Consider the following 60948-nt stretch of genomic DNA (forward strand, 5'->3'; position numbering starts at 1 on the left):
CCCCAGAGGAAAGACCACTTCCTCCCTCCAAACCCGCCTGGCCCTGCTGGGTGAGCGACTGCTCAGTGTCCCGGGAAGGTCTCCCAGAAACTGGGGACCCTGGGGCATTGGGTGTGAACCTTTGCCAGAGCCTGGGCTGCACCCAGAGAGGTGGGGACCGCCCTCAGCCCAATGCGGGAGAAAGGCCCCAGACCTGTGTTCCCATCTCTGAGGCCCCAGAGGGAGTTGGTGGGTGGGGAAGGGGCACCCTGCCACAGACCACCGTGCCCTGCACACTATCCCGAGTGTGCTGGGCGTCACCCTGGGGAGGCAGGAGGAGCCCAGGCAGCCTCGCCTTGTGTCGAGAAGGTGACCCCTTCTCCACCTGCCCCTGGACACGCCCAGAGAGCTGAGGCCAAGACCTGCTGGCTCTCACTGAAGTCTCAGCCCTTCACGCTGGGTTCCCTTCAGTCCAGGCACCCAGGAGGGAAGGGCGCCCACCCCCCGCAGTGGCCTAACTCCGAGGCCACGCTGCTTGGGGTCCTCACTGGTGGGCGGTGTCTCAGAAGAGGCTGCCCACGCTCTCTCGGGTCCCACTTCATCACGGGAGGCTCGGCCCAGGGAAGGTGGGTCCTGGAGGAGGGGAGGCTGGCAGACCTGCCCCTCTAGGCCCAAAAGGACTTTCTCCAAGCTGGGGCTGGGGGCCAGAACGCATGACCCTGACCCCAGCCCCAACAGGGCAGACTAGGCGGGTCCCACATTCCCCTGTTGGGCAGCCGTCCAGAAGGGCGATGGGCATTGAGCCCAACCCCACCTGTGCTCCACTGACTCGGGATTAGGCTCCTGCCAGGTGGAAGACCCCCTCTCTTGGCAGCTAGCAAAGAACTAGGGATCTGGAGCTTTCCAAAATAAGCAGGTGATGTCCCAGGCATCGCGCCGGGGAACTGTAGGTCCCTTCCAAGGTCCTGGGTGCTGACCGCTGGGTCCTGAGCAGCTCTAACCCTTGGAGCCACACCACCAGCTCTGGTTCTGACGTGGGCAGTTACAGTGTCCTGTGGCACCTGCAGGTGGGCGCTGCCTGGTGAGGTGGACGATCTATGCGGGGCTGAGAGAGCTGGGCGAGCTGGGAGCACTGAACGCTGGAGGGCCCAGAGCTGGGAGAACAGTGAAGTGGGAGGAGGAGGGCGCGGAGGTGGGGGAGGAGGGCAAGGAGGGGGAGAGGAGGGCAAGGAGGCGGCGGAGGAGGGCAAGGAGGCGGCGGAGGAGGGCATGCAGGCGGCGGAGGAGGGCACGGAGAGGTTGGGATGGTGGGCCAGGAGGACACAGAGCCAGGACCGGGCGCACAGGTGGGCGGCAGCAGCGTCAGAGGCCTTTCTGGACATTTTCCGAATAGCCCTGGAGAGAGAATGCTCTTCTGCTTTGCCTGGAGGAAGTCGCACCTTACGACTCCTGCTGAGGGGGCACGAGGGCGGAACAGGACACCTGTGCTCCTGGGAGGACAGAGGGTTGCTCCTGGCCGCACACCGCCGGCTCCCTTGCCAGGCACTGCTGGTCCGGAAGATTCCATCTGCCCAGCCCACCCCAGCAGGGGTCCGTGCCGCTGGGCAGCGCCTGCTCCAGACTCCAATGCTTTGCTGGCTGTTGGCCCCTTCCCACCTTGGAGTCGGTCCTTCCCAACCCAGAGCGCCAGGTCGGCTTGCCTTCCCTCCTCCAGGGCCAACCTTCCCGGGCTCTGTCCCCACGCCTGCTGACAGGAGTCAGATCGCCCGGGAGAGGGGGCTTCTCCATGGCCCGCCCTGGGACCCCCAACACCCCATTTCCTGGACTCAGGTTCTGCTGCCGGGAACAGAAAAGGGGTGTGGGTGAGGGCTGGGGCTTACTGACTAAAGAACTGCACGACCTGAAAGTTAAAATTATGTTTTATCTGGTGGGCTTTCTGAGGACGTCAAGCCGGGAGGCAGATGGCTCTGAAGGACTGCCCCGAGAGGTCGGGGAGGAGCCAGGACACAGGGGAGCTTTGTAAGACGCCAGGCGGTCGGCACATCAAAGATTACTGTTCATTAAGATCAACTACCTCGAGGGAAGGAATTTCAGGTGTCTCTGTGTCTGGGAAGATGCCAGAGTCTGGGCTCCTTGGAATCCTTCCTGTGATGTGCAGCTGAGCTCCTAGGGCCAGTGTCCGGGCTCTCCCCGCCTGAGCCCCTCAGGGCTCAGGGCTCAGGGCTCAGGGTCCCGGGTGGCTGCCGTGGCTGAGGACTGGGTGGCTGCAACATCCTTTGCTTACGGACACGGCAGGTGATATCATCCACTCACAGGAGGGCCCGCAGCTGGGGTCAGGTGGCGGGGAGGAAGGGGCAGGCGATGGCCACCCCAGCTCACACCGCACCTGCCCAGCTGGTTGTGGGCAGGGTCTGCCCCGGGGCCACCCCGTGCCCACAAGCCTGGAGGCCACGGCAAAACCGGACGGGGGGCTGATTTCCAGGGCGGGGGGTCTCCTCCGCCTGAAAAGCAGGGACCGCCGGGGCCGTCCCTCCACAGGTGGACGAAGGGCTCCTGCAGCCCTCCCACTGACGGGGACCCCGGGGTTGAGGGCTACGGACCACCAAATGCAGCCTCATGGTGGGGTCTCAGACAGCCCCAGAGCCCCCAGGACGTGGGGCTGACACCCACCTCACACGCTGGGACCAGCGGGGACTCACTTTCTTCAGTCCCTGCAGACCTCACTCTAGCAACCAGTCAGCTGCGACGTGAGCCTCAAAGCCTGCTGGCCCCACTCCCAGCTCTGAAACAGCCCTGTAACTTCTCAGGAATGTCTTTGTCTTTGTAACCCCCACCGTGTTTACTTCCCTCGGAGCACATTTGACTTGCTACTCGAATGTGTGCCTCCCAGTTGCAGATCCTAAAGCTCCCCCAAAAAGCCTTTTCTCTCTTTTGCAGGCTTCTGCGGGCTTTCTCTCTCTCTCTGTCTCGTTTTTTTTTTTCTCGACAGGCAAGGGAGTTGGACCGAGCACAGCCCGCCCCCACAGGGCCCATCTTGGGCCGGGGCTCAGGCCCCTGGGCAGCAGAGCAGGAGGGAGAGGTGGGGCTGGGCTGTCTCAGGGGCAGGCGGGAGCTCTCAGCAGGGCGCCCTCCCCAGGTGAGAACACAGCAGCCTCACACAGGAACGCCGGCTTTTATTCAGCTGTAGACGGGGGTGTGTATAAACTGCTGTGAAGGGGTGGCCGCGGGCAGCTACTAGTATCCTCCATACTCCTTTATGATCTGTGAAACCGCCTGGAAAATCATCAGGGAGCCGGTGGCAAAAATAATGATGAACACGATGGTCAGAAGGATGCCCAGCACCAGGGCGCAGACGTTCAGGCACTTGGCGGTGGAGGCATAGCTCTGGGCCCCAAGGACGTCGCCCACCATCTTCCGGTCCCTGGACTGGGGGAGAAGAGATGGTGAGGGGGACCTGGGGCCGGGCCAGGTGAAGGCCAGGTGCCAAGACTCAGGTCCTCCCCTGCTGGTCCCCCGGTGTCCATTCACCCAGGTGGGGACCCACCCCTGCCCGTCCCCCCACAGCCTGAGCAGGACCGTGCCCGGCGGGCCCTCCCTCCCCTCCTGGGGCCTGGATCTCCCTCCTCACAGACTCTCAGCCTGTCCAGGAGGCCCCAGGGCTCACCGTCCCTCTGCTCTGGCCTCCTACTGGCCGCCCGCCCCACCACGGGGCAAAAGGCTGACCCTGGTCATCCCCACGCACCCCTGCAACCTCATCACGACCTGCACACCTGGGCGTGCGCGCGCGTGCGCGCGCTCGCACACACACACACACACACAGAACTGTATGCACAAGGCCTCCCACAGGCCACGTGCCGTCTGGGCAGGGGCCTCGCCGGGCTCACGCTCCTTCCCCCAGGCACCCTCCCACCTTCACGGAGTAGGCGAATGCCACGAAGCCCAGGCAGCACACGTTCAGGAAGAGGGTGTTGAACAGGGACCAGACGATGTGGTCGGGCACGGAGGTCTCACTGCGGATGTTGATCACAGTGGTCGTCACGGGGGCCGGGCTCTGGGAAGCCCCCAGCACCCCCACCTCGTGCTCCTCCTTGAGCATCTCATACGCCGGGGGTATGCCCACGTGGGCACCGGGGAAGGCGGCCTGGGCGACGCGGTTCATGGTGCCAGAAGAGAGAAGCTGCGGTCGGGACGGCGGCACGGTGCTCGGGGGACCCACCCTCTCCCCAGTAGTTTCGATTTCTCTAAAATTTCTCTTGCCTGGAGTTTTGGGAAACGGAAATGGGCTGGTACTGGGGGCGGGCTGAACCGCTGCGTGTCAGATTACACAGGGGTGGGCGGGAGGGGGGCCGGGGGCTCAGAGGGCGCTTCCTGTCCCAGAGGCTGGAGGTGGCCGAACATTTTCCTTCCTCCCTCCATGGCCTGACTTGGCTGAGATCCCCTGTTTCAAAAAGACAGGTTGTCTGGAAAAAAGTGAATATGAGTTGAATAACATGCGTTGCATCCTGTGTACATGGGAGACCCCCAGGAAAACTGAGAAACTCCCCGAAATGGCTGAAGCTGCGACAGGAGGGAGGCAGGCAGGGCACAGCCATTAAAGGAACCACACAGCCATTAGCACCAATATTTCGGGAGGTTTGGTGCCGGTTGACCTTGAGCCTCCCGGCTCATTGTAAAGTAAGAGCCTGCTGAAGGGCCCTCCCACGGGGGCCGGGGCAGTTCCGAGGCTGACCATAAAAGGTCAAAAAGTGGGCAGGGGCCCCGTTGCTGGGAACCCCTGCCCCTTCCCCGAAGTGGTTGGAATAACCCTCCCACTTGTCAGCACAAGCAGCTCGCGAGCCCAGAGAAGCTAGCAACCCCACGCCTCGCGGCCTCTGGATCCCTCCCCACGGGAGCAGCCCCACACGCGGTCTAAGGAGTAAATCCACTTTGTCTCAGTCGTGGCTCGATCCGGAATTCTTACCTGCGCGACGCCAAGGACCCTCACTTGGCGGGGCGCGTCCCAGGGGCTCAGACCCGACATGGGACACGGCCATCCTCTCGCCCCATGTTTTCCTGTATCAGAGCCACCACCCGAAGTGCCACCTCCACCAGAGACCAATGGCGCCGGGGGCAGAGGCCTGTTGGGGGGGGACCCGGAACAGCACACGAACAAGGGTCCGGCCTCATGCAGCCCCAAGTCCTGCCGCCTCCAGCCGCAAGACTTTCGAGAAAGGAGTCGTCCCCCTTCCTGGCACAAGAGGAGACAGCCTTACAAACAGGTTCCCTCTGTGCAGTAAATGTCTCCTGCAAAGTGCGACCTTTACTCAGCTTCGGAGCGTCTCCGCGGTGTAACCAGCTGCAAATGGTCAATATGACAAGGAGGCGTATTTTGGGGTGATGAGTTCTGCTTCCCTTCCTACTCAAGTCACTCCTGCTCAGCCGCCCCCACCCCTATATAGGGGTGTGGTCAGGCCCCGGGGGCTCTTCCCCGGCCTGGGAGTCTGGGGACCCAAGCCTGCTGCAGGCCCTCCCTGCCCCCACGCAGGGCCCTGCCAGCCCCTCACAGCCCCCACACCCCAGCCCCCAGAGGGGGCCGCACCCCAGAGCCCACACCGCAGCTGCACACCCTCCCCCTGACGCGCACTGTGCCGTCCCGGTTCTGAGTCCGAGCTCCAGGCGGGCTTGGGGGCCTGCCTGGCTGCAGGTGGGCACCCAGAAGCCCGTGTTGCCTGCCCCGGGGGAGCCTCCCATGATCTCCCAAGGGCTCCCATGAGCAGGACACTGGGAGCTGCTGACCCGAGGAGGCAGCCGTGGTGGGAGACCTTAGGCAGCAGCTTCGGGGCCCAGGGCCTGCGTGCTTGTGCGGCCCACCTCCGCTGCCTCCCTCCTTCCCCCCACCCCTGGCATTTCACACAGGAACTGGGTGTTGGTGGGACAGCTCCTTGGCTGTGGGCCCTGTGCCCCCTTCTCAGGGATGGACGGGGTCAGCTCAGCTCAGGCCAGGACTCAGCTCTCCAGAAACTAAGGGACGGCAGCGTCTTGGGTGCCGCCTGCGCCCTTACCACCTGGGTGAAGGAGCGGGTGGGATGCGATGGTCCGGGCCGGACTGTCCTGCTAGGACCTACAGGCCTCACCCGAGTTGGCTCCCGTGGGCTCAGGGCCCCCAGTGGCCCCCACGCCCCCCAGAAGGCAGGCCTCTGGCCCTGGGGCCTCCTCCAGCTGTCCAGGCCCTGACCACTTCCGCCGCTGCCCTGGGCTCCCTCACAGGCGTCAGCTGCCCCCGCCCTGAGCACCTCCGGGCCCACGGACCCAGGCGTTCTCTGTGACCCGCTCCTCGTTTCAAGTCCTCCTCATCTTGAGACAGCTGGTGTGGCCTGTTCTCCTGCTGGGCCCACACCGACCCAGAAGGCCGCCCTGGTCGCCTGGGCGGACGTGCACGGGTGGGCAGTCTGAGGCCTGGGCCTGGCGCCCGGTCTGGGGTGAGGTCGGCGGGGGCGGGGCGGACGCCCGCAGGCCCTGACGCGCTGCCCCTGCCTGCGTCTGGGATGATGCTCCAGCCGAGGCTGTTCCCTCCACCAGAGCGACATCCGTGTTTGTGGCCAGTGCGGGGCCGTAGCTCTGCCCTGGGCAGCTTTCCACCAGGTAGCGGACCCAGCAGACAGAAGAGGCCTCCAGTTCAGAGGTGACCATAGGCCGTGGGGAATTTAATCGCCACAGCTGTGCTTTGGGAAATGCTGACTTTTCTCCTGCGTAATTGATATGATTCATAGTTTAGCCGATTTAATTCTCAGTATGGCTGTGCTTCGAATCAGCTCACAACATTGCCGTAAGTGGGCACCTGTGCCCCAAAACCTGGATTTTATCCTGAAAGTAGGGTGTTCATGTCTCACCCTTCCTGCCTAGTCCCCTGCCTCCATCCCAGCCCCTGGTCCTCACCTGCCACCTTCCCCCGTCAGCTCCTGGAAGGTGACCACAACCTTTGTCCCCTCTGTTCTGTTAGCGTCCAGTTCTCCCCACAGAGCGAGTGGCCGGTGTCCCGCTCAAGGTCTGCCCAAGGGAACCCTCCCCTCTGGGTGTTCAGGCCACCCTTCATGAGCTGGGGTGCCAGCCCCATCTGTGTCCAGCTCTCTCCCTCACTCTGGCAAAACCAAGCTGGGAATTCTTCCCATCCTTCCCATCTTCTGGTCCCCAGGGTCCCCCGCAGCCCGGGAGGGAGCAGGGCACAGGCACTGGGAAGCCCCGGTGGTGACTCGGGGTCAGGACAGCCTTGCCTGTTTGACCTGGGATGTTCCACTTCCATCCTCAAAGGCCCAGCTGCTCGGGGCACCCCAGCCTCCCTCTGGGTGGGTCTGACACAACCCTCCTGTGGCAGACAGTTCCGCCGCCAGCTCCCCAGGCAGCCCGTGTCCGGCTTTAGAGGTAGGTAGGAAAGACCACCTCCACCAGATCCCTGTCCACACGCCCCAGCCCCGAGGCCGGGCTGGTGTCCGTCTGGCACAGCAGCTGCGCTTGGACTCCCACGGGCTGATCGGCCGCCGTCCACCGCGCCCGACAGGACCGTCTGGGTCTGGGGTCAGACTGGTCAGTGAAATGGAGGAGTGTGTCGGGGGCACCCTGCACCCACTGGGCTTTGAGGCGGCGCGATTGCTGCTCCTTCCCAGGATGGGATATGGTTTTGGTATTTCCCCTGCTAGGGTGGGTGTTGGGGCGCAATTCCAGACGTCCCCACCAGCCAGCCCCACGACCCTGGCTCTCACCCAGAAGCCACGGGCCCAGGGTGCGGACGTGCAGACCTCCCCTGATGTGTCCTCCCGTCCCACCCCCCGCAGTGGAGATGCCAGCTGGATGGGGACGGGCCCCACGGAGAGCCTGATTAAAGCCTGGAGGCCCCTGATTCTTTGGACCCAGGAGCCTCACATGAAAGGGGGCCACACTGTGTTGTGGAGACACCGACCCAGGCCCCGAGCCCAGCTCTTCCTAAGACTTCAGGAAACCCACAGCCATGACCCCATTTCCCGGGACCTGCCACAAGCTCCCTTGGAGACAGCTCGAGGGATGTGCCCTCTCCTGCCCCCGAGGGGATCAGGTCCAAAGACCAGCTCAAAACAGAGGCAAGGTCTTGAACTGACAAGAGATTTGCCCCACATCCTGGTCTGCCGTCCTTGCTTCCTTGGCTGCTGGAAGCCGAGGGCACCCTGGTGCCCGTCCTCCTGCTGTGCCCCGAGGGACACATCCGTGACTGTGTCCAGAACTCTCTGCCGCGGGCCCATGTAAGATGGCGACCCCAGCCCCCACCTCCAACAACTCGTCTGCTTCCCAGCGTCCGCCTGGGTGCAGGGGAGGCCGCCCCCAACCTCCGGGTTGGCACAGGCATTTGGTGGGTTTCCCAGCATTACGCGCTCTGTCCTTGGAGTCGGGAAGGAAAGCCCAGCTGGAGGGTGAGGTGGGCGGTCACCCCGAGGGGCTCCAGGAAAGGTGGGCGTGTGCAGCCCGTGAAGAGGTGGGTGTGAGACCACGCACAGGAGGCCAAGGCTGTGGAAGAGCTGGAAGGAGAGTCTGTGGGGTCCAGACCCCGGCCCTTCCTGAGTGCTGCCCGCCTGCCCTCTCCACCAGCCGGGATCACCATCACACGTGGCGCCCCCTCCCCTAGCTGGGGTCCCAGCTGTCCCCCAGCCCCTCCCCGCCTCAGAGTCCTTCCCAGACCCAGCGTGGCAGGTCCGCCAGGCTCCGCTCTTCCAGGACCCACTCTCCCTGGGGCTGTGCCCCTTCGAACTCACACACCTGGACGCCTGGGGGGCGGGTACTCCCCATGGCCCACCCTGGCACCCCTACCCAGCAGCCACTTCTGAGGGTTGGGGGATGCAGGGCAGAGTGAGGAGAGTGACGGGTGAGCTCAAGACGGACGGGGTGGGGAAAGGGCCAGGTGCACCTCAGCTCCCCCCACAGTCCAGCTGGTTGTGGGCAGTCTGCCCTGGGGCACCCCAAGTGCCCACTCGTCCTGGGCAGGGAGGGAACCAGGAAGGCAGCTGATCTCCTGGTCAGGGCAGTTCTGCAGGAAGTTAGCAGGGACCAGAGTGCCTGGCGCTGAGGATGGGTGCTGCTCGCTCCTCCAGCTGCCCTGTCCTTCCCTCCACCCTTCCAGAGGAGCCGGGACAGAGCCTGGGGGCTGGGGGAGCAGCAGCAGGGCGTAGTGGCAGCCGGATGTCACCCCGGGCAGGAGACAGGTACACCTATAGGTACAAAAACCAGTCATCTTCCCAGAGGGTCTGAGCTGCCCGCAGTCACCCTGCACCGCTGCTCCCAGCCAGCTGAGAGTCAGGGAGGCTATCCTAAGAGTCAAGGGTGTTCTGGACACAGTGTGCCCTTCGGTCAGCGCTCAGACCTTGGGAAAGGAGAGACCCCTCTCCTAGGACCCTGTCCCAGCCGTTGCTCCTAGCAGGGGGCCAGAAACCAGCGGAGTCTGGTGATGCGCCCTCCCACCTCCAAACAGAGCAGCAGATGGGCAAGGGTGGGGAGACTAAGCCTCAGGGGCAGTCTGGGGACGCTTAGCAGGGCCCCTCCCCAGGGACATCACAGCACCTCCACGTACAAATGCACTTTACTGAATCCAGTTGTCGTCGGGGATGGGGGAGACAGGGCCCACCGCCCCAGGGGCAGAACTTGGGCTGTGGCCATGGCCCACTAGTGGTGGCCTCCCTGTTGCCTTAAATCTAAAAATACAATCTGAAACCGAACTGTAAGCGAGTGGAGAGAAGAACGATGACTCCAATGGTCAGAAGGATGCCCAGCGCCAGGGCCCAGACGTTCAGGCACTTGGCGGTGGAGGCATAGCTCTGGGCCCCAAGGACGTCGCCCACCATCTTCCGGTCCCTGGACTGGGGGAGAAGAGATGGTGAGGGGGACCTGGGGCCGGGCCAGGTGAAGGCCAGGTGCCAAGACTCAGGTCCTCCCCTGCTGGTCCCCCGGTGTCCATTCACCCAGGTGGGGACCCACCCCTGCCCGTCCCCCCACAGCCTGAGCAGGACCGTGCCCGGCGGGCCCTCCCTCCCCTCCTGGGGCCTGGATCTCCCTCCTCACAGACTCTCAGCATGTCCAGGAGGCCCCAGGGCTCACTGTCCCTCTGCTCTGGCCCCTTCCCTGGCCAATCACCCCACCAGGGGTCAGCATACTTCTAGTCAGTGCCTGTTCTCTCTCCTGGACCAGACTGGAGGTCTGAGTCTGAACCGTGAGGGTGCAGCTTCTCTAATTAGTCTGAGAAGGAGAACTTCCCGGGTGGTGGAGACAGAGCACCTGCGCCCCGACCCCAGCTCTCCGGCTGTGCATACCTGCAGCCCCATCATGACCGCTCACTGGGAATGATCCCCCAAGACACACACACCCACACACACACGCTGACACACACAAGGCCTCCCACACCCCACGTGCCGTCTGGGCAGGGGCCTCTCCGGGCTCACGCTCCTTTCCCCAGGCACCCACCTACCTTCACGGAGTAGGCGAATGCCACGAAGCCCAGGCAGAACCAGTTCAGGAAGAGGGTGTTGAACAGGGACCAGACGACGTAGTCTCGTCCAGGGGTCTCCGTCTGCATGTTGATCACGGTGCTCGTCAAAGGGACTGAGCCTTGAGGTGCCCCCATCTTGACCTCCTTCTCCGTGTACATGTCTTAGGGTGGTGGGATGCAGGCTTGGGCACCAGTGAAGGAGGGCTGGGAAGTGCACTTATAATGCCGAGCCCTGACCATTTTTGGGGTATCCCCGGATGCTGTAGGGTGGTCCCTCGTAGAGCTCAGCCCCCATCTCAGTCGGAAGTTCTGCTTTCTCAGAAATTTCCAGTTCCTGTTATTTTGTAAATGGGTGAGTTGGCTGTCCACTCAGGATGGGTGGGGGAGTGCTGCAGTCTAAGCGATGGCTTCCTGTCCGAGGCATTCAAGTCAGGGCCTGTTTGGGGTGTGGTCAGGCCCCAGGGGCTCTTCCCCAGCCTGGGGGTCTGGGGACCCAAGCCTGCTGCAGGCCCTCCCTGCCCCCACGCAGGGCCCTGCCAGCTCCTCACAGCCCCCACACCCCAGCCCCCAGAGGGGGCCGCACCCCAGAGCCCACACCGCAGCTGCACACCCTCCCCCTGACGCGCACTGTGCCGTCCCGGTTCTGAGTCCGAGCTCCAGGCGGGCTTGGGGGCCTGCCTGGCTGCAGGTGGGCACCCAGAAGCCCGTGTTGCCTGCCCCGGGGGAGCCTCCCATGATCTCCCAAGGGCTCCCATGAGCAGGACACTGGGAGCTGCTGACCCGAGGAGGCAGCCGTGGTGGGAGACCTTTGGCAGCAGCTTCGGGGCCCAGGGCCTGCGTGCCTGTGCGGCCCCACCTCCGCTGCTCCCCACTCCCCAGGCATCTCACATAAGGGCCGTGGAGCTTGAAGGCGAGGATGGAAGGGCCTGGAGGGCGCCACACCCAGAGAGGCCTTGGGAAGGGGCAGTGCATCCCACTGGCCAGAGCCTCTCCGGATTACGTGCTTTCCTCTTCCTGCCTCTGCCCACCCCCACGGAAGGATGGGGACATCAGAGCAGAGAGAGGTGTATGTCTTGTGTCGGGTCGTTCCTGTGACTCAGGGGCAATGCCCACTGTGCTGTTTCCCCTTAACAGCTAAGTGATGCACCTTGCAGGCCTGGCCCCGCCCCCACCCCTTCTGCAACCCCCTTTCCTGTCTGCCTCTCTCCCAGCCCTCTGGCTTGGCTCTCTGAGAGCCCCTTCCAGGTCAGGTGCAGCCTCACTCCCGGAGCACCAGCACCACCGCGCCCGACCCACCGAGGTCATGACTCCCTGGCTTTGCTGTGCGCGTTCCGGCTTTTCTCGTTCCCACACATGTTTCCCCATCCACGTGTGGGTTAGACTGAGCAGAACTGAGCATAGGTTAAACCTGGGCACTATGGTTTAATCTTGCCCGTTTGAACTTATGTCAATGAGACGACACTGCTTTCTTCGGTGCCTGTCGTCCATCACTCGGCACAACACGCCCAGGCCTCGCACAGGCTGCAGCTGTAGTCATTTGTCCTGATTTGTGCTGCGTTCTATAATGTTGCCACAGCTCATCTGCGGTGCTGTCAATGCCCAGGGACGAAGCCGCCGTGAGCGTCCGTGTGTGTCGGGGGGTGGGGGGGGTCCCTGCACATGAATTTGCTTTTCAGTTGGATGTGTGCCTCCCACTTCAGTGGGCCAGGCCGGACTTTTCCACAGGGGTTGTCACAGTGCATCCTCCCACAGCAGGCTTGAGCGTCCCCCTGACTCCGAGGGTAGCCGCTCTGTGGGGAGTGTGATGCCGTCTCTTTGCAGCTTCCTTTTATGTGGTGAATTAGGTTGCGGCAATTATCTATTGCCACAATGAGGTTGCACAATGAGCAACCACAAAACCTCAGTGGTATTTATCAAGAAGCACTTGCTTTTGCCCAAGACTCCGGGAGCCTCAGTGGACCTGGGCCAGCCTCGATGGCCAGGCTCACCATCGCCCACTGTCAGCTGCAGGTTGAGGGGATAGTTCCAGCTGTCCGTGGGCTCTCTCATCCTCCAGGGTGTTTGGCTGGGCTGGCTCTTAGGGCCACGGCGGGGTCCCCGCGAGGGCAGGGGTGTGGGGCTGGCGGGCTCTCGCAACTGGCCGTGTCCCTTTCACCACACTCATTACCTGGACGAGCGTGGAAGGTGTTTGCAAAAATGACCCCAGATCTTTGTTGGCGGGCCACTTCTGCAATCAACCTTCCGGAGAAGCGTGGCCCCTTTCCTTATGTTTGCGCCACAGAAATACCCAGTGTTTGCCCGTGAGCTTTGCATCCAGCAAGCTCGCCAGACGCTCTTACTGACTCTAACAGTATCTCCACTCTGTCTGATGTCGATTATTGTGTGATTTCGTCTGAAAGCTTGACTATTCCAACACCCCTGTCCTCTTATTTCAGCGGTTACCTTGTGGAGCATGAAGCACCTCTGCGGCGGCTGCACATCTGAGACCCTCGGGCGCTCTCACCTGCTCGACAGCCGCGGGCCTTGGAGCTGCTCCCCACCCCTCCTTCCTGTCCAACCCTCCATCCAGATCACTTTCCTTCCACATGAAGACTCCCTTTAGTGGGGGCTTGCTGGTGGCCAAAGCCCCTCGATTTTTGCTTCCCTAAAAATACTTTATTCCACCTCGTTCTTGAAGAGTACTTTCACGTGGTAAAGACACCACCGCACTGTCCTCTGCCTCTGCTGCCACTGTGACGTCAGCTGCCAGGTCACCTCCACTCTCCTCAGGAAACCTGTGCTTGTATCAGGCTGCTTGTGACTTCGTGTACACCGGCCGATCTGCACAGTTTCACTGTCACGTGTGGAGCTGGGGGTTCATTTTCACTTATTCTGGAGGAGACCCCCTCAGGTCGTCCACTTCTGTGGGTTGGTGTCTTCCAACAGTTTGGGGAAATTCTCATTGTTTTCAAATCTTGCTTCTCCTCTACCCTCCACTCTGCTCCGCTCCTCCTGGAACGCAAATCAGACGCGCTGGAGCACCTTTCACTCTGCCTGCAGTGTCTCACATGCTTGTCTGCAGCTTCCTCCCGTCTTCTCGGCGTGAGGCCCTTGAGCCAGCGGCCTGGGGTTCTGGGTCTGGGACGGCGTCTGCCCGGGGGAGGCCCCGATGCTCCGACGAGCACCTGGAATCCCTCGTCCAGCTTCAGAGACTGAGGTTTCTCCGTGTTTCCAGATGCTTCACTAAGCTGTGTCTCTTCCTGCATCTCTGTCTTGACCTCACATAACAGTTCTCCTGTCGGGTCTGACTTCCGTCGTATTTTCCTTATTTGCTGTCTGCATTCTTGTTTCTCTTTTCATTTTTGTTGATGTTCATGGGATGGATCTTTTTTCCACTTGTAACTGTTAGAAGAAGTCACATTTGTTCATTTTCTCACCAAACACGCACTAAGCACCTGCTTCGCTGAGAGTTGTCTTGGTGGTGGACACGCACGCCCTGCACCTTCGCTCTCAGGTGCCCCTCCCCTGCCCTCCCGTCACGCTGGCGTCACCCAGTTTTACGTGGAGTTTGTGTGGCCTCGGTGCCTTCCTTTCGCCCTTTGTCCCAGCCTCTCGGTTGGTGGTGGTTTGTTCCTAAAGCAGGAACAGACTTTGCAAAGGCATTCGGGTCCCTCACTTCCTCCATGGCCCCTGGATTTTCATGAGTTTGTTTTTGTTCTTTTTCAGTTGCTCCTCCAAGAATGTTCTCTCTGTAGGTGTTTGGGAGGGGCCCATTTTGAGGCTTTATGGAACTATCTTTTATTATATGCTTACATTTGCATGACAACTTGGCTGGATGTTAAAGTCCAGATTTTTTTCCTTTCAACTCCTTAAAATATCACCCTGTATCTTCTTATATGATCTGCTCAGAAATCTGGTATCAGTGTGATTCTTGTTCCCCTGCAGGTGGTCTGCTCTTCCTCTCTGCAGCTTCGTCTTTCTGGAAACTTTTCTCTGATACTCACAAGTTTCACTGCAGCGCGTCTAAGTGTGGGTTATTTCTTCTTTTGTCCCTTGAGGTCTTTCAGCCTGAAGCTCTTCATCCTTCTTAGATTCTGGGGAGTTTAACTTCGTTGCTTCTTCAAGTATTTCTTCCTCTGCATTTCAGTCCTCCTCCTGTTTCAGGACACGAGGCACTTCTGCTTCTCTTCCGGACGCCTCTCGGTCCCGTTGGCGTCCCCACTCTTGCGTCTCCCACTTACCTCCCAGGACAGTGACTGACCCTCCACACACTCACCTGCCCTTGGGGGGTCCCGCCCATTTGCAATTCTGGTCACAGGAGGGATGGTAAAAGCCAGGCCTCCGGGCACTGTTCTCAGCGCTTCACTTGTGTTAACAGACTTAAGCCTCTAACCTGATCGGTAAGCGCTCTTATTGTCCCCACTTCAGAAGAGGAGAAACGGAGGCCCAGAGACGGCGGGTAACCCGCCCGACGTCGCCCAGCTGGACAGCAGCGGGACTTTGGCACCAAGGCAGACTGGCTCCCGGCTTCAGCCGTGATGCCGCCTTGCTTCTCCCACCTCTTGCATTACTCATTTCAACAAGCCTAACGCTGGCTTCTTTTTCTAGCTTTGTACTTTGAAGCAATTTAAGACACGTGGAGAACTCACGGGAGTATAACGCCCTCTGTGCTTCCTCACCTGTCTCCGCCACCCACAGCGTCTTACCCGCAGGGCCATGATCAAAACCAGGGAACCAGCACTGGCACGAGGCCATCAGCTAGACTGAAGGCCCGTCAGATCCCACTAGCCTTGTCACGAGTGTCCTTCTGTCCCAGGCCCCGCACTGCGCCCAGGCATCTGCGCCAGCCCCCTCCGGCCTGCGGGTCCTCGGTCTCTCCAAGACATCCACGAGTGTAATGCCTCTGAAGAGCACCATCCGCCAGTTGTTCTGTAGAATATTCTTCAGTTTGTGTTTGTGTGGGGCTTCTTGTGTTTGTGTGGGGCTTCTTGTGCTTGGAAGGAGGTGCTGAGAGCAAAAATTCGACTGAGTCAACCTGAAGATCTAACCGGCTTCATTGAGCGATCCACGAATCAGGCAGCTCCCATCCAGGACAGAGGAGGCTCCTCCTCGTATCTGCATGAGAGAGAGGTGTTCAAAGGCAGGCAGGGCGCAGAGAAAGGAAATTATCAGCAAAGGATGCGTTGTTTCAGGCAAGGCCCCCTCCTGAGGGGGCAGAAGGGGTCGTCAGCAGGCTTCCTCCTAGCGCTGCCGGGGACTCCAGGCTGACTGGTTACCGCTGCTCTCCTGGGAAGGCTGGGACCGCAGTCAGGTTAGGCATTGAGTCTTGGTTTGCCTGTGGGAGCTGAGCACCCAGGACTCCATTTGGGGCCGGCTGTCTCCCCTCAGCAAGCTCCCTTCTGATGGCTCAGCTTGCCTGGGAGACGTGACCAAAGTTAGGGCATCAGCACTGGTCCCGGCTACCGCTCTGAAATTTGTGTGTTTTTGTGGCTCCTGCGTGTGGGATTCACAGGTCACGCCCGCAGAGGCACAATGTTTAAGTCGATGGTCCTCTCTGTCCCTCTTCTGACGTCCCAGTCTTAGGACGGTCACTTGTTTGGTGGTTAGCTGCTGCGAGTGCATATTCACAGCCTTTGAGAGGACACAGCGGGTCAGGGACATCACCATGATCATTAGAAGCAGGATTGCTTCCAGTGTCTGGAGGGCACTTTGGAGCCATGGTCCCCGAGACACAAACCGATCAAAATCACGGGAATCAAAGTCTCATGGAAGGAGCCACCTCTTCGAGCCACGCGGCTTGCCCGGGATCCTATGTAGCTGAGTGTCAATCCCCAGAGTGACTCTGAGCGGCAGGAGGTGAGGGCCAAGCGCCGCGCTCCCGGCTCAGCCAGAAGATGATTGAGGCTGTCCGCCTTCAGGAGCAGCGCTGCCAGGAGTCCAGGGTGATGGTCGGGCAGCTGTCGTCTTAGCAGGCCTGGTCCTGCCGGAGGAAAGGGTCCTGAGCCACAGTGGCCTCCGGGTGGGCCTCCCTAGCTCTGAGCTAAATCTGGGGGTCGACCAACGAGGGGTCTTTATCTGTGGAAAGTTAAGTTAGATGAGCTCAGAGGCACTGTGCCAGCCATCTAGATCTGTATCCGCCCAAGACGGCCGAGAGCTGCATAGTCAGAGAGAAGCCCGGCCATTCCCTCTCCCACAGCGCGGCTCATGGATTTGTTCACAGAGGGTGCCGGCTGCGTTTACAGTTTAAGCCAGGGCTCAGCCAGATGTTTAGCGCATTTGGCAAGAAATCTCCTCGCCTGAAACACAGAGTTGCTCGAAATACCCTGCGAGGTGCGGCTGTTGTGAGCTCTCTCGGTTGGTGCGTGCAGCTCTGATCTACACAATCTTGAGAACGTGGGGTGCGGACGTACTGACGTTCATTTAGGTGTTTGTGCTATCACTTGAGAAAGGTCAAAAACAAGGCACAGGCTGTCTGGCCAAAGTGTGACAGAGGAGAGCAAGCCCGCCCCCGAGTGGGTCTGTCCCTGCGGCTCCCCCGTTACCCCCGCGCAGTCATGCTGGCTCCGCAGCGTCTGGAGGAGCGCTCCCAGAGCCTGGAGGGCACACGGCGCCCTTTCTAGAGGCTCTGCCTCCCAGGCTTGCCCTTTAACGGAATAGCACTTTTTTAAAAATCAATTAATTAATTAAAAATAATAAATAAGTAAAAGGCATACCAATTTTTCATTCATATAGACAGAAAAAGTTGCAGAGCAGAGAGTGACACTGGCCTTGCTAGAGGTTTGCAGGAACATCGTGACCAGACCCACACATTCAGGGCGACACCAAGAGGTCGGCAGCAACCAGCCACACCCCTCCCCTTTTAGGGCAAAAGCAGCCTGAATCCAAGCTCAGGTGAGACGGCTCTCTGGGCACTGGTCCACCATCTTCTCTGGCTGCTGGCTTTTCGAATAAAGTCGCTGTTGCTTGTCCCAACGCCTTGTCTCTTGACTCACTGGTCTGCCGTGGGGCGAGCAGAACGAGCTTGGACTTGGTAATAGAGTTGAACTCAGCAAGAGATTTCTAGGGGGGTCGGTTGTACTTTGTGGTGACATTTCGAATAGAAGAGACATTGGCCTTGGGGAGGCCCAGGGACGGGTCAGAATCTTTGATGACAGATCCGGCAGTCTGAAAGTTTACCCTCATAACAAGCCTGAAGATACAGATGAGGGTGACACCTGTTACCCACCATGACCGGCCAGTGAGTCACCAATGAGAGACAAGGTATTGGGGAAGGAATAGCAACTATTCAGAAAGCCAGCAAACCGAGAAGATGGTGGACTAGTGTCCCAAAGAACCACCTTAACTTGGGGTGGACGTCAGGCTTCTTCGATGGTGAGGGAAGGGGAAGTGGGCAGGGGTGAGGTCGGGAGATGGAAGGGCCGTGGGCTGCGGGAGGTCACGGGAGCTTTGTCCTTGGCCAGTGGACTCTGGTTGATGTTCACCTGGCGGGGACGTCCCTGCTCTGCTTCATAAGACAAATGTTAATGTTTCTTGTTCATATTTTCTTGTCACTGTGGGGGAGTATCCAGGAAAGGGGCTCTCACATACACTGCAGGCAAAGCTCCTTGGTGACTAACTTGTGTGCATGCAGGGCAGAGATGGATACAAGACGGAGTCAGAGATGCCGAGACTACCGGCATTGGGGGACACACGGGGCGGGGGGAGGCTCACCTCCTGAACCACGACTCAGCCACACCCTCCTGGCTGTCACGGGCACCCCTGGAGGAGGGACTAGGGCTGTGTTGTTGCTGAACTCCTGTCATTCCTTTTCTTGTCTGACTGCTGTTCCTTGTTTCTGCCTTCCCGCATCTCCCTAATCAGTGTCCCCGTGGTCCGCTCCCTGGAGCTCAGGGAGTTCTGGGAGACTGAAGCCTTTCTCTACAATAAGCAGCAGGGGACACGGAGGGGCTTTGTACGGGGGGGTCTGCACGGCCCTGCCTGGCTTCAGCCCCGTGCCCTGGCTTCCCCTCGGTCCCGAGGGAACCGGGAGGAGCAGGAAGGGGACGAAGCTTCGGTGGAGAGGGCAGCCATTCGTCGGCAGGGGAATCAGCTTCAGGGGGTCTCAGATTCAATGCCAGGGTGAGGGAGAGAATGAGAAGAAAGAGTTTCACGTTTCAGGTACAGTGTGAAGTCCTGACACAGTCTTGGCTGGAAGCTCCTCCTTGCCAGTTTGCTCCGAGGCCCCGCGTCTGCACAGGACCAGCTGTCAGGTGGGGCCTTCTTTGGAGGTGAGATGTGCGTGCCAGGCTCAAGCCTTGGGCTCTGCCGCAGTCCCCTTCCAATGACATCAAGGGCTGTCTTCCTCTGGTGAAGCTTCTAGAAGGCCCAGCCACCAGGCTCCAGACTGAGCATCGGATCCTTTGAACTGGGGCTGGGAGCGCTCCCTTGACCTGTTGGCGGTAAACTTGACTGTCAGCCACCAGAGACTGCCAGCAGCTGTCAGACTAGGGAACAGAGCAGGACCCAGTGGGGCGGTCCTGGAAATCCTTTCCAATTCCCTGTTTTGTGTTTACTGGAAGTTGGCTTCATTCAGCCTCTATGACCTCCCCTGAGTTCCAAAGGGCAGATTCAGTCAGTTGTTAATCAGAGGAGGGAGGGAGTGCAGAGACAAGGCAGGAAGCGTCAAGACACAACAGTGCAGCCCTGGGCAGAGCCCTGCTTCCTCCACAAGGAACATGCAGAGCAACACCTTTGAGTTCTTCTGCAGGAACCAAAGGTTAGGGTTAGGCTTAACGCAGGTGGAGGACAGTAACTTCAGGCTGAGCTCGAGATACTTGGAGCCCCGCCCTGCTCCCTCCCCTCAGCCAACCAGAAGGAAGTCTGCACGTAATGAGCGATAATGGAGACTCTGATCCCTCTCCCCACATGACTCTCCCTTTAGACCCTTTCGTGGTCAAGCAGACTCTTTGGAATTGGCTTTTGGGCACGAGTCCACCCTCTCCCTGGGTTGTGGGTCTCCTGAATAAGGCAACCTTTCCCTTCCAACCAACACTTGTCTCCCCAGTATTGGTTTTCGAGCAGCCAGCAGCTGAACCTGAGCTCGGTAACCCGAGCGAGAGGCAGCAAGGGACCAGCAGAAGGTCGCACACCAGTGGACATCAGTCTGTGGGTGGCATCTCCTGGGCAGTGAATCTACATCTCCCAAAGTGGGTCCTGTGAATAGTCAGCAAGACCTCAGGCCAGGGGAGTCCAATAGTTTCTGCAGTTTAGACATTCAAAGTCTGAGGACTACCTGGTGATGGAGGGTGAGAAGGACAGTGAGGTCCCAAGGAGTTTGCAAGGACTTCATTGAGACCTGTGTGATCTGCCCAGTGAAGTGGGTGCCTCAGTCACTGGAGATTGTGGAAGGTTCACCCCGAGTGGTAGAGAAACGCATTCTCTGACAGCTTCTTTGCCACCAGGAGGGCATCACCCCTGCAGTGAGGGAAGGCATTGACCCACCAGGAAGGTATACGCCTGTACAAGCACAAACTGGCAGCTGGCACTGAGAGGCAGTGGAATGAATCCAGCCACCGGTGTTCGCAGGGCTTGAGGGGAAGGGGTTTGAGGCTTCTGGGGACAAAGACTTTTTCTAGGGTTGTGGACCTGGCAGGTCAGACACTGATGGTAAACTGTTTTCACAGTTTTGTAGAGGTCTCCCCACCAGTGTTTATTTATAATTTGAACCATATTAAATGCATTGTGGGGGCGAAGGAAGCAGAAGCTGAAAATGGAGTTTGCCAGGGAGCCACGAAGGACCAAGAAGCCATCGCAGGCTTCCCACAGCCCTGACTGTTTGTTTAGTTTACAGCCATTGTTTACCCATCTGAATTTTTATGATGCTGGAGCAGGCGGTTGCCGTGTTACAAGGACACCAGGGTGGCAAAGTCTGGCAAAGAGGGGCCATTTTTCACAAAAACAGCAAGGACTTCCTCTGCTAGGCCACAATCTCACAGGTTCTACTGCCGCTGCCTTTGCATGAAGGCCACCGGGCGCTTCCCTGACACCCAGGGTCACGCCTCTTCGTGGGACCCCGACTTTGATGACAGCAACCTCAGAAGAGAAGAGGATAGCAGACAGAGCTCGTATACGTGCGGCCCACTTTTCACGGTGGTCCCAGAGGATGAAGAAACCGCCTTTGTTTCCGTAACATCCCCAAATCATGGGCCACCCCAAAGGCATCCTGGCTGCCAGTATGAACATTTGCAGTGCGTCCTTCTGACAACTGGCGTGCTCAGGCGGGGGCGGGAAGCTCGCCCTCATCTGGCTGATGTGGCTGGTGGGAGGTGCCCCTTCCAGCAGGTCCTACGGGGCAGTAATAGCACAACCAGCTAGAAAATCCCTTTTCTTGTCTGCGCAGTATGACCCATCAACAAACAGAAGTAGACCAGGCGAGGGGTGTGAACCAGGGTGTGGGGTGAGAAGCGGGACGTATTCCCATCCCCGCTGGCCGGCGGAGGCCGGAGGGAGTCAGGATTAAGGATGTGGCAGCGCTTCAGGCGCAGGCTGTGAGGCAGAGCAAGAGACTGGGCTGTGGGCTGGTCTCCCTGCTGGGAAACACCGAGTCAGCGCGGTCAGGAAGGCTTTGGACGGTGTGAGAGGCCTGTAAATACCCGCCACTTCCTGGGGCCAAATCCGTCTCTACTAAGTGTGCGAGGCCTCAGGGCGGCTGGGCCAACGCCAGTCGCAGGTCCCGTGTGTGCCTCTCCGGGAAGCAGGTCGTGTGAACTACCGGATCTGCGGGAGCCTCCCAGGGCCTGGCTCGCTCTCTCATGACAAATAAAGTGAAAGGTCTGCGAGAGCGGGGTGGCCCGAGGGAGAGGGGCTTGTCCTAGTCCTGGACCCCCTCTTAGGCTTATCTTCCCAGGGACAGGGCTTGGGGCCTGAAATGTCGCAACTTCACAAAGCGGGGAAGCAAACAGGGAAGTTAGGAACCCGCAGTCTACAACATCCCAGCAGGCCTGCCGAGGCTGCCGCTCAGCTGTGGGTCCAGGAAACTCCTGGATTAGTTTAACTCTTCCTGGAGACAGCTGAATTCTTTCAGGGCTTAAATTAGGACTCAGGTAACAAACTAGTGTCGGGAGACAATCGTAGTTTTTCCTTGGAGACTCTGTCCTTTTTCAGTTAACAGTCAGCAAACAGACGGGCCCTTTTGGTCACCTCTTTGGTGACTGAGCACAGCCAGCACCTGCATCTTGTAACAGGGGTGGGACGCTGCTCCCTTCTCAGTGCAGCACTTGGGAGATGCTGAAGAAGGCTGACAAAGGCCCGTGGCCCTGAACCACTTGGAGTCCATCTGAACATGCTACGGACGGTGTTCAGGCTTCGAACAGCCAGGAAGCATGGAGTCACTGACTTGTCAACAGCTCTCAGAGCCCGAGGCTTTCGGACAGGCAGGACCTGCGCTGCAGGGGCTGGAACAGAGAGAGATTAGGTCTGGAGGGTGGGAGGCCTCGTATGGCCGGAGGCTTTGATGGCTATGGTGGTTTAGCTGTGTCTCTGGGTTTTACAGGTCCTGCCAGTGTCAGTATCAGAGGGAGCCCGCAGGTTCTCAGGCACCTCAGCTAGTTGAGGGGACTTTTGCTGGACTTCTACCTCTTCTGCGACAAGGACAGATGGTGGGGAGCATTAAAGGCCAGGTGCAGGTCGGCCAGGAAACAACAAGGCAGCATCTCCACTGGAGGCAGAGCTGTCAGCTCCTTAACTCGGGAAGGAGAGCTCCGCCTGGGCCTCCTCTCCGCGGGCCCACGCCCCGTCTCCAGTAAAAGGCCCCGGAGCCACTTGCACTGGTTGAGACAGACATTCTCTCTAACCGGGTGCCTCGCCCTGGAAGCTTTGTTTCGCTCTGAGGGATTCACTGTCCTGGGAGGGCAGGGTTTAGGTAGGGACGGCAGCCCTAGCAGCTACTAGAGTTTGGCAAAGTTTTCCATTAATTTTAGCTGTAGTTTCTCCCTGGCAGCAGTTTACGGAGGGTCCCTTGGGGTCCTGTCAGTCCTGGGCGGGGCCCACGTGGGGGGCCTCCCTTGGGTCAGCTGAGTGGATGTTGAGGAATTTGCACGGGACCTTTGAGGACAACCTTTTTTGGTGCCCCAGTTGATCTCGAATGAAGTCCCATTCTTGGGCCATCATTCTGATGGTGGGCCCTGTGGAGGGCAGGTTTCTGGCCTTGGAGCGTTGTAGCTGTAAGGTCATTAGTTTGAAGGACCTTTGTTTGCAGCCTTGGTCCAAAGTCCTTTCAAAGCGCGTTCCATCAGCTGGGTGGCCTCCCGCCCTATTTTCTGCCTTTTGATTAACCCTCTAATCTCAGGGGATAAGGCACTTACCAGCAGGGCAGCCAGGGCAGGCTGGGTGCCCTCGTTCACTGTGCAGACTCGGGACACCACGGAGGAGCTACCAGGTGCCACTGTCCGAGCTCCTTCCCGCCCATTACAGGACCACGTTGGACATGGCGGACCTCAAATACCACCCTCGGAAGGACGACACTCTGCTTCCGCCTCCACTTTGGGGCGCCCCTGGGCCCTCCCTGCATGTGCACAGGCTGATAAAGATCTGACAGCCCGGGTCAGAGGCCCCAGGAATGACTCTAAACCCTTCAAAAACCATCTTGGGCTCCTTCCTGGGTTTAGGGAATGTTTGAACTCTGGCCCTTGCTTTGCTCTTTGACCGAGGAGTGAAGGGTACAGAGGAGGAAGGCCTGCAGCCTCGGGCGGCTTTCTTCTAAAAGGCACCCATGTGGTCACTTCTCCAGAGCGAAAAAGCCGTCCAGGCAGTAAAATGAGAGGCTCGGGGAGAGAAGGCTGCAGGGGAGGCCCTGCGGCCCGTCCTCTGCTGCCTCAGGCCTCCTCCTGCCTGTTTCCACCAGTCTTCTGGCTGCTTTCCAGCCTTGGGGCCTTGTGGAGGCTCCTGCACACCAGTCAAGACAGGTGTCACCTGTCTGCTCGGTTTGGGAGCCTTCGCTCTCAGGTGCACCTCTGAAATGAACAATCTTGTTTAAGTGGAACGTTCCCTGTGATGGCCGCTGTAATTCCAGGTCGTTTTTAGTGCTATTTTGCCGACTTGGAAGCAATATAAAGCTTCCGGGCCCATAGTGATCAGACCTAAAGTTAACAGGTGACTGGGAGGTGGAGCACCTGACTGTTTGGAGCTCACAGATCCCGTGAGCTAAGGCTTCGGGTCTCTTGGAGCCTAGCTAATACTTGGCGGGGTGCGCAGCTGGGTCGGGGCCGGTGCATGCATCACGGTGCACTCACTGCTCCGAAGTGCCCTTCAGGTTGGCAGGTGCCCCAGAGTCAACTGAACCCCTCCTATGACCGTCTTACCCTAACACATGGGCCCTTGGGTGCAACACCTTGTGCTCTGACAGCTGTTAAGTGCTCAACCCTGCTCCACAATTTTTGCAGGTATTGGCCTCTGGGATCCCCATTAGCAATCACCTTTATCTACACAAAATGAGACAAAAAAACATGTACCTTAACACACCAGCAGCAGCCAAGAGATGTTACCGCACCCTGGCCAAGAGAAGCCCCTGTGTGCACCACCAGCGCCCATGGAACCTCGGCCTGGGGAGAGGGTTGGGTTGGCAGACCTCAACAAGGAGGCTGCAGGTGAGGGGCTCTCTCTGGACAGAATCCATGGGGGGAAATCCACACAGAAATCTGGGAACTGCAGTCTGAAAGTCTAGGGGCTTAGCTCCTGGCAGAGCTGGCTGCCAGCACGAGTGGTCCTGCCCTGAAAGCCAATTAGGTCAGGAGTGGACACAGATCTCAGAACCAAGAGCAGACTTACCATGGCCCCTGGAGACAGTGAGAGGCAGTGAACTCGAAAAGAGGCTGATGGTACCACGATTGCGTGTCTCCCTGTCCCCAAGCTGCTGGAAGTTTCTTTTGATCCCACTGCTGCCACCAAATCTGTTAAATAACAAAAATTCAGCTGAGTAAATCTGAAGATCTAATTGGCTTTATTGAGCCATTCACGAATCAGGCAGTCTCTCATCCAGCAACAGAAAGGAGTTCCATGATAGCTGCAGAAAATCCAAGTTTTTAAAGGCAGGAAGGAGTGAGAAAAGGAAATTATTAGCAAGGAATACATTGCTTTAGGCAAGGCTGCCCTCTGAAGGGGAATGGAAGCTGCTTCCTCCTAGTGCTGACTCCGAAATTCCAGGTTGGCAGGTTAAAGGTCACATTCCTGGGTAGGGTTTAAACTGCAGTTAGGTTAGGTGTTAAGCTTTGGTTCATTGCCGTGTGGCCTGACACCAGTGACTCCATTTTGGGTTTGTCACCTCCTTTTTAACAGAGGTCATGAGTTTTTGACAACAGTACTATAGACATGATGTTGGGACCTTCCCAGTGTGCCATAACATGGAGCTCATGGCATGGACGCGAAACATCACATCATGTCTACTAGCAGTGGTGTTGCCCTTGGCCACTGGTGCAGGCGGCGCCTACTAGGGTCTCCCTGCAAAACCGCTGTGTTTTCATCACGGATAATTAATCCACTTTGAGAATATGCAAATCTCGTTTCTCCTCCAACTTTCTCCCGCGATTTTGGTCCCCGTCAGTTGCTGCCCAGTGGTGGCTTTCTGTTCACCTCTCCTTCAGTTCCAGTTAACTGGAACTCTGTTGTAAAGAAGAGCTTCCCTTATCTTCCGTTTATGTATTAAATCAGCTGCTTCTTTAGGTCAGTAAGGACGGAGGGACACCTACCTGCCTCTTTGGCCTACAGCCCAGTGACTCTCACTGTGTTGCTGCTGACGGTGTCCTGGCTCGTGCCGCTGCGGGCTCCTGGGGTTGGCACCTACATCCTGTCCACAGCCACATCTGGTTCTGTTTACGGCTTGAGTGCTTCCTCGGGTTCTGGCACCTCAGGGCGCTCCAGGCCCACCCTGGGGAGTCCCTGCCCTGCCCTGGCGTCAGCTGTTTCTCCAAGGAGCCTGGCTCCTTTCCTGGGCGCTCTGTGCTCCTGGCTTCCGGGCCCTCTCAGTGGAGATGGGAAATACATGCACGCATTGTAACTGTGCACACACATGCACCTCCATTTATCTGTATCTTTCTTAATGTATTTAAAATCCACGCGCTTCTGGTGGGATTCCCAGTCAACAATGCAGGGCTCGTGGCCAGCCTTCCTCTTCCCTCTCCTAACTTCTTTCCCCGACAGTGAGGGTGCTTACCAGTTCTTACCTACAGAGACTCAGGCACTTGCCTAGTTGCCATATCCGGATAAAGCTGTTTCAGGACTCCCAGACCACAACCCGAGGGCGCTCCACTCACCCCAACATTCACACGTGGCCCGTTTTGCTGGGGTGTCAGCCTGCGGCGTCCAGCTTGGTAGCTGTTTCCTGGGCAACTTGGATGGGTTCTGTCCTCCCCGCCCTCCTCGGCGGGGCTCCCTCGTCTGTGACGGACCCGTCTGTGGAGCCTGGCGTGCGCGTTGGACGCTCCCCCAGTCCTGAGCAGTTAGACTGCTTGTTTGCTTTTCGGCTATGCGAAGCACTACTTTGGTTCCAGCAGCTGAATTTCCACAGAAGGATGTACTCTGTGAGGTGCACCCACCCCCGGAGGTAACCAGCCTCTTCAGTTTCTGGTTTACCCTCCCTGAGTGTCTTTCCCACAAACGAGCAGACACACGTGCATTCTCTCGCGTCGCCGTCCTTCTTAAAGGAGCGGAAGCGCTGAGCGTGCTTTTCTCTCACCCTCTGTGTGGAGCAGCCCTCCTCCTGCTTTTCCCAGCGCCCGGAACGCCACTGTGCGGCTGCACCACCGTTTATTCCACCTCTTTCTTAAGCTTGGACATTTAGGTTGATCCAACTGGTCTGCCATTGCAAACCGTGTTGCAGCGAATCCCCTTGTGAATATGTGTTTCACACTGTTTGAAGTGCACCTTCAGAGCAGATGCCTAAAAGTAGGATTGCTTGGTCAAAGTAAATGCGTATAGGTTTTTGTTGGGTGTGCGCAAGTTTCCCTTCAGAACAGTACCACTTGCCTCCCTCCAGCGAAGGGCACGTGCTGGTTTCCCCAAAGCTTCAGAACACAGTGTGTCGGAGTTGTAATTTCCTGCCACTTTGATAGGTGAGAAGTGGACTCTCATCTTATGTTAATTTGCATTTCTCTAATGATGAGTGAATTTAAAACTTCTTCGTATGTTTAGGGTCACTTTTTTTTAATGTGAATTGTCTGCTCATATCTTTTCTCCATTTTCCTGCTCAGCTTTATGAGGCTTCTTGACGTCCTGGGGACGCCAGTCCCTTGTCTGTCCTGTGTGTTCCCAATATCTTCTCCCAACTTGTCTGCTGTTTGTACTTCGTCACACAAATCTTAAACCTTTATGTAGTCAATTTTTTTCACCTTTTGTTTTGTCTGGATTCTACATCTTAGTTATGTTAAAGAACAAAATTCAGCTGAGCAAATTTGAAGATCTAGCTGGAGCTGTTCAGTGACGTGTGAATTGGCAGCACACCACCCAGCAAGGAGCAGGGCATTGTGTCGGCCAGGACAGGAGGCTCTGTAGGGTGGAGGGTTCTCAAAACACTGAAAATCGGACTGCCGTGTCACCCAGCAGTCCCACTCCTGGGTACATATCCCCAAAAAACCACAGACACTAACTTGAGAAGATGCACACACCCCAGTGTTCACAGCAGCATTATTTACAGTTGCCAACATATGAAAGCAACCTAAATGTCCATCAACAGATGACTGGATAAAAAGATGTGCTATATACATATATATTTGTATTACACACTGGAATACTACTCAGCCATGAAGAAGAATGAAGTATTGCCATTTGCAGCAACATGGATGGACTAGGAGGGCATTATGCTTAGTAAAATGTCAGACAGAGATAAACAAATACCGTATGACATCACTTATAAGTGGAATCTAAAAAATACAACAAACTAGCAAATATAACAAAAAAGAAGCAGATCCACAGAGAGAGCAAACCAGTGCTTACCAGCGGGAGAAGGGGCAGGGAGAGGAAGTGCAGGGGCAGGGGAGTGAAAGGCACAAACTGTCATGTGTGAAGCAGCCTAGGAGGGCGCCTGTGCACACGGGGAACACAGCCAACATTGTATAACCGTGAAGAGCGTGCCTTTAAAACCTGGGAGTCGCTTTGTTTCCCACTTACAACAGATACAATATTGCACCTCAGTTATACTTCCACTTCTGTAAAGCACAAGAACAAAGGAAGGTTCTACAGACAGGAGGTAGGGCAGAGAGGTCATTAGCCAAAGAAAAGAAGGGTCACTCAGGGTCAGGACATCTTCTTGGCGGGGGAGGGAAGAGCAGGGGGTTTTATCAGGCAGAAGCCTCTGCCCTGGGGAAGGAGTGCGCCCACGGGCCACTCACCTCCTCAGAGCTGACCGGGAACTCCTGCCGGTTGACCAGATCACATATCGCATTTCCAGGAGGCTTAGGTGCAGTTAAGTCAGGGCAGGGGGGAGGGGCTGGGTGTGGGTCACGGCTTTAGCGCAGGTGGCGCCATCTGGGGCCTGTGCTTTTCTCTCTACAGGTCAGGAAGCTCTTCTCTGCCCTGAGGTCAGGGAGGGAGGCACCCGTTTTCTTCTGGCGATTGTGTGGCTTCAGATTCCACTTCAGAGCCCAGCCCATCCGTGCCCCAGGCACTGGGCGCCCTCTGTGCTGGGCTCAGTCCTGAGCCTCCGACTCCGCCCAGAGGTCGGGGAGGTCACGGGGAATTGTGCTCACCAGGCTTTGCAAGAGTCCAGGTCCATCTGGTGTGATGACTCAGTCAGATGCTATGTCGATCAACTGGTGGCTTTTCTTTAAAGTATCCACTTCCTGGTGTGGGGGGAGCTGCCCCTGCTTCCTGGGGGCCCTGGGGACGTGAGGGACTGGCCTCCTCCTCTCAGAGCCTGGGCTCCGGCCTCCCCCTGGCAGAGCTGGGGCGGGAAGCCCGTGCTGGTGTATCTGAACTGCCCACTGACCAGGGGCCTCCTCCACTGCCCCTCAGTCAGCCCCAGCCTCTGCCCCCGGAGAGCCCTGGGTTTTTGCCTAGAAAACCTCTGGGAAGTGGAGAGAACTATTTTCTAAAACGTGTGCTCGTCCACGTGTATCAGGCGACGTGAGACTTGTACCAGTCCTCGCGATCCCAAGAGGGACCCTGCACCCCACTGCACCCCACCTCTGGTTGACAGAATTGCTGATGTCCCCCAGGCCCCCCTGCGCCACAGAAGAGCGGATCCAGCAGTGAGTGAGGACAGGCTGCAGGCGCCGGGGGCGGCGACCACGCTGGCCACCTCTCGCGACCACTACCTGGGCCTGTCCCTTCATCTCCCTTTGCAACTTTCATGGCTGAGCAGAATCTCTGGAGACTTTTTTCTTGAGGGGACGCTAGGTCCACCAGATTGCTGGCACTCTGGTTAAAAGCAACTTTCCCTTTTGTTACCAAAGCTGTTGCCCCCAGGGTCGTAACCCTGCCCCTCCCTCGATTAGAAACCAGTTACTCTTATCTGTCTCCGGAGGCAGCTGCAGACAGGACACAACCTATGGAGTCCCAGACGGTGGAGGAACTGACTTCCAGTGGACCTTAAGCCTCATATACGCTCATTGTGATGTGTTAGCTGCTAAGTGACACACTCCCCTCAGCGCCATGACAGCTGACAATTGCCATGGCAACCACCAGAAAAGCCCGAACAAGGACTGATTGACTCCATCACACCTGGAAGGAGGACATGATGGCAGAAGCTTCCCATAAAAGCCCCCGTGGCCCGACCTGGAGCTGGAGCCCTCTTGACCGCCCGTCTTGGCTGATGACTCCCTGCTGGAGCACTTTCCTTCCATTTTCCCTTCTGAGAAATAAAAGCAGCTTTTGCTCTGTCCCTCGGCCTCAGCTGTGAATTCTTTCCAGCTGGCAACAGGGACCCACACTTTTGTGGGCCTTCTAACTTAGGGGTCTCACTAGCCACTAGCACTAGTAACTCTTAGACCTTTTTAAAGAAGAGAGACTCTGAGTGTGTTGATTTAACCCCAGAGGGCTGAAAAAACCCCAGGCAGGTGTCGACAAAATATTAATCAGTCAGTCTAAGACAGAAATGGAGAATTTTGCTCGAGCCCAATTTGAGGATTGCAGCCTGGGAAGAGCATCTCAGAAAGCTCTGAGAACTGCTCCGCTGGCTAGAGAGCAGCCCTCAGTTATCCACGCCTTTCCAGACAAAGGGCTGCACGTCAAACGATGCGCCATTCACAGCCGGCACAATCTAAGCGCCCTCGTGGTAGCCACGTGCCCCGGGCGAGGTGGAGACGGGGTGGTCCCTCCTGAGAAGTTGTCTTGGTTGTTTGTTTTTATTGAAGTAGTTGATTTACGACATTGTGTTAGTTTCTTGTGTACAGCATAGTGATTCAGTTATAATCTGTATATTCCTTTTCAGATTCGTTTCCATTGTGGGTCATTACAAGGAATTGAATACAGTTCCCTGTGCTCTACAGCAGGATCTTGTTGTTAATTTTATATATAGTAGTGTGTATCCATTAATCCCAAACTCCTAATTTATCCCTGCCTTCCCCATCCCCTTTGGTAACCATAAGTTTGTTTTCTATGTCTATGAGTCTGTTTCTGGTTGGTTGGTTGGTTGGTTTGTTCGTGTTTTACAAAATAGGCACAGGGTTTCCACTACTTTCTAGCACAGGGGAAGTCAGGATCTGAACCCAGGCCAGTGTGCTCCAGAACCATGTCCTTTATCGCCCCGCTACCCTGATTCCCATTTTTCTTTGTTTGGGGTGGTGATTAGGTTTATTTATTTTTATGGCAGTCCTGGGGATTGAACCCAGGACCTTGTGCGTGCTAAGCACAAGCTCTACCACTAAGCTGTACTCTCTCCCCATTTCTGTATTGTGAAAAATTTCCTTTGTGTCATTTTCTTATATTCCACATATAAGTGACATGTGATATTTGTCATTCTCTGTCTGACTTACTTCACTTAGTATGATCATCTCTAGGTCCAACCATGTGGCTGCAGATGGCATTATGTCATTCTTTTTTATGGCTGAGTAGTATTCCACTGTATACATACACCACAGCTCCCTTATCCAGTCCTCATCGATGGGCACCTAGGTTGCTTCCAGTGAGCTGTCTTGTTGGTGCTGGGAGACTGCTGCTCCTTATGGTTGAGCAGGTGTCCCTACTGATGGGGGAGGTCTCGTTGATGCATAAATGCCGACACACAGTGCACGTGGTGGGAGAGAGGAGCCAAGAGGGCAGAGAAGAATTTTTCATGTTTAAATTTTTCTTGTCTTGCCATAAAAATCTGAATTTTATTTCACACAGGGAGAGGAAGGCCAGGACACAAAGTGCTGGGCAGACACCCCCACCTCTGGCCCCCCCCGCTGCCTCACCTTGCCAACTCCAGGCCTCCGACAGGTGGAGCCAGAGAGGGCTCCTGGGAGGGTTTCTTTTTCAAACTGAAGGGGAGCAGGCCTTTCACCCCAAAATATGTCTCTTTGGCAGAAGGGTTATTTTGAGTGAAAAGCAAAGTCCAGCAGATTCGGGAAAGGTGCCTTGCCTTCCCCTAAACCACCTAATTTACCCTGGAGAGGGGCTGGCCCAGGAAGAGAGCTAACAGACTTACTGCAAACAGGGCAGCCTCTTCACACAGCACCCCGCTGCCTGCCTTCCTTGCACCCCGGCCCCCACCCCACCCTGGCTCAGGAAGTTACAGAAGCCAAAGTTACCTGGCTGCCCTCTGGGGCTCACACTTTTACGGGGCCCCTGTATGCACAAGATTACACACGCCGCAGAACCTCGGAGGGAAGAAGGGGAAAGTTACCTGCCCCGACGCAGCAGAACTTCCCTCGATTGTGAAAGCAAAGCCTAGCTGTGAGCTCCTGCTGCCGGGAACAGGAGCCGGGAAGTTACGGGGCTGTTCCTCAGAGACTGCAGCAGAGAACCTGACAACGTGTCGGATTGCTTTCCTTCCTGGAACTTGAACTTTTTTGGACTTGAACGTAAGATCCAGTTCAATTTCTCTGAGGCCTAGGATACTGTGGGAAAGGATTCATTCTTGTACCTAATTTCTCCTGTGACCCTGGATATTGGGAAAAGGTTTATATTCAAATCAGGGCTATCACGGCACCAGAGCCTCTACATGCTGCCGCTGACCGAAAAGCGCAACTTCTGTTACATACTGGATCTGTGGCGTGAACAAAAAATACTGCAAACCACATCAGTAAACAAAGAATGCAGAAGCCATCAAGTCATCAACCGCTGCCACCACCCCCCAGTGAAGACAAGCCTGCAGCCCGGCCTCTGCAGCCACTCACCATGGTGCCCCCTGAGGGGACTCAGAATAAGAAAGGGCAGGATAATGGCCCTAGACAGCTAGGTGTTTGTCAAAGGAATGAATTCAGTGAGCCCAAATGTTTGCTTCCTCCCATACATAGAAAAGCACTAAATTCTTTAACTTGAGAGGCCTGGTTTTCTTTAGATAACAAGTAATCGTTTACTGTTCCAACTACCTGGTCTTTGCTGTAAAGCTCCTATATATCCTGGCTCCTCCCCTACCTCTTCAGAGCAGTCCCTCAGAGCACCTGAGGGGCTGCCATCCCGGCTGGAGTCCTCCCACCAAATAAAACACAACTCTCAACTTTTAAGCTGTGCATTTATTTCAGTGGTTAAGGATAATTTGGGGTGGAGAGCAGGGTGGGATGGGAAATAGGGCCCAGAATACAATGTGGAATTAATCTAATGAACAGACTGCTCCTGACCACGTCAGGGTGTGAAGAATGTTGAGGGACACAGCGGGGGCGGGTGTCACGGGCAGTAAAAGCAGGTACAAAAGGCAAAGGGTGAGAACAGAAAGGAGTGCGTTAGGTCACGCTGCCACAGGCGAGAGGGGCTCATGTGAGCCCCGAGGGCCGGGTGTTGGGGTCTTTTATCAGGTCGGATCACAAGGTAGCCTGATCGGCTAGTGCACACGTCTCTGATTGGCTGCAGGTGAGGTAAGAAGTTTAGGGTCTATGGCTCTGATAAGGTGGAGGTGTGGGCTGAAACAAGCCAGCCGGAGCTGTTGTGAGGTTAGGCATGACCTGAGGCTGTCAGTTTGTTGGGGAAACACGCCCAGGAAAGAACGTACTTTATCTGTTGAGGGATTGCAGGCAGACATCTGAGAGCCCGTGAATGGGGGGTCGTTGGACTTTGAAGGTTGTCAGTTGGCCCCACAAAGGAGGCAAAATCTCCCAATCACCAGCAGCCCCAGGGGGACCCCACACAGGGCTGCTGTTTCCTGGGAGGCCTGCCCACCCCCCCACCATGGGCGAGGCTTCAGAGCAGGGCCAGCCTGCTGGGGTGCTTGGTATCAGGTCTAATTGGTTAAGAGAAGAAAGGCCAGGGCCTGGGGGAAGTGGCTTTGGGGGGAATTGCAGCAAAACCCTGGGAGGAAGGGCCCCACGATCATCTCTGCCGAAGATTTGGAGGGTTCCGTGGAGAACTGAAGGGTCTGAGACGTCACCCAGCACAGGTTCAGAAGATACAGACCTCTGGGTCAGAGAGAAAGGACACCCACGTCTCACAACAAACTCCCAGGCGTCGCCCCAGGGGTCTGGAGGCCCAGGTTCTGGCCCGGGAGGCCTGGGCAGTGGGTACCTGATGCTTCTAACCAGCACAGTCTTTGCCCCAAGGATGACATCCCACTAATGACAGGACAGGAGACAAGTCTGCCCCTGCGCCGTCTCCCACAGCTGCTCACCAGGAGAACGTGCTGAGAAGGACAGCCTAGAGCTCCCCTCACAGCTGGCCCCGGGTCTAGGGGGTCAGGGTCCCGGGTCCCACTCCACAGGGAGATGTGTAGGCCACCCCTGCCCGCCAGCCGGCCGGCTCACCAGCTCTGGGGTTCAGGGCACGTTCCAGGGGGCTGCCTTCCCCCGGGGGGGTTGGGGGCGGTCTCTTCAAGGCTCGACCTCAGGGGGAAATGTCGGGGCTCCACTTACAGGCTGCTTTTCTGAGAGGAGCCCTGTCCCCGCAGCACCTCAGGCTTCAACAGAGGCCATGTCCCCAGCTCGCCGCCCCTGCTTCCTCAGCAGGGTCTCAGCGCAGAGGGGAGCTCGCCCCCAAACCCAGCCTCCGCACCCACACACCCACCCACGTTGTGTCTCTACTTTCACGGATTCTCAGACATGACGCTGTGCTGACGGCAGGGTCCCTCCCTCCACCAGCCTCCTGCGGTCCCCGCCCCTGCGCGCCATGTCACTTCGGGGAAACTGGGAGGCTCGGATGCTGCAACAGCGGCCCCGCGCTGGGTCCCCCGCGCCAAGCCCCCGCACCCCGCGCCCCTCTCCCGGGATTCTCCGCCCCTTCCTGCAGCCTGGAGCCGTCTGGGGTCACCGGCACGCGCCTCCCTCCCTGGGGACCCTCTCGACCACCACACCCTGGCCAGCCGTCCTGGGGAGCTCGAGGAAACGTGTTGCCCCCTCCCAGGACATCCCCTGAGCCGTCCAGATGACTCGGCGCCCTCGGCCGCCCACGGGATTCAGACCCTTACCACCCGCAAGGCACCTACCCCGGCCGCGCCCGCTTCTGGAGCCCCTTCGGCCACGCGTGGGCCTGCGTCGCCACCTGGTGGCTGCCGGGACAGAACGCAGCAACAGGGGCGTGAAAGGTGCCGGAGGTAGCGAGGGGGCAGGAGCCGCTGGGCCCACGCGGGTCTTCTGGTTTTAAACTGCAGCTGTTGTCCCAGCACAGATGGAGACGGACCCGCAGAGATGGCACGGGGAACGGAGACTACAGGTCCAGGGCCAGCATCTGCCTGGCGCTGCTGGACACCCTCCCCCTCAGTGAGCTGGGGACACTCTGAGAGGAAGGCCAGGCCCTGCCCTCCTGGAGCGTAAAGTACAGCATGGAAATGAGAACATACAGACAAAGAAGCAGCCGGGATACACATCAACTATTCCTCAATTTTTTAAATTAAAACAAAATAGTAAGCAGGGTAATTTCAGAGTTTGGAAACAGCTAGGAAGCACACGAAGCAGTATGAGGTATGAAGGGTGATAGAGGCGGGAGGGGGCGAGGACTCTCTCAGGAAAGTTCCTAAGGACAGGCCTAGGAGAGCATCCTGCTGGAGGAGACTGCCGGGCAAAGGCCCTGGGGCACAGATGGGTGGTGTGTTCCTCCAGTGGAGGGAATTCAGAGGGAAAGTAGTCAGAGGCCAGATGAGAATGGCAGAGTGACTCAGGAGGACAGCCACAGGGCAGCGGCAAGGCCTCATCGTTCTGGTCTGGTACTGGGTCAGTGGTCTGACCTCCCATGCAGCGGCCCAGGTAAAACTACAGCCTCACAGAGGATGCCATGAATAAACCTCTCATCACTCCACAGGTGCTGACAGATGCCAGCAAGACTCAGGGTCACAGCACATGGGGCCTCACACGGGGCCCCAGATCTCTGTCCCTGTCCCAGGGCGATGTCATGTGTAGCATTGCACAGTGGGCCATATCACAGCTGACGGACCTGGGGCCATGGGGCAAGCAGCAAACCCACTTGTCCCTCCCCCAGGAGTAGGCAGTTGATAGTGGTCCTCTGGGGTCCCCTTGACTTGCCCAGTGGTGCCTGTGATGGCTTCAGAAGCCACTCAGCCTCTGACAGCTGGCCCTGCAATCTGGTCGTTCAGCACAGACACATGGGACAGATGGGGCCACAGCCAATAGCCTCCCTCAATAATTCTACTCTCGGCCAAACTCAAGTTGTCACAGGTCGGATATGCTGACAGGCCCTGGGCCACGCCTGCTCACTGTGCCCCACATGTGCTCAGTCCACCTGCAGAGTGAGGTGACCCACAGAACTGACCCCTGCCATGCTCCCAGGATGCTGGCTCAGATCCTCGTGAGTCCCAGACGGGGTGCAGTTTGCATCTCAGATGACCCTTAGCTTCCCCTCTGAGGGCTTCACAGTGGCATCAACCCACACACTGCAGGAGGTGGTCCTCCGCACTAGGCAAGGTGAGCTCAGGGCGTCTGCTGTCCGTCATGACTTGCACAGGTGCTGCCCTTGGGCTGTGCTGTCTCACTAGCCTGGTAGATGGGGTTCTGACCGTTGCTCCTGGGCATGGAGACAGGCATCTGTCCCCCACCCAGGACAGCCTGGGGTCCAAAGAGAGGATGTGGTCAGGGATGGGAGTTAAGTGGCGATAATCAGAGGTGACAATGACCAGAAGGCTGCCCCGCCCCTTGTGGAGAGGCGCCTGAGGCCCACCCTCTGCACACCTGAACAGGTAATCCAGGTCGGATTTGGTTTGGGTCACCAGTACATGGGTTTGCTTGAGACACTGGAGCAATGTCACCAAGCGCTTGCAGCCTCAGTTGCTGCACGCAGCCTAACCGAAGACCACTTGAGCATGAATCAAAAAATAAGTTCTGAGAGTGTTACGGAAATGACAGGCCAGCCAAGAAACAAGCACCACTCGGAGGGTTGGAGCACTCAGATGTATTACGCCGGCGGGCTCAGAGGGGCTTCTGCTCCGAAGCTCTGAGCACCTCCAAGACGTGCACATGAGGTTTCATAGAGTTAATTACAAGTATGGGGCTATTAGCCAATAAGGTTCAAACAACAAAAAGCAAGGAATCAGTACACTGGAGCTTATCAATTTGGAACAGATCACGTTACTGACACTTGCTGAGCTTGGTTTACGAGTTAGCTTGTTAGCCCAGTAAACTGACCCTAAACTTAAGATTTATGAGTTAGCCCAGCAGAACTTAGATCAGTAAACCGACACTTACCGCACTTAGATTTGTGACTTAGCTCGTTAGCCCAGCTGGGCTTTGCCTTCACATTCCCCCCTCTTGATGCTTTCACAGCCCTTGTTGGAGTAAGCACCATCACTTACCTGTTGCAGGGGCTCATAATTGGAGGCTAACATCTGGAGTTTTATAGCCTCTATTTGCTCACTGACAAAGAGGGTCAGGAAGTTTAGGACACAGGGCCCAATTAGCAGAACTGCAAAAATCAGGGTTAAGGGACCTATGAACGGTGCCAGCCAGGAGGTCCAGCCCCAGGGGCCTGTCCATGGGCTCTTATATAAAATATGTTTTTTTTTTCCACTCGGTCTTGTAACTCTTGAACCATTTCTCTGACAATTTCTGATTGATTGGCATAAAAACAACACTCTTCGTTTAGGAAGAGGCATAGTCCCCCCTCTTTGGCCATGAGTAGGTCTAGACCCCTCCTGTTTTGTAAGATCACCTCGGCCAGAGAGTCAATCTGATTTTGCAGAGTTCCCAGGGTTTCTGCTATTTGTTGGAGATCGTGGCTGAATTCACCTGTAAGCTGAAAATACAGGTTGGTACATGGACCACTTGTCACCCGGTTCCATGCAGGTGCATCATGCAGCCAAGGGGAGTGAGGGCATTAGCGTCAGTAACATCAGCCTTATGATTATCTTAGACATGATGCTGTGGCGATGGCACTAATTATAACAAGGTATAAAATAGCTATCAAGATTCTATAGCCTATGTTCCAGTCAGGTGGGGCAGCGCTAGTTAGCCCCACTGCTAATACGCAGACTAGTATAGCAAACAAGGAAAGAGGCAAGGGAGCACAAAAGAAATAATTTAACAGCTGCGTTGAGCTTTCCTCAAGCTTTGGCCGTGCGTTGACTAGCCAGCTTCCGGGTGTGGCTAGAGCAGGGCTCGTCGATCCTTTTCTGGTCCCTCTTGATCTTGATCTTGAGCGGGTCTCCCGGGACACTCTCAATTTTCCAGGGACCCTCCGTCTGAGGTGCAGTCGCTCTCTTGACCCTGGAGTGGTGGATCCAAGGGATGATTTTTGCAACTTTAACAGCTGTAGGGGTAGTTAACACCACTAAATATGGTCCCTTCTATGTTGGTTTGAGAGTTTTTTTTTCCCAATCTTTCACCCATACCTGGTCACCTGGTTTATGGGGATACACTTGGACCCCTAATGAAATGGGGGTTTTTTCTATCACCCAACCCCAAACTTCTCGTAGTACTTTTCCTAGTCCCAACAGTTGTTGGTGGAGCCCTAAATTTTCTATTTTTGGGGTGGGATTTCTCATCCTGACTAAAGGTGGTGGTCGCCCATAGAGGATTTCAAAGGGAGAGTACCCAATATTAAATCTTGGGGTGTATCTAATTTGCAACAGAGCCAGGGGTGTAATGTCCACCCAGGGGAGCTGGGTTTCTTGGCTGATTTTAGCTATCATTTGTTTTAGAGTTCTGTTCATTTGTTCTACCTTCCCTGAGCTTTGAGGCCGGTATGCTGTGTGCAGGTTCCAGCGGATGCTCAGTGCCTTTGCCACTTGCTGTACAATTTCTGCCACAAAGGCGGGTCCATTGTCAGACCCGATGGAGGTAGGCATTCCAAATCGAGGGATAACATCCCTGAGGAGAGCCTTTGTCATTTTCCTTGCTTTCTCTGTCCTGGTGGGGTAGGCCTCTACCCACCCTGTGAAGGTGCAGATGAAAACCAGCATGTCCTTATATCCCTTACTGGGCCCAAGTTCAGTAAAGTCCACTTCTAAATCTTCAAAGGGAGCCAGTCCGCATCGCTGTCCTCCCGTTGGCCCAGTGAGCCCTTGTTTTGGATTGTTTTGTGCACAGAGCAAGCAGCGTTGGGAAACTGATGCACACAGAGTAGGGAGACGAGAAATTAGGAAATATCGCTTTAAGAGGGCCTCCAAAGCCGTTTTTCCCATATGTGTGGCTTCGCGTTTTTGTTGGACTAGACGATAAGCTAGTCATTTTGGGATGAAAACCCTTCCACCCGTCATGATCCACCATCCGTCCTTTCCTTTTTTCCTCGTTCAGCCTGTGCCCACTTGTTTTCGTCGTGGCTACATTCTGGGGCAGTGGGTAGCTCTGGCGCTGCCATAACTTTAATTACTGAGTGTTCCCAGGCGGCTGCTTCTCTTGCCTTTTGATCAGCTAGCCTGTTCCCCTGGCTCACAGGGTCATTTCCTCTTTGGTGTCCCTTACAGTGAATAACGGCCACTTCCTTTGGATCCCATACTGCCTCCAGTAACTGTAAAATTTCTTTTTTGTTTTTGATTTCTTTTTTCCCAGCAGTCAAGAGTCCTCTCTCCTTATAGATGGCTCCATGTACATGCAGGGTTGCAAATGCATATTTGGAATCGGTGTATATATTGACTCGTTTTCCTTTCCTTTCCCTTAGTGCCTGGACCAGTGTCCAGATCTCTGCTCGCTGAGCAGACCATCCTGGGGGAAGGGACTCTGCCTTTATTACCTCTCAGGTTGTTGTTACAGCGTAACCTGCTCACCGTTGTCCATCTTGCATGTAACTGCTGCCGTCTGTGAAAAGTTCCAGGTCTGGGTTTTGCAGGGGCTTGTCGGTTAGATCAGGCCTGCTCGCGTACACCTCTTCGATGATTTTTTTGCAGTCGTGGTCAGGCTGCCCTTCCCCCTCAGGCAAATATGTGGCTGGGTTTAAGGTTCGCACAGTCTCTAGATGGACTCTTGGAGTTTTATATAGAAGCCCCTGGTAGTGGGTCATCCTTGTGTTAGTTATCCATTTGTAACCTGGGCCATTCATCAGGGCCACCACAGAATGGGGCACTTTTACATTTAAAGTCTGTCCCAGTGTGAGTTTGTCTGCCTCGTTGACCAGGAGGGCTGTGGCAGCGAGGGCCCATAAACAGGGTGGCCATCCTGATGCTACAGGGCCCAGTCTTTTAGACAAATAGGCCACAGGTCTCTGCCATGGCCCCACATTCTGAGTCAGGACTCCAAGAGCGGTTTGGTCTCTTTCATGTACAAACAGATTAATCTCTCGTGTTACATCTGGTAAGCCTAATGCTGGGGCTTGGGTGAGCAGTTCCTTTAATTGCCTAAAGGCATTTTCTTGTTTAGTTTCCCATTTGAGGGTCTCTTTTCCTGATCCAGCAGTTGCTTCGTAGAGGGGCTTGGCTATTTTTGAAAACCCGGGGATCCAGATCCGGCAAAACCCAGCTGCACCCAGGAACTCTCACAGTTTTCTTTTTGTTTCCGGTCTGGGTATGGCGCAAATAACTTGTTTTCGTCCTGGTCCTAGGGCTCGGTGTCCCTCTGAGATAATAAATCCCAAGTATTTGACTGTCTTTTTGGCCTGGACCAGCTGAGCTGCTAATATCTTGTATTGTCCAGGTCCATTTGAGCAAAACTGAACCCATGGGGGTAGAGTCTGGGCGATATTTAGCCAGGAGTCAATGTAAGGGAATTGATCTGGGTGGCCTGGGGTTCCAGTGATTATTTGATAGACTGCTCGCACTGTTGCTAGGTCCAGAGTTTCTCCTGAGGGCCACCCAACTCCAAATGCCGGCCATTCAAGCTCACACAAAGTGCGGAGCCTGCCGGGGATCATTCGAATTCCATAGTCTCCTGGGAACCCCTTTTTGAAATTCTTAATCATGCAGTCTAGAGTGGTGGGTTTCGACTTAGAGCCTCCCATTCTTTTTAGATGTTTAAGGATAATAGATCTGTTGCTTTAGATGTTTAGGAAGGTAGCCTTTATATCTTTTTTCTTTACTCTTTAAAACACTGGAGTTCCCAGAGAGACTGCTCTCTTGCTGGGTCTATGAGTTTCTTGAAGGCTAACTTGGTCAGGGACTCTGGGTTCCAGTCACAGCTGATGTCTCTGGAGCTCAAGGCCTCAAGCAGTTCCAGTGACTTTCTTTATTAAATTTTCTCTATATTCTGAACTAACGTATCAGGGGCGTGGGACTGACGACAGATGGTAAAACAAATGGACTAGAAAAGGGACCTCCGAGGCTGGGTGAGCCCGGTCCTGAAGGAATTCATCTTCTAAACTCGAGTCCTAGGGGTCTGGGGCTAGGCAAAAGGGGCACTACGTGGGTCAGTTCAGTAGGGGAACAATAAGTCTCAGGTGTTCTGTGACAGAGTCAGGTAGGAGACTTTCTCACAGAAATAGCATCTTAGCCTCCAAGGGCACAGGGGCGATGACTCATTGGCTGTCTATGTCCTTTTCCCTCCCAGTGTAGCCACCCTGTGTCGGTGTCGCAGACAAGACAAGGGAGGGTTTTCGTTTTGTCCACCTGGCCGCTCCCCTCATGGGGACAAAGGTTCCTCTTAGCTTTGGCGGGTCAGTATAAGCCGCTGACTCTGATCGGGACCCTGAGGGACCGATACCGCCCTGAGCCGTATGAGGTCACCACGGAACTGCAGGTTGGGACTCACTCGAACTCCGTAGCAGAATGCTGTGGAGCTACAAACTCGAGCCTGATCGCATGCTTCACAGGCCGCTCATTCACACACACACACACACACACACACACACACACACACACACACACACACACAGAGGTTAACAACAGTCCTCCCACCAATACCAATATCCTGTTTCCTGTAGGAGGGGATCAGCCTCCTCTTCTGTCCACTGGGACAGGACCTGATTCCTGACCTGATTTCCCTGTCTGAAATACCATCAGACGGAGAGCCTGTAGGAGGGGATCAGCCTCCTCTTCTGTCCAATGGGACAGGACCTGATTCCTCCTGGGGGATCCTACCTTGTCCGGACGGCCACCTGGTTAGTCTGTCCATCCCTCCATGGAGTCTGGCTCTGGTTGTAGCCCAGCCACCCGGGGGGCCGAGTTGCCCTCATGAAAGAGAACCCAGAATACTGTCGGGCGGTGCCACCTCGTTCGCTGCCGGAGTCCTGTCCCCCGGTCAGCCAGAGCCACCAGTCCAGCGGCTCAAGGGGCCGGCGTGGTTGTATCTCACTGGGGCCTCCAGAAATGTTACGGAAATGACAGGCCAGCCAAGAAACAAGCACCACTCGGAGGGTTGGAGTACTCAGACTTATTATGCCGGCGGGCTCAGAGGGGCTTCTGCTCCGAAGCTCTGAGCACCTCCAAGACGTGCACATGAGGTTTTATAGGGTTAATTACAAGTATGGGGCTATTAGCCAATAGGTTCAAACAACAAAAAGCAAGGAATCAGTACACTGGAGCTTGTCAACTTGGAACAGATCACGTTACTGACACTTGTTGAGCTTGGATTTATGAGTTAGCTTGTTAGCCCAGTAAACTGACACTAAACTTCAGATTTACGAGTTAGCCCAGCAGAACTTAGATCAGTAAACCGACACTTATCGCACTTAGATTTGTGACTTAGCTCGTTAGCCCAGCTGGGCTTTTTCTTCACAAGAGGAACTTTTAAAAAGCAATTTGAACTAAAAATGAAAACACAACTTACTGAAATTTGTGAGAAGCAACAGAAGCAGTGCTTAGAGAGAAATCTATGGTATGAATGTGTGATCTAGGAGAAAAGGAACGACCTAAAATCAGTCATCCAAACTTCTCATGCAGGAAACTAGAGAGAGAAACCCTATACACACTGAAAGCAAACAGAGTAAAAGAAATGATACAAACTGGGCAGAAATCAATGAAATTGAAAAGAGGAAATCATTTTTCTAAAAATCAATGAAACTGAAATCTGGTTATTTGAGGGGGAAAAGTAACCAAGACTGATAAACCTCTAGCCAGGTTAGTCAGAAATAAAAAGAGGAAACAAAGATCACTACAAAGAGAAATGAAAGAGAGGCCGTCAGGACAGGTTCCATGGACATTAAGGGTCATAAAGTAACACTATGAGCAGCGCCGAGCCCGCAAACCTGGTAACTTAGAAGTACAAAACAATTCCTTGAAAGACACAAACTATCAAAGCGCACAGAAGGAGACATAGACACCCTAACAGGCCTATTAAAGAAATTGAATGAATAATTAATAATCATCCAAGCAAGAAAACCCCAGGCCCAGATGGTCCCACTGGTGAAGTCTACCAAACATTTAAGGAAGAAATGGCACCAATTCTCTACAACCTTTTCCAGAAAATAGAAACAGAATGCTTTCTCGCTCATTCTGAGGCCAGCATTAACCTAATAAAACCAAAATCAGACAAAGACATAGGAAGAAAGGAAAACTACAGATCAATATCTCTCTTGAATATAAATGCAAAAATTCTCAACAAAATATTAGCAAATTAAATCCAGTAATGAGTTATACATCACAGAATAATTATATACTACTAACAAGTGGGGTTTATTCTGGGTGTGCAGAGCTGTTCAACATTTTTTTAATCAATTAATGTAGTCTATCACATCTGCAGGCTAAGAAAGGAAAACAATATTATCTTATCAACTGATGCAGAAAAACATTTGACAAAACCAAACGCCCGTTCATAATTAAAAATGCTCAGCAAACTAGGAACAGAAGGGGACTTCCTCAACTTGATTAAGATCACCCACCAAAAACTTATTTGACTAACGTCAGTCACACTGTATTGTGAGAAACCAGATGCTTTCCCCTTAAGATCAGAAGCAAGGTGCAAGGATGTCCCCTCCAATCACTCCAGTTCGACATCGTTGAACTGGAAATCCAGGATAATGAAATCAGACAAGAAATAAAATATACACAGATTGCAAAGGAAGACATAAAACTATCTTTGTTCACAGATGACAAGACTGTTTATGTAGGAAACCCAAAGAATTAACAAAACAAAAACAAAAGTAAAACAACTCCTGGAATGAATAAGTGATAAAAATAAAGTTGCATGATACAAGCTTTAGGTACAAAAGTCCACTGCTTTCCTATATGTTAGCAACGAACAGTGGAAATTTGGCATTCAAAGCAGAATACCATTGCATTAGCACTTTAGAAAAGTAAATACTTGGGTACAAAACTTTAAAATATCTGTACAGGATCCACTGCCCAGTGCCCGATGGCCAAAAGCAGAGACCAACACCAGCCCCTCTTCCACCCCGGGGGTGGTGTCTTGAGGGGCGCAGGGCTTCATTCTTACTGGAAGTGACACTTGGGCTATGGGTGTCCGTCCCTGCCACAATGCTTCTGCCAGGACTTCCAGAATGCCACTTCCACCGTCATGGTGTTCCAGCCAGGCATTCACCTTGCAGCAAGTGAAGAGCAGTGGTGGGTCCACGCTCCCATCTCCCTGAAGCAGCTGGCCTGGTAGGAGGGTGGCCAGAGGGTGGAATGATTATGGAGCTAGCTGGGTGTCACACCATGGAGCTGGGGTCACATCCTCCAGAGGTAGTAGATGCTCTAAGTCAGCAACCCACAGGCCCCTCACAGCCGAGATCCACAGGTCCAGGTATGAAGAAGAGGAAATGGCAGTGTTCTGTCATCCCAAATGGTCCACCAGCGAGCTGTTTGCTTCCCGTGCCTGCAGCCCTGGGCTCTGCTGGTCCAGCGGTCTCAGAGTCCAATGGAGGAGTGTATCCCAGGTTGCCTGGACATTCCTGGCTTTAAAACTGAAAGTCCCACATGGTAGGAATCCCCTCTATCCTGGGCAAGCCCTAGAGTGCTTCCACTAGAGGACACATCAGACTGGAAGTTGACTGCCACCTGGCCACCTGCGTCTCCCCACACCAGGGAATCAGAGGGTCACAGAAGGAAGGGCTGAGTTTTCATTCCAGAATGGGATGAGGAGGAGATGGTCTGGAAGGCAGGAGATGCTCAGGGTGTCTCTGAGTGACCCTAGGTCCCGGAGTAAATGCCACCAGAAAACTAGAACCACCCAGCACAGGCATAGACCCTTTGGGTCACTCCACCAAGAAGCCACGACCAGCTGCAGTGCTGACTGAGGACACAGGGAATGTGGGGTGAGCAGGGGAAGAGGCAGTTACAGCTACCAGCTAGGGCCACATGGCTGTCATGACAGCAGGAACTTCTTGACGTCGCGTGACGTCCTCCTGTGTCTGTTCAGCTGCTCTTCTTTCTCCCGCTTCCCCTCCCACCCCTTCCCTCTAACACGTTAGTGAGAGTTAACCTGACATCTCAGTGTTTGTGTCATTAACGCTCACACTCTCTTCTAGAGTGTTTAAGTGTTCAACATTCTTAAAGAGAGCCTGTCATTCAGTTAAAGTCAGTGCCACCTAAAGATGGTTAAAGTGACATGAAAGCTTCATCAGTCCCTTCTGGAGAGACCAGCCTGTTTTCGGCTGGGATAGTTGCACCACGTTAAGCAGAAGCCTTTGTTTTTATTTGGAAGTTAAACATGATTTAAAGTAGAAGTGTGTGCATGTGTGCTGAGGTGTCAAGGAGCCTCTGCTGGGTGGTTCTGTTGTTAAGCTGGGAATCCACTTCCCAGAATCCCCTTCCCCATATGGTTCGGGTCAGAGGTGGGCAAAAGAGAAACTCACGTGACACTGGAGACAGCAGTGAATCGTGCCTGCTACTCTGAAGGGCTGTCTCAGCCAGATGCGGCACAGCTGGAACAGCCACGTCAGGGAGATCTCAGCCATCCACACTTCACCTCACCTGCTAGCTTTCAGCTGACAGAGGGGACCTCCTGACCCTCCCAGGCAGTGGTGTGCCCAAAACTTCCCTCCTGGCACACACCTTCTGATGCCCGCTTTCTGAAATTTCGTTTATGTTTCAGACTGATGTGACTCCCCCGCAGTGGCCCCTTAGTGATAACAGCAGGGAGGAAGCCCTCCCCAGTCTTGTAAGCTCGTCGACACACTCTGTTTTCTTCACAGCGTTTACCACCGTGGGGAACTGTTATTTGTTCAAGTGGGTCTCTGCATAGAAACGCCAGGAAAGGAGGGACCTTATCTGCCTTGCTCATTACTGTGCCCCTTAAGCCTCTGACTCCGAAGGATCCTGGGTAGCTACTGGCTGAGCCGGCATATGGTGGAGACCCAGGGGTAAGAGGGGATGCACGTGGTGCTTTACAGAGAACTAGAACCGGTGGAGGGAGGGACAGAGGGAAGTCAGGCCGGCAGCTGCGCTAGCGGGGGTTGGAGGAGACAGACAGGGCGGGGAGGGGTTGAGATGGTCCAGGCAAGGATGGGCCCAAGTGGGGCAAAGTCCATCATCAACCTACACTCACCTCGGGCCACCAGCTCAGCCACACCTCAGCCAGACACAGGAGAGCTGGGTTGAGCACCACCCCTGGCCCCTTCGGAACCGCCATGCCCCTCCTGCTTGTGCACCTCTCCACCTTCACTCTGCCCTCAGTGAAGGCCACCACCTTGCCCCTCTGCAGCCTCCGTCCACCTGGCAGCCAGGTAGGACCCTGGCTTTCCAAGCTAAGGTCCTTTGGTGGTTCCTCGTGGCCCTCAGGGTGAAGCCACCTGCTTTTGAGACCCTCTAAGGAGCCCTTCCACCCACACACACTCCCGACCCACCATCACCACTTATCCCCCTATGTCTCTCCCTCAAACTTCCTTTTTCGTCTCTCCACTTTGGGCCCCACTCCTCCTGGTTGCACGGTTAGCAGGAGACTTGCTCCAGGTCCAAGCCCAGGCCGCAGCATCCTTCCCCTCACGTTCCCCAAGCTCCGAGTCTCCCCATCACAGCCCCTACACCCCTGCCCCCCGTGTCCCCATTGTCCCCCGACCCAGAGCATGCGCCTTCCGCGGCCTCCATCACTAGACCCCGTGTCCCCGAGTCCCTCTGTCCCCCACACCTCCCCTGTCCCGCGCTCCCTCGTCCCCGGTCCTATGCACCACCCCGTTCCCCTTGCATCCTCTGACCCTGCCCCCTGCCCCTAGTCCTCCGCACCTCCCAGTACCCCGCATCCCCGGGTGCCCGCGCCCGCGCGCTGCGCTGGCCGGCGCGCCCAGGTGGATGCGCGCGCGTTGCGTGGAGACGAGCGGTGGGCACACCCTAACCCGCCGGCCCCGCCTCCCACACCGCGGATTGGCTCCCCGTAGGCTGGCCGGGTCCCGATTGGCTCGCGCCGCGTGGAGGCCGGGCCCGTTTCACGGTGGGTAGCACCGCAGCGTGGATGCTGCTCGGTCCCGCCGCGGCCCCCAGGAGCGTGGAGCCCAAGCGGCCGGGCGGGGCCGGGCGGGGGCAACGCCGGGAGCTGCTCCGCCGCCCACCCAGGGCCCTCGGCCAAGGGCAACCTGGGGTCGCGGCCGCCGCAGGCGGCGGACAAAGAGCCATGCGGGGCTGGGGGACGCAGCGCGGGGCGCGCGGGAGCGGGGGGCCGCAGCGGCGCCGCTGAGCACGGCCCGAGGCGGGGCGGGGCCGGCCGCGATGCCGTGGTTCCCGGTGAAGAAGATCCGCAAACAGATCAAGCTGCTGCTCCTGCTGGTGCTGCTCACCTGCGCCGCGTGGCTCACGTATGTGCACCTGAGCCTGGTGCGCCAGGGCCGCGCGCTGCGCCAGCGGCTGGGCTACGGGCGAGGTACGGGAGGGGGCGCGCGCCCTGGGGGCGAGGGGCAGTGAGGGCCCCGAGCAGCGCTGGGCCCAGGGCCTCCCATCGCGCCCGGGTCTCAGCATGGGCCAGATCGGCCTGGAGACCCCATCTGCCTTTCCTAGCTCGGCTCTACTGGGGCAGGGGGTGCGGCTGGGCAGGGCCCGAATGCCCAATGACGTTAGCAGTGACGTTCGCGACCCTCTTGGGGAGCGTCCCAGAACCTGGGCGGACTCCGGGATCCAGCCTGGAGCGGGTAGTGACGGGGTTAAAGGTGGGCTCCTGGAGAGGTCTGCGCTCTCAGGCCCTGAATGCTGGGATTCCGGAGAGGCCAAGTATGGCTGCGCCTCAACCACTTGCCTACTTAGCAGAGCCTCAGTTTCCCCATCTGCTGGGGAGGAGGAGAGGGACAGAGATCCTTCTTCTGGACTTAGGTGGAGGGGGACAAGGGCTGGGGGGAGCTGACCCTTGCAGTTGCAAGCTTCCTGGAGGAGGTGTCCTAGGTAAACCTGTGATCAGGGACTGAGACGCTTGTGTGTTGGGGGGTGAGGCATGCAGATGGGGACCCAGCCTGGGGAACCTCAAACTGCTGGAGTGAACTCTCCCAGGCTCCTCGAGCTCAGGCTCCAGTGGAGACAGACAGTGATCAGGTCCTGGTGAGCCCTGTGAGAAAGAGCCAGGGGAAGGGTCCTGCCACTTTAGCTAGGGGGATCCCGGAGGGCCTCTTGGAGGTGGTGACCTTTGACACACAAGATTTGCAGGAGGAGGGGCAGAGCGCCTGGAACCTGGGGGGGAGGTGATGAGAGAGAACGACCCACCTCAGGGCAGGGAAGATGCCAGCAAAGCTGCTCCTGGCCCTTCTTGAGGAATTGGGATGTCCTTAAGATGGGCAGTGCGAGTCTTGCCTCCCAAAGACTCAGCACGATTCTGACTCACGGAAGTCTTGGCCCACCAGAAAGGGGTCCAGAGCTCCCCATTCAGTCCCACAACTGGCTCCACAGACTCCCAGGCCAGGGGTCAGGGGCTTGTTCCAACCGCCCCCGAGAGTCCATGCATCTCGCAGCTGCCCCTCCCTCTAGAGGCCCCCAGCACTGCTCGGGCCCTCAGAGAAGCCCCCCGCCCTCCAGCTATCAGCAAGCAAAGCAGAACCCCAGAGTGTGACCCAGTAACACAGAACATAACCTAACTGCCTCTGTGGTTTTCCGAGCAACCTGTCCTCCCCAACCCGACTTCCTGAGCAGCTGGGAAGCTTAGCTCAGCAATTGGGAGGGGGCAGAGGTGTGGGAACACCATTTCTGAGGCCTCCTTTGCTCTCAGCTGGACCAGCAGGGAAGCTAGGGACTCATCAACCTGTCCGGCTCTCCTGGGTAGGCCAGAGCTCAGGATTATGAAAAAGCTCAAACTCTCAGGTGGCACCTTCCAAGAGCAGCCCCAGCGCAAGCATCTCATCTCTGGCTGCAGCCTGCCTTCTGTCCAGCTACAGGCTCCCACCAGGGCAGGGCTTGTGAGAAGCTGGGTTTCTGAACACGTCTGAGGCCTTCCTGACGGCCCTGTCAGCACCGTCTTCACTTCCACCAGGAAGGCTTCCCAGTGTCCAGCAGCCTGTGCAGGCAGAGGTCCTGGAGGGAGGGCGAACCAGGAAGCAGGAGGCCTGTCGGGTTCTCACTGTGCTGGGGCTCAGCCCCTACAGGACTGGGATGGCAGCCTGGGTTGGGCCCCCACTGCAGGAGGCTCCCAATACCCACAGACTCACCTTGGTGGGCAGGGAGCATCAGGCCAGGCCAAGGAGCTCACCTCCCAGCTAGACAGAGGACAGGTGTGGGGGAAGAACCCATAATAAGAAGCAGGGGGCAGGCACCATGGGGCTCTCACAGGCAGAAGGCCGTGGGCCACCCTCCTCCCCCAGAGAAGGCACCCAGGCCAACTGTGTCCATCTAACTCCTCAGGGTCTGGATCGAGGCGTGGGCATAGATGTTGAAGCCTAGGTTTGGCCCTGCAGCAGAGGGGCTCCTGGCTTGGGTGTCCCTGGGTGGGAGCAGACATGGGGTACAGGGAAGCCTCACCTTGGAGGCTCAGATCCCAGGATATGGAACCCCCAGGTCCACAGCTTAGAGAGGAGGTCTGGGAAGTTAAGGGCAGTGTGGAGGTGGTCTGGCTTGGGGAGTTTTAGGGGTGCCAAGCTCTAGAGATGGCCACAGACCTGGGAGGGGTTTCTCAGGGAGACAGTCTCCCTCCAGGACCTGGCCCCAGGTCCTCTGGCAGCCAGACCAGCGTGCCTATCCCTCCTCTGCCCAGGCTGGTGCCAGGGTACCTTTGGTCCCGGACCCTGGCCTGGAGGGCAGTAGGTGGCACATGAGCCACGGGCTAGGGCTGGCGTAGTTTCAAGACCATGGTGCCCTCCTGACAGCAAGCTGCAGCCCTAACCATTGGCTCTCAGTTCTGGTAAGGGAGGCAGACACCAAACACTCTAGCACATGGGAAAAGAGCAGAGGGCAGAGCAGTCCCAGGACCTCTTTGGAGGCAGAGCCACCGATGAGGACAAGAGGATGGGTGTGCATGTGCAGGTATACACACCAGCACCTGCACACACAGCTGCTCCTTCACGCCGGCAGGGCTGGGAAAAGCCAGGTGTAGGACACGGACAGGAGCTGTCCCCACAGAAGTGAGTGTGTATGGGAGAAGGGCCCCGCAGAGAGCACTTCCAGATGTAGGGCGGGGCATTGGGAAGGGGCAGACGTGGGGAGGGGGGCTTCAGTGGAGACACCACTGGCCTTCCTGCCCCCCACTGAGCCCAGGAGCTCAGCTGTGGCCTTGGAGAGCCTAGCCCCAGTCACGCCCCATGTGCCACCCACAGAAGGTGAAAAGCTGAGCAGTGTGACCGACGGCCGGGGCGTCGGGGTGTCGCTGTCCACACAGAGGGTGGAGGACTCCAGCGAGAGCCGTGAGGAGGAGCATGTGGTGAGCAGCGCCGTGGGAAGAGCCTGTGTGCACAGCACGCACAAGAGCCAGGGCCACTCGCGGGCCGGTGGCCTCCAGAGCTGTGGGCTGTGTGGGTGGAGGACGCAGGTGTAGCCCCGAGCGTGGCCCAGAAACAGATATCCCGGCCTGGGCGGATGTAGGTGGCGCACATTGGGTGGCCGAGTGTCTGGGCGGGGTGGTGAGGGTCTTCCGGGCCTCGGCATGGCTGGATGTGTGAGGGGTCTCCGTGGGGTGCGTCCCCATGTATCTGTGTGTGTGTGTGGCCCTTCCCTGCTTCTGCTTCTCAGCTCTGACCCTTGTGCCCTTCTCCCCTGCAGCCGGAAGGTCAGGACCCAGACGTGCTGTTTCCTGGGGGGGCCCGAAGGCCCTTCTCACTCAACCTCACCCATCAGGTGCCCCCCTGGCGGGAGGAGGTGAGCTCTGCTTGGCTGCCTGGTAGGGGTGGGCAGGGCAGGGCAGCGGTGCAGGAGGTAAGCCCTCCTCCTGCCCCCAGTACAAGGGGCAGGTGAACCTGCATGTGTTTGAGGACTGGTGTGGTGGCGCCGTGGGCCATCTGCGGAGGAACCTACACTTCCCGCTCTTCCCTCACGTGAGTGCTGGGGGCTGGGCGGTTGGCCCACAGGTGGGCAGGGGTACGCAGGGGCCCTGATATCGAGGCCGCTGCCTCCCCCAGACACGCACCACAGTGAAGAAGCTGGCCGTGTCCCCCAAGTGGAAGAACTATGGCCTCCGGATCTTCGGCTTCATCCACCCGGCGAGAGATGGTGCGGGCATGGGGTGTTGGGGGAGGGGGGCAGGAAGGCCCCACACCCCCCTGAGCCCTGTCCTGTGGCCTAGGAGACATCCAGTTCTCCGTGGCTTCAGATGACAACTCTGAGTTCTGGCTGAGCACAAACGAGAGCCCGGCGGGCGCCCAGCTGATGGCCTTTGTGGGCAAGGTACCCCCACCTGAAGCCCAGCCCCTCCATCCACACCCCTTCTGTCTTCACGGGCCTCCTGCGGCCTTGGTCACTTGTCCCCTCCAGCTTCTTAGGAATGGGGACTGGATGGGGCTGGTGCCCCCAAGGAGGGGGTGAGCCCCCTGCCCCTTCTATGTCACCCTCCAGACTGGCTCTGAGTGGACAGCGCCTGGAGAATTCACCAAGTTCAGCTCCCAGGTGTCCAAGCCCAGGAGGTGAGTGGCTGTGGGCGCGTGTGTCTGCGTGTGTGGGGACTGGGTGACATGCGTGCAGGAAACCAGTGCTGCTGTGCCTCCATCTGCTTTGGGCTCCTGGGGCCTGCCCCTGACCGCTCTGTCCCCAGGCTCATGGCCTCCCGGAGGTACTACTTTGAGCTGCTGCACAAGCAGGATGACCGCGGCTCGGACCACGTGGAAGTGGGCGTGAGTGCAGCTGCCCTCCTGAGGGCTTGAAGACCCCACCTCCCCGGACCTGCCCTCCCCTCCGGCTGCTCCCCGCAGGGCAGCAGTGTGGACCCTGCCCCAGAGGAGCATCCAGCCTAGCTGACGAAGCAGAGGACAAAGCAGATGCTCAGGGATGGGCTTAGGCTTCACGGTGCCCGCTCGGGGCCCAGGGGGGTTCATGGAGGAAGTGGCCCTGGAGTAGAGTCTTGGGAGATGATAGACATCCACCAGGAGACGAGCAGAGGAATTTGGGGTGCATCAAATGAACTCCAGATCCCCACCCAGAGTCTTCTGGAATCCAAGCAGGCCGGTGTCCAGATCAGGCAGGACTTCCCCCTGAGGAAAATCCCTCTGGCCACTACTTGAAGAGAGCCTGGTAGGAGGGACTTCTAGGGGCAGCCTTGGGGCCTGAACCAGGGAGGTGAGAATGGAGGAAGCAGGGGGTTGCACAGCTACCAAGAACGTGAGCCTGGCTGGGTGTGGGCTGGTGAGCAGGGTGGGTCGGGTTGGGGGGCGTGTTGCAGGTGCCTGGTTTGTGTGCAGTGAGCGTCACCTTAGCTCAGCTTGGCACAGAGTCTAGGCTGGAAATGCAGATTCAAGGTGACCTTGTGGAAGCCAAGGGGGTGACGAAGAGGGCCCGGCACAGCCCACAGGAACCCCATTGTGAGGGCATGGGAGAGGGACAGAGTCTGCAAGGGAGACTGAGAGGGAGTGGCCGGAGAAGCTGGGGAATGGGGATGGGGAGGTCCAGCAGGGAGCTGGGGCTGCTGAGTCCATCCCTTGGAAGGACAGCTCCACCCTCCAGAAGAGCCGTGGCTGCAGCAGCAGGAGCAGGTAGGGCAGAAGCCATAACCAGAAGATGAGGAAGCACCCAGGATGTCAGGAAAGGCCTGGAGGGAGCATGGGAGGTCCTCGCCTGCCTCCAGGGACCCTAGCCGTCTGGGCCTCCTTAGGACCCCCTCCCATCCACCTTCCCAGCTTCCTGCACCCTTGACCGGGCCACCCCCTTCAGCTCCCCACCCCACATCGGGGAAGAATCACTCCTCCCTGAACAAGCCAAGTTCCCACCTTGACCCCCGTCCTTTGGTCCTGACAATCCTCTCTACCCTGCAGTGGCGAGCCTTCCTGCCGGGCCTGAAGTTCGAGGTCATAGGCCCTGCTCACATCTCCCTGTACACAGGTGCGGTGCCTGGTGCCTCTCTGGGAAAGGGGGAGGGCTCCTAATGGGTGGTCTCTTTGGGGTGGTGTCTGGATGTGGGTGAGGAGGGGTCTCTGGGCACTCCCGGGGACCCCACACATCCTCTGTCTCTAGATGAGTCAGCCCTGAAGATGGACCACGTGGCCCACGTCCCACAGTCCCCAGCCAGTCGCCTCCAGAGGCTCCTGCTGCAGGAGGAGCCCAGAGCCGACATGCTGCGGCCAGATCCGCGAGACACCTTCTTTCTCAGTGAGAGGGGGCCCGCAAGGGGCGTGGGGCGGGGGTTCCAGGCCGGCCACCCTGTGACCATCCCTCCTGCAGCGCCTCGGTTGGAGCCCTCGAGTCTGGAGAATGTGCTGGAGCCCTGTTCCTACGCCCCCACCTACGTCGTCAAGGATTTTCCTATCGCAAGATACCAGGGACTGCAATTTGTGAGTGCCTCTCGCCAAGACCTTCCCTGAGACCCAGGCCTCCCACTCCCCAGGGTCCCCTGAGCCTCCTCCAGATCCTCTGGAAGACGCCTGGCCTGAGCACTCTGCCCTGTCTCAGGTGTACCTGTCCTTCGTTTATCCCAATGATCACACGCGCCTCACTCACATGGAGACGGACAACAAGTGCTTCTACCGCGAGTCACCGCTGTATCTGGAAAGGTGTGTGGGTGGTAACCGGGAAAGAATGGGGCGGGGCCTCTGCGCATCGGGGTCTCTGATGCCCCGCCCCCGCCCCAGGTTTGGGTTCTATAAATACATGAAGGTGGACAGGGAGGAAGGGGAGGAAGATGAAGAGGAGGAGGTGCAGCGCCGAGCCTTCCTCTTCCTCAACCCGGATGGTGAGTGCCCCCCACCGCCTCCGCCCCCAGCTAGGCCCTCCCAGGCACGGTGGGCTGAACTGCCCTTTCCACAGACTTCCTGGACGATGAGGACGAAGGGGAGCTGCTCGACGAGCTGGAACCCACCGAGGCGTCCCCAGCGCAGAGCGGCCGCCTGTTTCCTGCCCCTTTGGCTCCCACCAAGGCCCCAGCCACCCCTGCCCCGCCCACGTCTCCCACCCACCGGGGCGGCCCGGCCCCCAGGCGCTCGCGGGCGCTGAGCTGGGCTGCCCTTCCCCTTCCCCTCCTCTTGGGCCGCGCCCCACCACCCCGCGCCGCAGCCCAGCGGCCGGCCCCGAAGGTGTACGTGACACGGGTGCGGCCGGGACCGCGGGCGCCCCCCCAGGCCTTGGCCCCGCTCAGCCCACGAGGCCTGCCCTGGCCGCCCTTCCGCAGCGTCTTCCTGCGCCCTAGATCTCTGCCCAGGGTGCAGCTGCGCACACCCTTACGCCCACCCCAGGCTCCTGGCCGCAGGACCGGCAGCCCCCAGGCCACAGAGCTGAGACCCCTGGCCTGGGCCCAGGCCACTCAGGGGAGCCGGGAGGGCGCGCCGGGACTCGCGGCCCCCACAGCGGACTCTAACTCAACTACTGAGGGGCAGCCTGTGACCTCCTTCCTGAGCTTGTCCCAGGTGTCCAGGCCACAGCTGCCTGGGGAGGGCGAGGAGGAGGAGGAGGAAGGGGACGATGAGGACGAGGAGGAAGGGGCCCCGGGCGACGAGGCTGCGTCAGAGGACAGCGAAGAGGCAGCTGGCCCAGCGCGCAGCCAATGGCGCGAGGACGCCATCAACTGGCAGCGCACATTCAGCGTGGGCAACGTGGACTTTGAGCTGCTGCGCTCAGACTGGAATGACCTGCGCTGCAACGTGTCTGGAAACTTGCAGCTGCCCGAGGCAGAGGCCGTGGATGTGGTGGCTCAGTACATGGAGCGTCTCAACACACGCCATGCCGGGTACGGGCGTCGGGTGCGAGTGAGGCAGGACTGCCTTGGCTTCCGTGGGATCCTTAGGCCTTTCCTAGGGTATAACAGAGCAGCACACACTCCCTTCTCCCTCCTGGGGCTCCTTACTGCATAGGGTCCCATGTATTAGGAACTTACTCCCCAACCCAGGGCTGGCTCCCCAGTGCTGTATGTACCGCCAAACCCCATGCCTATCGCCTTGGACCTAGACCTGAGCCACCCAGGTCTCTCCTCTAGGTAGAGACACACACGAAGGTCAAGCTAAGAGCCCCTGGACCGCTCCACCCCTGGCAAAGTGCTGACTCAGGTCTTGGTCCTCAAGGGAAGGCTCAGGGTTCCTGCCCCACTGGACCCTCAGGTCTCCCCTAGGCCCCAGGATCCAGTCCTGTCTCCACCCCAAGCAGGTATGGGGGCAGAGAGTGGGGGCCCCAGCTTGGCCTTAGGGTTCTCAGAGCTGTGCTGAACCCTTGAGGAGGGGCAGGCTCTGCAGATAGCCACAACAGGTAAGGGCTGGCCAGGAGGGCTGGTGGCAGAGGACAGGCATCGTGGGCCTCGAAGGCCAGGCACAAGACTCATTCTTCTTGCCTGTGAAACAAAGTTTTGAGCAGGACATGGGTTTGGCCCATTTGGGTTGTAGACAAGCATGTGGCTGCCTTGGAGGGCAGTGGGTGGGAGGGGAAGCCTGTGACCCAAGGCTTGGTCCAGGGCAGTGACAAGATGTTCTGGGCTCTCAGCGGCGGGGGGGGGGCAGGTTGATTCTAGACGGCTGAGAAATCAAGCCTGCCCCCTGACTGAGCTTCCTGACAGCAGCTCATCATCCGGCCAGCATGAGGGGGTCTTTGCAGCAGAAGGGTCATGGCTGTGGTCCCAAGGGGCAAGAGCAGGCAGACAGAGAGTGAGGACAGCACGGTGGGGAAGGGCAGCGGTTGAAGGGAGGAATTTGGACCCCACGAGGTCACACAGGTAGGCTCCTAGCATGAGGGACACTGGCAGCAGAAGGAAGAGTGATCTCAGTCAGGGGCAGGTGCAATTTTCCCAGGATGAGGAGAAGCCTCTGTCTGAGGGCAGAGTGAAGGGGGAAATGGTGCACTGAGCAGGGCTGGGGTGGGGGGAGCAGAGAGGGTCTCACTGCAGGCCCAGAGGCTTCTTCCCTGGGGATCAGGATGGCCCTGGGCTGGTGCCAGGGAAGGCACCAAGGAGGCTTCTCAGGGGAAGCACCCAGGACCGTAGAGAGGAGGGGCTGGGGAAGACTGGGGCAAGCATCCAGGCAGGGACACCCACGTCAAAGAGCACAGGAGAGGAGGAAGTTTGCTCATGGAGCATGAGGGGATATTGAGGCCACAAGGTAGAGACCCTCACTGACTTAGAATGCCACTTAAGACGTTTGAACCTCATCCTGTGGACAGTGGGTGTCCCTTAAGATTTCTGAGCATGTCGCTGTGGGCAGGAATGATGGCACCCAGAAGAGAAGACGACAGGAGAGGGCCAAACTGGACTTGGGGGACACCTCCCTTGTGGGCTGCCCTAGGCTGGGGGAGGCACAGAATGTGGGCTTGTCTTCTGGGAACTCCCCGGTGGCCGGGAGGGAGAGGGACCCATGGCAGCACCCTCCCTCAGTCACCTGAGTTTCTGGAGCTGGGGAGACTTGCAGGAAGAGTCGGGGTTGGGGGCAGGGGATGCAATCGCCCACTGGAGGAGCTGACCTGGCCCCGCCTCCCAGGCGGTACGCACTTCTGCGCATCGTGAACGTGGAGAAGCGCAGGGATTCCGCACGCGGAAGCCGTTTCCTCCTGGAGCTGGAGCTGCAGGAACGCGGAGGCGGCCGCCTGCGCCTGTCTGAGTACGTCTTCCTGCGACTGCCTGGAGCCCGAGCCGGGGACACAGATGGGGACGGGGAGAGTCCCGAGCCTACTCCTGCGGTCTCGGCGCACCCCGACGGCCGCCCGGAGCTGTGCCGGCCGCTGCGCCTGGCCTGGCGCCAGGATGTAACGGTACACTTCATTGTGCCAGGTGCGCAGGAGGGCTGCAGGCCGGCCACCTGGGATCGGGGGGACTGGGTCCAGGAGGCCCCATGGGAGATGAGGAGTGCCACTGGCCCTGGAGAGGGTATCACGGTGAGTCAGGGTTGGCTCTGTGTCCCCATCCTCCAGTGAAGAACCAGGCACGCTGGGTGGTACAGTTCCTGGTGGACATGGCCGCGCTGCACGCCCACACAGGAGACTCTCACTTCAGTGTCATCCTGGTGGACTTTGAGAGCGATGACATGGATGTGGAGCAGGCCCTGCGTGCTGCACAACTGCCCAGGTAACAGCACCCCTGACCAGGGAGGGAGGAGCATATCTTCCCTCTTCCGAACAGTGGATTTTCTTGCCTGCCGTCGCCCCGAGAGATGGGGGCTGTGACTTCCCACCCTTTACTCCCCCCTCACCAGGTACCAATACCTAAGGCGAACTGGAAACTTTGAGCGCTCTGCTGGGTTGCAAGCTGGAGTGGACGCGGTGGAGGTGCCTGTGTGGGTTGGGGTGGGTGGGCAGAGTGAGATGGGCTGGGGTGGGGGATGCCAAGAGAGGAACTTATCTTCCGGAGGAGAGGGTGAGGCTCAGACCTCCCCGTTTCCTCCAGGATGCCAGCAGCATCGTTTTCCTCTGCGACCTGCATATCCACTTCCCCCTCAGCATCCTGGACAGCATCCGCAAGCACTGCGTGGAGGGCAAGCTGGCCTTCGCACCTGTGGTCATGCGTCTGGGCTGCGGGAGCTCACCTGGGGACCCACATGGTAATGCCCTTCAGTCATGCCAGGGTAAAATCCAGGCTCCCTGGGGGCCTCTCCCAACTCCTAAGGAGGCCAGGGACCCTATCAGTGCCCCCTGTAATGCTCAGGACCCCTTGTTGTATCTAGGACCCCCGAAATGCCCAGGTCCCCAGGTCCCCAGGTCCTCCCCTACTAACCCCAGAGTCATGCTCAGCCCCTAGGAACCTCCTCCAACACCCAGGTCATCCACAAGGCTCCTAGGTTATAACCAACACGGAGTAGTGACCCCGAGAGCCCTCCTGAGGAAGGATTTGGGTTTGCAGGACCTAGTGTCTGAAGGGCACCCCATCCTTACCCCAGGTTACTGGGAGGTGAATGGCTTCGGCCTCTTTGGGATCTACAAGTCAGACTTTGACCGCGTTGGAGGCATGAACACTGAGGAATTCCGAGACCAGTGGGGAGGCGAGGACTGGGAGCTCCTGGACAGGTGACCAGTTCCTCCCCCATCATGGAGACTGAGACTTCCTTATCTTCCTTATCCTCCTCCTCTGAGTAGGGAGGGGGACCCCCAGGGGTCCTCACATGCTGAGGGAACTCTGCCTTCCTCTTCCCCTGACTCCCAGGATCTGTAGGCCTAGAGGGACCCTCAGACCCCACCCCATTCCCCAAAACCCCTTCCTACCCCAGGGTCCTGCAGGCTCAAGGAAGCGCTTGAATCAGTTCTGACCCCAGATCCTGAGCCCCCACCCTCCCACCAGGGTCCTAGAGTAGTGGAAGCCCTGATCCCCCTAGACCCTAGGCAGAGTCATGACCACTTCCATCCCATCCCATTCCGAGTTCTGTAGGCTCAGGGCAGCCCTGAACCCCTGCCCTCCCCCTGCAGGGTCCTGAAGAATCAGGGCCACCCCAGTCACCCCCATACCCAGTCTTGATCACCCCCCGCAAAGATCCTACAGGCTCAGGGGCAGCCCTGACCGCCCCTCTCCACCCAGGGTCCTGCAGGCAGGGCTGGAGGTGGAGCGGCTCCGACTGCGGAACTTTTACCACCACTACCACTCCAAGCGGGGGATGTGGGGCACACGCAGCCGGAAGGCCTCCCACAAGGAGGCACCCTGAAGACCAGCGACCCCTCCTGGCCCAGGCTGCAGCCCTGCAGTGGCAGCTGGCAGCCAAGCTCTGAGCCTGGACCCTGGGGACCCGGCGGGGCTCATCCCAGGGGCACAGCCACCATCTGTGCCTGGCCCTTTCTGGCCCACCAAGGCCACTGCCCCACTTGTGCCCCTCCCCAGAGAGGCAGCCTTCATAGCAGGCTGGGGCCCAGGCTTGGTCCCCACGCCCTGTGTGATGATTTCTGTGAAATTTTGCCGTAGCGATGACATTGTTTTCAGGATTTCCAAGAGTTCTGTCAGTTCCATTTTTTATTCAGAATGAAATGAAATATTTTTTTTAGTTCTGACTCATTCTCCATGCCTGGTTCTCTTGGGTGGGCAGAGGCGAGCGTCAGCATTGGCAGGAGAGCCCCACACCCATGGGCAGCCCTGGGCACTGTCCCTGCTCCCAAGGCCCCTTCCTGACATGCGGCTGCAGCAGCCATGCTGACCCCATCCTCCCCACCCTTGAGACCACTCTCCTCTTCCCCTTTAGCTTCTGTTTTGGGCCCTGGAGGGGAGGGGCCTGGCCTTCTTCCTCACCACCCTGTGCGTGGAGCCGCTGGTCACCAGCATGGCATGGGGCCTTCCCACCTGCCATTCAGCCTTCTCCTCAGTCCCCTCTGTTGTGAAGACAGGTCTCGGATGGCAGTCTCACCCCAGCCTCCTCACGCACTCCAACACTTGTCCCCAGGGTGGCAGGGGACGTCCCATGGCCAGGTTCGGGGTATCAGTTAGGACTAAGTTGCCATAAACAGAAAACCCAATGCAAACCAGCTTAAGCCATAATGGGGGGTTTGCTCCTTTGACTTTTGTGGCATAATTGGAGATTCAGGGTCAGCAACCCGCTGATGGTGCCAACAGGCCTGCCCTTCCCTGGAGGTCCCGATCACAGGAGGGAGGCCGGCCCTCTGCCTGGCCCTGGGTGTGCCTGCCTGGGTGAGTTCCCCATGGCCACTGTGGAACAGGCTTCCACACACACACCTCTGGAGGTCAGAAGTCCTAAAATTGAGGTTTTCACAGGCCTGTGCTCCTCCTTGGACTTTGGGACTGAATCTGCTTCCTCCACTGCCAGCATCTAGAGGCCACCTGGGTGTCCTGGCTCATGGCCTCCTCTCCATCGTCAAAGCTGGCAGCTCACCATTTCTGTGTTGCTCTCTCCCTGTGTCTCACCATCGCATCTCCTCTGACTCTGACCCTCTGCCCCTCTTACAAGGACCCCTATGATTACCACCCAGGATAGCCTCCCCATCCCAAGCAACATCCTTTACGTCATCTGCAAAGTCCCTCTTGCCATCTAAGGTGACAGCCACAGCTTCTGGGGATTAGGGCATGGACAGCTTTGGGGCCACTCTTCCTCATCCACGGTCAGTGGGAGGACAGTCCATGCACCCAGCACTCCAAACGACCCTCGTGAGATTTACCCAGATTGTATCCTCAGGTCATACCTCACCATTGACACAGGGCAGCAGGAAGGATTTCAGTGAAAGAGGAGCCAGATGGACACTCCATTCAGGCCCTGAGAAGCGCCTAGAGACGGACCTGCTGGAACGGGTGGGAAGGGGCATTCGACTCTGTGACTGCTGACCGGACCAGCCAGCAGGTGTCTGTAAACCTAAGTCACTGATGACATGTGGGCTTCACCCCAAGGGGCTGGTCCACAGCAGGCAAGGGCCCAGGGCGGAGGACACAGCTAACCTGCTGCACACCTACTAAGAAGATCCTAGAGGCTCCCAGCTCAGACTGATCCCTCCTCCCTAAGTATCTGGTTCAGAGGGAATGGTCCCCACTCACAGATGTTTCATAACAAGAAAAGAACCAGTACTGGAATTAAGAATATATATGACCTAAAGAGGGGAGGAATGTAATTAGTAGGCAGGTGGAGCATGCCCATCAGAAAAATAATTACCTCTGGAAGCAGAAGAAAATTTCAGTCAACATTCCATCTAACCTTGACTATATATACACCATAATTTATTCATCCATTTTAACAACTACTTATTGAGCACCTACTATGTGACAGGCACTGAGGAAAAAGTGATGAACAAAACAGACAAGAATCCTGTCCTTGTGGAGCTTACATTCTAGGGAAGAGTGGACAGGAGCAGACAAAAGACACCACAAAGAAAATGTGCAGTATACTACCTGGTGGCAACTGTTGTAGAGAAAAATGAAGCCAGAAAAAGAAGAGTAAGTTTGAGGCTGCCAAGGACGAGATGGGGAAGGGGAGGAGGTCAGACGTGACATTTGAGAAAATTTTTTAAAAATCAACGATAAACCCCCTGTCCTCACTTCTTTTCATCCTTACCCTGGCAGTACTAGCTAATGCAACAAGCCAAGAAAAGGAAATAAAAGGTATACAGATTGAGGAGGAAAAACTAAAACTCTTTTAGTTTGCAAATGACATAATCATCTATGTAGAAAATCCAAAAGAATTAGCTAAAAACAAAAAAGAGAAAAGAACTAATAACCAATTATAGCAAGGTTGCAAGATACAAGGTTAATATACAAAAGTCAATTGCTTTCCTATATGCTAGCAATGAACTACTGGAATTTGAAACTTAAAACACAATACCATTTACCATTAGCACCAAAAATAAATACTTAGGTATAAGTCTAACAAAATATGTATAAGATTTGTATAAGGAAAACTACAAAACTGACCAATCAAGAAGAAATCAAAGACCGATCAGGGGATTTCTGGTCAAGATGGCAGAGTAGCAGGACCAGGAGCTCGCCTCTCCTCACAACTACAACAAAACCACAACTGACTGCTAGACAACCATCGAAAAAAGACAGGAACCTAGCAAAAAAGATGATCTTCAACTGGAAACATAAAGAGAGAACCACATCAGGATGGTAGGAGGGGCGTGCTCGCAATATAATTGGGCCCCATACCTCCGGGTGGGCGACCCACAAGCTGAAGAATAATCAGGTTCCAGAGGCCCTCCCACAGGAGTGAGAGCTCTAAGCCCCATGTCAGGATCTCCAGCCTGGGGTTCCGGCATTGGGAGGGGAAGGAGACTCCAGGACATCTGGTTTTGAAAGCCAACAGGGATT

At 57.0% G+C, this 60948-nt stretch overlaps 3 protein-coding genes and 1 long non-coding RNA gene across 5 annotated transcripts; 1 reads left to right on the top strand and 3 right to left on the bottom strand.

Moving 5' to 3' along the window:
- Nucleotides 1–3132: 3132 nt before the first annotated feature.
- Nucleotides 3133–4139, bottom strand: LOC141578786 (interferon-induced transmembrane protein 3-like). Its single transcript, XM_074371279.1, has 2 exons — nucleotides 3890–4139; nucleotides 3133–3405 (listed from the first exon to the last, which is right to left on the bottom strand). Exons 1-2 carry the CDS (start codon nucleotides 4136–4138, stop codon nucleotides 3214–3216), a joined length of 441 nt encoding a protein of 146 aa, XP_074227380.1. The 5' UTR covers nucleotide 4139; the 3' UTR covers nucleotides 3133–3213.
- Nucleotides 4140–4303: 164 nt separating this feature from the next.
- On the bottom strand, nucleotides 4304–11418 carry LOC105062403 (uncharacterized). Its single transcript, XM_010946671.3, has 4 exons — nucleotides 10439–11418; nucleotides 9694–9833; nucleotides 4940–9188; nucleotides 4304–4439 (listed from the first exon to the last, which is right to left on the bottom strand). Exons 1-3 carry the CDS (start codon nucleotides 10616–10618, stop codon nucleotides 8852–8854), a joined length of 657 nt encoding a protein of 218 aa, XP_010944973.2. The 5' UTR covers nucleotides 10619–11418; the 3' UTR covers nucleotides 4304–4439; nucleotides 4940–8851.
- Nucleotides 11419–16216: 4798 nt separating this feature from the next.
- On the bottom strand, nucleotides 16217–28167 carry LOC141578789 (uncharacterized). Its single transcript, XR_012509432.1, has 3 exons — nucleotides 27796–28167; nucleotides 24242–24363; nucleotides 16217–21870 (listed from the first exon to the last, which is right to left on the bottom strand). It is a non-coding gene; the product is annotated as an uncharacterized LOC141578789 (long non-coding RNA).
- Nucleotides 28168–46142: 17975 nt separating this feature from the next.
- B4GALNT4 (beta-1,4-N-acetyl-galactosaminyltransferase 4) lies at nucleotides 46143–58196 on the top strand. Of its 2 annotated transcripts, none has more exons than XM_074371243.1 (20): nucleotides 46143–46572; nucleotides 49436–49539; nucleotides 49878–49973; nucleotides 50054–50149; nucleotides 50234–50324; nucleotides 50425–50498; nucleotides 50667–50734; nucleotides 50863–50941; nucleotides 52076–52142; nucleotides 52275–52409; nucleotides 52482–52591; nucleotides 52710–52810; nucleotides 52889–52989; nucleotides 53064–53979; nucleotides 55709–55998; nucleotides 56139–56292; nucleotides 56420–56492; nucleotides 56611–56764; nucleotides 57101–57227; nucleotides 57733–58196. In XM_074371243.1, exons 1-20 carry the CDS (start codon nucleotides 46422–46424, stop codon nucleotides 57854–57856), a joined length of 3111 nt encoding a protein of 1036 aa, XP_074227344.1. In that variant the 5' UTR covers nucleotides 46143–46421; the 3' UTR covers nucleotides 57857–58196. The 2 variants fall into 2 exon arrangements, with proteins under 2 accessions (XP_074227344.1, XP_074227343.1); XM_074371242.1 differs by having other exon boundaries at nucleotides 46144–46572; nucleotides 50398–50498.
- Nucleotides 58197–60948: the final 2752 nt, after the last annotated feature.

This window comes from Camelus bactrianus, chromosome 10 (genome assembly GCF_048773025.1).
Source record: "Camelus bactrianus isolate YW-2024 breed Bactrian camel chromosome 10, ASM4877302v1, whole genome shotgun sequence".
NCBI classification, from domain to species: domain Eukaryota; kingdom Metazoa; phylum Chordata; class Mammalia; order Artiodactyla; family Camelidae; genus Camelus; species Camelus bactrianus.

What these genes read in the sequence shown, in the direction of transcription:
- LOC141578786 (XM_074371279.1), bottom strand. Translation starts at nt 4,138, where the DNA reads ATGAACCGCGTCGCCCAGGCCGCCTTCCCCGGTGCCCACGTGGGCATA. An exon ending in CATTCGCCTACTCCGTGAAG is followed by an intron (nt 3,406 to 3,889) that starts GTGGGAGGGTGC and finishes CTTCTCCCCCAG; the next exon opens with TCCAGGGACCGGAAGATGGT.
- LOC105062403 (XM_010946671.3), bottom strand. Translation starts at nt 10,618, where the DNA reads ATGTACACGGAGAAGGAGGTCAAGATGGGGGCACCTCAAGGCTCAGTC. An exon ending in CATTCGCCTACTCCGTGAAG is followed by an intron (nt 9,834 to 10,438) that starts GTAGGTGGGTGC and finishes CTTCTCCCCCAG; the next exon opens with TCCAGGGACCGGAAGATGGT. An exon ending in CTTCTCTCCACTCGCTTACA is followed by an intron (nt 9,189 to 9,693) that starts GTTCGGTTTCAG and finishes TTGTACCTATAG; the next exon opens with GTGTACCTGTCTCCTGCCCG.
- B4GALNT4 (XM_074371242.1), top strand. Translation starts at nt 46,422, where the DNA reads ATGCCGTGGTTCCCGGTGAAGAAGATCCGCAAACAGATCAAGCTGCTG. An exon ending in TCACCGCTGTATCTGGAAAG is followed by an intron (nt 52,811 to 52,888) that starts GTGTGTGGGTGG and finishes CCCCCGCCCCAG; the next exon opens with GTTTGGGTTCTATAAATACA. An exon ending in GGTACACTTCATTGTGCCAG is followed by an intron (nt 55,999 to 56,138) that starts GTGCGCAGGAGG and finishes CCCATCCTCCAG; the next exon opens with TGAAGAACCAGGCACGCTGG.